Consider the following 71,291-nt stretch of genomic DNA (forward strand, 5'->3'; position numbering starts at 1 on the left):
CTGACGGAGCTGTCTGTAACGGAGCTGTCTGTAACGGTCCCCTGACGGAGCTGTCTGTAACGGAGCTGTCTGTAACGGTCCCCTGACGGAGCTGTCTGTAACGGAGCCGTCTGTAACGGTCCCCTGACGGAGCCGTCTGTAACGGTCCCCTGACGGAGCCGTCTGTAACGGTCCCCTGACTGAGCCGTCTGTAACTGAGCCGTCTGTAACGGTCCCCTGACTGAGCCGTCTGTAACGGAGCCGTCTGTGGCGGTCCCCTGACGGAGCCGTCTGTGGCGGTCCCCTGACGGAGCCGTCTGTGGCGGCCCCCTGGCGGAGCCGTCTGTAACGGTCCCCTGACGGAGCCGTCTGTAACGGTCCCCTGACGGAGCCGTCTGTAACGGTCCCCTGACGGAGCCGTCTGTAACGGTCCCCTGACGGAGCCGTCTGTAACGGTCCCCCTGACGGAGCCGTCTGTAACGGTCCCCCTGACGGAGCCGTCTGTAACGGTCCCCTTGACGGAGCCGTCTGTAACGGAGCTGTCTGTAACGGTCCCCTGACGGAGCTGTCTGTAACGGTCCCCTAACGGAGCAGTCTGGAGCTGCGACTTTGTGAGAAATCACTAAGCGGATCACAGACCCCTTTTCCACACACATGCACATTCTTAGTTGGCACACACACACACATACACATTCATAGTACTGAGCAATACACAAAGCACTGTGCAAGCCTTCTAGACTTCTGAGGTCAACTAGCCACTCTTGTTAAATGTTGAATATGTGTAATTTAGTGTCAATAGTAGGAGAGAGGGGGTGGGTAAGTTGAACCAGTTTTAACATTCAGCTTCTGTCTTCTAACAGAGATATCTACATATATTTCAGGATGTCGTGTATCCCCAGAAATAATCATCATTCATGCTATGTTGTTGTCTTCGGTCTGTCTTTATGTTGTGGTGTCTCTCTTCTGCCTTGCTATGTTGTTGTCTTAGGTCTGTCTTTATGTTGTGGTGTCTCTCTTCTGCCTTGCTATGTTGTTGTCTTCTGTCTGTCTTTATGTTGTGGTGTCTCTCTTCTGCCTTGCTATGTTGTTGTCTTTATGTTGTGGTGTCTCTCTTCTACCTTGCTATGTTGTTGTCTTCGGTCTGTCTTTATGTTGTGGTGTCTCTCTTCTGCCTTGCTATGTTGTTGTCTTTGTGTTGTGGTGTCTCTCTTCTGCCTTGCTATGTTGTTGTCTTAGGTCTGTCTTTATGTTGTGGTGTCTCTCTTCTGCCTTGCTATGTTGTTGTCTTAGGTCTGTCTTTATGTTGTGGTGTCTCTCTTCTGCCTTGCTATGTTGTTGTCTTAGGTCTGTCTTTATGTTGTGTTGTGGTGTCTCTCTTCTGCCTTGCTATGTTGTTGTCTTCGGTCTGTCTTTATGTTGTGGTGTCTCTCTTCTGCCTTGCTATGTTGTTGTCTTCGGTCTGTCTTTATGTTGTGTTGTGGTGTCTCTCTATGTTGTTGTCTTCGGTCTGTCTTTATGTTGTGGTGTCTCTCTTCTGCCTTGCTATGTTGTTGTCTTAGGTCTGTCTTTATGTTGTGGTGTCTCTCTTCTGCCTTGCTATGTTGTTGTCTTCTGTCTGGCTTTATGTTGTGGTGTCTCTCTTCTGCCTTGCTATGTTGTTGTCTTTATGTTGTGGTGTCTCTCTTCTGCCTTGCTATGTTGTTGTCTTCGGTCTGTCTTTATGTTGTGGTGTCTCTCTTCTGCCTTGCTATGTTGTTGTCTTTGTGTTGTGGTGTCTCTCTTCTGCCTTGCTATGTTGTTGTCTTAGGTCTGTCTTTATGTTGTGGTGTCTCTCTTCTGCCTTGCTATGTTGTTGTCTTCTGTCTGGCTTTATGTTGTGGTGTCTCTCTTCTGCCTTGCTATGTTGTTGTCTTTATGTTGTGGTGTCTCTCTTCTGCCTTGCTATGTTGTTGTCTTCGGTCTGTCTTTATGTTGTGGTGTCTCTCTTCTGCCTTGCTATGTTGTTGTCTTTGTGTTGTGGTGTCTCTCTTCTGCCTTGCTATGTTGTTGTCTTAGGTCTGTCTTTATGTTGTGGTGTCTCTCTTCTGCCTTGCTATGTTGTTGTCTTAGGTCTGTCTTTATGTTGTGTTGTGGTGTCTCTCTTCTACCTTGCTATGTTGTTGTCTTCGGTCTGTCTTTATGTTGTGTTGTGGTGTCTCTCTTCTGCCTTGCTATGTTGTTGTCTTCGGTCTGTCTTTATGTTGTGTTGTCTCTCTTCTGCCTTGCTATGTTGTTGTCTTCGGTCTGTCTTTATGTTGTGGTGTCTCTCTTCTGCCTTGCTATGTTGTTGTCTTCGGTCTGTCTTTATGTTGTGGTGTCTCTCTTCTGCCTTGCTATGTTGTTGTCTTCGGTCTGTCTTTATGTTGTGGTGTCTCTCTTCTGCCTTGCTATGTTGTTGTCTTCGGTCTGTACACATTCAATTGTAATTAATTATTTAACTAAATATTTCCAGCACCTTTTAAAAACCTAAGTCTATCTTTAGTTCTCAAACACAATCACAATCTAGGCCCTGTTGATACCTCATATCTCAGCGATAATGCTTTGCATTACCCCTTGGAAAAAAAACACTTACATTTAAGCTCAACTTGACATTGGCTCAACTTACCCCAAGGAAAACATTTACACTATATTAGCCTACACAGCTACAAGGATACACTTTAATATTAGATTTAGGACCTCATATTGAAGCTAATAGAGGCCCCAACTGATGTTTATCACAACGTTAAAATTATCTACTTTGGTTTAGATACAAACATAATGAAACCTCTAACACAATAAATTCAGACTTGGTGAAAATCTGTTGTTTTTCCATGTGGTTTCATCCTTCGCAGACTCCATTGAACTGATGACCTCTTCCTACATATTAGGTCACATGATTCATTTTGTGTACGGTTTCCTAGAAACAAGGGTGGTTCAAACTCCACCCACTCTCCCCTACTGCCACACTATTGGTTTAATGAATAATGTTGTGTGAATTGTGATGAGGGCAAAGTTCTCTCATTTCAGCGATGTAAATAAATTAGTCACTAGATTTTAATTTTACCTTTATTTAACAAGGCAAGTCAGTTAAGAACACATTCTTATTTTCAATGACGGCCTGGGAACAGTGCCTGTTCAGGGGGCAGAACGACAGATTTGTACCTTGTCAGCTCGGGGGTTTGAACTCGCAACCTTCCGGTTACTAGTCCAACGCTCTAACCACTAGGCTACCCTGCCGCCCCAGATAAGTCATCTTTAATGGGTACTAGAGTACATCACAGCTGATCATATCAACGCCAGAGATTATGTTAACCTCTTACCTTATATGTCTGTACCATTTACAGTAAACTGTGCCCAGAGCTTGTCTAAGTGAGGATGATTGAGATAAGGAGGACATTGGTACTCTATTCTCAGTGTGGTTCTGTCTCTAAGGATAGGAAGTGTCAGGTCAGTTGACATCTTGTCTGTAAGGATAGGAAGTGTCAGGTCAGTTGACATCTTGTCTGTAAGAATAGGAAGTGTCAGGTCAGTTGACATCTTGTCTGTAAGGATAGGAAGTGTCAGGTCAGTTGACATCTTGTCTGTAAGGATAGGAAGTGTCAGGTCAGTTGACATCTTGTCTGTAAGGATAGGAAGTGTCAGGTCAGTTGACATCTTGTCTGTAAGGTTAGGAAGTGTCAGGTCAGTTGACATCTTGTCTGTAAGGATAGGAAGTGTCAGGTCAGTTGACATCTTGTCTGTAAGGATAGGAAGTGTCAGGTCAGTTGACATCTTGTCTGTTGAAGTGTCAGGTCATCTCTTGTCTGTAAGGATAGGAAGTGTCAGGTCAGTTGACATCTTGTCTGTAAGGATAGGAAGTGTCAGGTCAGTTGACATCTTGTCTGTAAGGATAGGAAGTGTCAGGTCAGTTTTACCTCTTGTTTCAGGTGTCCAAAGCGTCCTCTCTCTCTCTCTCTCTGTGTCCCGGTCTGTCTCTGCGTTAGGGTTAGGTAAGTATTCCAGTAGAGACAGAGGTCAGGGGTTGAGGTGGTCTATTCGTTGGTCACTCATTGGTTGGCTCCTCTGTTTTGGTGGTCAGTTTGAAGGTTTTTCAGCTCTTCTGTCAGATCATGGTTTCTATGCTGAGCTTTTTTTTGGTGGTTTGTTCGCTGGTCTCTACCCTGGCCAGTCCGCGACTCTCTTCGGGGTCCTGGTGAGGTAGCTGTATGGATGCCCATGGACAGCCTGAGTTCCTGTGGTTAGGGTCTCTCTCTCTCTGTGTCTCTGTGTTCTGGCTCCTCTCCATCTCCCGCATGTGGATATTATCACCCAGCAGACTTTCTATTGGCTTTCATCACGAAACAAGTCTCGCCCTCTCCCTCCCTAACTCTCTCTCTCTGTAGACTGCCCCTCCCTGTTTCTCCCCTTCTCACCCTCATTGCATTGTTAATTCAATCCAACCAGCCCCGTCGACAAAGCGCGCGCACACACACACACACACACACACACACTGCAACACTTTCCCAGTGTCTCCTGATGTGGTTGGCCCCCTGCTTGCTACCCGGCAGGGAGGAAGAGAGGTAGAGGAAGAATGAAAGAGAGAGAGAGAGAACAAGACCAAGAGGAGGAGGTAGAGAAAGAATGAAAGAGAGAGAGAGAGAACAAGACCAAGAGGGAGAGTGGGAGAAAGAATGAAAGAGAGACAGAGAACAAGACCAAGAGGGAGAGTGGGAGAAAGAATGAAAGAGAGAGAGAGAACAAGACCAAGAGGGAGAGGTAGAGAAAGAATGAAAGAGAGAGAGGGAGATCAAGACCAAGAGGGAGAGGTAGAGAAAGAATGAGAGAGAGAGAACAAGACCAAGAGGGAGAGGTAGAGAAAGAAGGAAAGAGAGAGAGAGAACAAGACCAAGAGGAAGAGGTAGAGAAAGAAGGAAAGAGAGAGAGAGAACAAGACCAAGAGGGAGAGGTAGAGAAAGAAGGAAAGAGAGAGAGAGAACAAGACCAAGAGGGAGAGGTAGAGAAAGAAGGAAAGAGAGAGAGAGAACAAGACCAAGAGGAAGAGGAAGAGGTAGAGAAAGAATGAAAGAGAGAGAGAGAACAAGACCAAGAGGAAGAGGTAGAGAAAGAATGAAAGAGAGAGAGTGAGAACAAGACCAAGAAGGAGTTACAGCAGGGACTTATTATAACACCACAGATGGAGTTTAAACACTTAAAACAGCCTTTTTATTGAACACTTTAAGGTCTCTAAGTGTCTGAAGGTTTGTATGTTCTTCAACGTCAAGCTCAGTGGGATGAATGTCTCCAGCCATTTTGACACAAGTGAAATACCACTACTGGAGTGATCTGGACGTCATGTCTCCAACCAGACAACTCCAACCATGCTGTATGTTCTTCAACAACAGTCAAGGTGAAATACCACTACTGGAGGGATCTGGAGGTCATGTCTCCAACCAGACAACTCCAACCATGCTGTATGTTCTTCAACAACAACAGTCAAGGTGAAATACCACTACTGGAGTGATCTGGAGGTCATGTCTCCAACCAGACAACTCCAACCATGCTGTATGTTCTTCAACAACAACAGTCAAGGTGAAATACCACTACTGGAGTGATCTGGACGTGATTTACATTTACATTACATTTAAGTCATTTAGCAGACGCTCTTATCCAGAGCGACTTACAAATTGGTGCTTTCACCTTATGACATCCAGTGGAACAGCCACTTTACAATAGTGCATCTAAATCTTTTAAGGGGGGTGAGAAGGATTACTTTATCCTATCCTAGGTATTCCTTAAAGAGGTGGGGTTTCAGGTGTCTCCGGAAGGTGGTGATTGACTCCGCTGTCCTGGCGTCGTGAGGGAGTTTGTTCCACCATTGGGGGGCCAGAGCAGCGAACAGTTTTGACTGGGCTGAGCGGGAACTGGACTTCCTCAGTGGTAGGGAGGCGAGCAGGCCAGAGGTGGATGAACGCAGTGCCCTTGTTTGGGTGTAGGGCCTGATCAGAGCCTGGAGGTACTGAGGTGCCGTTCCCAACCAGACATGTCTCCAACCAGACAACTCCAACCATGCTGTATGTTCTTCAACAGTCAGTCAAGGTGATGGAGTTGTGTTGCTCCTTGGGTAATAGTAAGAGAACACAGCAGTGTTCTTTCACAGTACTGTCCATAGTAGTCTACACGTCACCAGCAATTAACAATACCCATGGGTCATACACTTACTGTTTAATTAACAACACCCATGGGTCATACACTTACTGTTTAATTAACAACACCCATGGGTCATACACTTACTGTTTAATTAACAACACCCATGGGGTCATACACTTACTGTTTAATTAACAATACCCACTGTTTCATTAACAACACCCATGGGGTCACTGTTTAATTAACAACACCCATGGGTCATACACTTACTGTTTAATTAACAACACCCATGGGGTCATACACTTACTGTTTAATTAACAACACCCATGGGTCATACACTTACTGTTTAATTAACAACACCCATGGGGTCATACACTTACTGTTTAATTAACAACACCCATGGGTCATACACTTACTGTTTAATTAACAACACCCATGGGTCATACACTTACTGTTTAATTAACAACACCCATGGGTCATACACTTACTGTTTAATTAACAACACCCATGGATCATACACTTACTGTTTAATTAACAACACCCATGGGTCATACACTTACTGTTTAATTAACAACACCCATGGGTCATACACTTACTGTTTAATTAACAACACCCATGGGGTCATACACTTACTGTTTAATTAACAACACCCATGGGGTCATACACTTACTGTTTAATTAACAACACCCATGGGGTCATACACTTACTGTTTAATTAACAACACCCATGGGATCATACACTTACTGTTTAATGTTTATAATCAATTAAACAAGATCAGTATCGTTATCATGCATTCAAATAATGAGATGGATTGTCAAAGCTCTGTGTAGTTGAACTACAGTGACTCTACAGTGGCAGAACGAAATAGTGTCTGGTTCCATCTAGTGGCCATAGATGGAATTTCCCTCCTAATATTCCTTAATACCGGCCTGCAGCTCAGGGGTGTCAAACTCATTTCCCCCCTGGGCCGCATTCGGTCTTCACCAAGGTCAAATACAATTAGATTATTTTACCTCAAAATTAGTATGAAATGGTCCTTTTATCCTTTTATTTATTACAAGTAAAACTAAATGAAAAACGAAGTTCCTGCTCTTCAACCGATCGCTGCCTGCACATGCCTGTACAACATCACTACTCTGGACGGCTCTGACTTAGAATACGTGGACAACTACAAATAACTAGGTGTCTGGTTAGACTGTAAACTCTCCTTCTGGTGTAACCTCTATTGGTGTGACCTCTAACCTCGGTGTGGCCTCTAACCTCTTGGTGTAACTTCTCGGTGTACCCTCTAACCTCTTGGTGTAACTTCTCGGTGTACCCTCTAACCTCTCGGTGTAACCTCTTGGTGTAACCTCTCGGTGTACCCTCTAACCTCTCGGTGTACCCTCTAACCTCTCGGTGTACCCTCTAACCTCTTGGTGTAACCTCTAACCTCTTGGTGTAATCTCTCGGTGTAACCTCTAACCACTCGGTGTGCCCTCTAACCTCTTGGTCTGAAGACTATCTGTGTTGCTACTTCAACATCCCTCTGCTCCTGTACATATTGTGTTCAATCTTATCAGTGGAGACTTTATAAGAGCCCTGTACGTAAGTTCAGGGTGATAATTAGTCTTATGGAACAAGGCGTGTGTGTCAGTAGGCTTAAAATATACCTTCGTCCCCAAGAGATTCCTTCCATCGTTCCCCTGCATCCAAATACCTGTGTGAAGAAATTTGCTATATTTTGTCTTTGTAGGTTAAACTTAACCGTGATGGAAGGATGATGCCACTGGGTGGCACCAAAACCCAAAGATATCATCTACGTACTGGATGTAAAGGGAGGGTAGCTTCCTGCGCTTGGTGAAGACGGTATGCTCCCAATCGGCTATGTCGTGGCCTGGATGCAAAGGGAGGGTAGCTTCCTGCGCTTGGTGAAGACGGTATGCTCCCAATCGGCTATGTCGTGGCCTGGATGCAAAGGGAGGGTAGCTTCCTGCGCTTGGTGAAGACGGTATGCTCCCAATCGGCTATGTCGTGGCCTGGATGCAAAGGGAGGTTAGCTTCCTGCGCTTGGTAAAGACGGTATGCTCCCAATCGGCTATGTCGTGGCCTGGATGCAAAGGGAGGGTAGCTTCCTGCGCTTGGTGAAGACGGTATGCTCCCAATCGGCTATGTCGTGGCCTGGTTGTAAAGGGAGGGTAGCTTCCTGCGCTTGGTGAAGACGGTATGCTCCCAATCGGCTATGTCTTGGCCTGGATGTGAAGGGAGGGTAGCTTCCTGCGCTTGGTGAAGACGGTATGCTCCCAATCGGCTATGTCGTGGCCTGGATGCAAAGGGAGGGTAGCTTCCTGCGCTTGGTAAAGACTGTATGCTCCCAATCGGCTATGTCCTGGCCTGGATGCAAAGGGAGGGTAGCTTCCTGCGCTTGGTAAAGACGGTATGCTCCCAATCGGCTATGTCGTGGCATATGCAGGAGGAAACTTTTTACCCATCGCAGTGAAACCTGCTAAATAGTGTTTGGAATCCAGCTCTAAATCATTGCGCGTTAACCCCAGTTCAAGGAGAGAGAGGTCGTCTGGTTTATTTGGGCTGTTTTAGATTTCTGTAACTGCTTTCAGGTAGAGTGTCAGGGTTTTGTATAGAACACATCTAAATCAATAGAGAAAAGCATTGCTCCAGGGGGTAACTCTAAATCTATAAATCTTTTTTTACAAACTCTTTGATATAGCTTGGATGTCTCTGAGAAAGGGGATTTAGAAAGGAGTCAATATACTTTGCCACATTGCAAAACGATTGGTCGACCAGTGGGAACCTCATACGGGACCGTCTATGTACTAGGAACCTTGTGTATTTTATTTAACAGATGGAATTTTCTGGCTCTCGGCGGGTCAGAATCATACAAATAGTAGCTTTGTTTCGAGATGTACTTTTCCTTCTACAATTCCCCCTATAATTTCATCAGTCCTTCTCTGGGTTTCCAGCTGTAAGGAACGTGGTAAAGGCATAGTGTGCCTGGTGGGGTTCAGTTATCTGTTGGGTTTTGTCCAAAATAACCATTTGTATCTGATGGTTTGATATCTATATCCTGGTTGTTTCTGTCGTTGTTCTACAGTCAGATTGTCATTACTCACTGTTCTAGAAGAGATACTAGAAAGAGCTTCTATCCCTTCCAATAAGGTTTTGTATCGGTTAGAAAGAGCTTCTATCCCATCCAAAAAGGTTTTGTATCAGTTAGAAAGAGCTTCTATCCCATCCAATAAGGTTTTGTATCGGTTAGAAAGAGCTTCTATCCCATCCAATAAGGTTTTGTATCAGTTTGAAAGAGCTTCTATCCCATCCAATAAGGTTTTGTATCAGTTAGAAAGAGCTTCTATCCCATCCAATAAGGTTTTGTATCAGTTAGAAAGAGCTTCTATCCCATCCAATAAGGTTTTGTATCAGTTATAAAGAGCTTCTATCCCATCCAATAAGGTTTTGTATCAGTTAGAAAGAGCTTCTATGCCATCCAATAAGGTTTTGTATCAGTTAGAAAGCGCTTCTATCCCATCCAATAAGGTTTTGTATCAGTTAGAAAGAGCTTCTATCCCATCCAATAAGGTTTTGTATCAGTTAGAAAGAGCTTCTATCCCATCCAATAAGGTTTTGTATCAGTTATAAAGAGATTCTATCCCATCCAATAAGGTTTTGTATCAGTTCAGGTTCTCATTTAGATAGTTTGATGAACGGTAATGGTGTTGAATCTACCTTTAAGGCCCGTACAGATTCCTGTCATCTAAATGTACGAGACCAGGTAGAGGATATTGGACTGTGTGTGGAGGAGGGCTGACCCGTAGTTGAATTGCTTTAGTCAGGACTCAAGCGGTCTTAACAGGCCAGTGGACCGGATCGTTAGGACCCACCTGGAACAGGACTCCAGCGGTCTTAACAGGCCAGTGGACCGGATCGTTAGGACCCACCTGGAACAGGACTCCAGCATGTCGCCAGCGGTCTTAACAGGCCAGTGGACCGGATCGTTAGGACCCACCTGGAACAGGACTCATCCACACCAGTCAACACCCTGCGATGGTGTCTTTGGTCTGTTCATCAGCGTCTGCTGTTTAAATCAACAAACGATCACAAAAGTGGATCAGACACCAACAGATCTACGCATGGGGAAAGACCTTCACAACCAAAAGCTGTCACTCTTCACATAATCCAGGGTGATATCACTTTCACATAATCCAAGGTGATATCACTTTCACATAATCCAAGGTGATATCACTTTCACATAATCCAGGGTTATATCACTCTCCACATAATCCAGGGTGATATCACTCTCCACATAATCCAGGGTGATATCACTCTCCACATAATCCAGGGTGATATCACTCTCCACATAATCCAGAGTGATATCACTCTTCACATAATCCAGGGTGATATCACTCTTCACATAATCCAGAGTGATATCCCTCTCCACATAATCCAGGGTGATATCACTCATCACATAATCCAGGGTGATATCACGCTTCACATAATCCAGGGTGATATCACTCTTCACATAATCCAGAGTGATATCCCTATCCACATAATCCAGAGTGATATCCCTATCCACATAATCCAGAGTGATATCCCTATCCACATAATCCAGAGTGATATCCCTCTTCACATAATCCAGGGTGATATCACTCTCCACATAATCCACAGTGATATCACTCTTCACATAATCCAGGGTGATATCACTCTCCACATATCCCAGAGTGATATCACTCTTCACATATTCCAGAGTGATATCCCACTCCACATAATCCAGGGTGATATCACTCTTCACATAATCCAGGGTGATATCACTCTTCACATAATCCAGAGTGATATCCCTCTCCACATAATCCAGGGTGATATCACTCTTCACATAATCCAGGGTGATATCACTCTTCACATAATCCAGAGTGATATCCCTCTCCACATAATCCAGGGTGATATCACTCATCACATAATCCAGGGTGATATCACGCTTCACATAATCCAGGGTGATATCACTCTTCACATAATCCAGAGTGATATCCCTATCCACATAATCCAGAGTGATATCCCTATCCACATAATCCAGAGTGATATCCCTATCCACATAATCCAGAGTGATATCCCTCTTCACATAATCCAGGGTGATATCACTTCACATAATCCAGAGTGATATCCCTATCCACATACTATCAGATTAAGTCATAAGGGACACTAGACATCTACCACCCCTCTACCAGTATCAGATTAGAACCATAAGGGAGACATCTACCACCCCATTACCCCTATCAGATTAGAGCCATAAGGGAGACTAGACATCTACCACCCCACTACCACTATCAGATTAGAGCCAGAAAGGAGACTAGATATCTACCACCCCACTACCACTATCAGATTAGAGCCATAAAGGAGACTAGACATCTACCACCCAATTACCACTATCAGATTAGAGCCATAAGAGAGACTAGACATCTACCACCGCACTACCACTATCAGATTAGAACCATAAAGGAGACTAGACATCTACCACCCCACTACCACTATCACATTAGAGCCATAAAGGAGACTAGACATCAACCCCCCCATTACCACTATCAGATTAGAGCCGTAAAGCAGACTATGCATATACAATTATCAGATTAGAGCCAGAAAGGAGACTAGACATCTACCACCCCACTACCACTATCAGATTAGAGCCATAAAGCAGACTAGGCATATACAACTATCAGATTGGAGCCATAAGAGAGACTAGACATCTACTACCCCACTACCACTATCAGATTAGAGCCAAAAGGGAGACTAGACATCTACCACCCCACTACCACTATCAGATTAGAGCCATAAAGGAGACTAGACATCTACCACCCAATTACCACTATCAGATTAGAGCCATAAGAGAGACTAGACATCTACTACTCCACTACCACTATCAGATTAGAGCCAAAAGGGAGACTAGACATCTACCACCCCACTACCACTATCAGATTAGAGCCATAAAGGAGACTAGACATCAACCACCCCATTACCACTATCAGATTAGAGCCGTAAAGCAGACTATGCATATACCACTATCAGATTAGAGCCATAAGAGAGACTAGACATCTACCACCCCACTACCACTATCAGATTAGAGCCATAAGGGAGACTAGACATCTACCACCCCACTACCACTATCACATTAGAGCCATAAGGGAGACTAGACATCTACCACCCCAATACCACTATCAGATTAGAGCCATAAAGCAGACTAGGCATATACAATTATCAGATTAGAGCCACAAGGGAGATGAGACATCTACCACCCAACTACCACTATCAGATTAGATCCATAAGGGAGACTAGACATCTACGACCCCTTTACCACTATCATATTAGAGCCATAAGGGAGACTAGACACCTACCACCCCACTATCAGGTCAGAGACAAAAGGGAGAATAGACATCTACCACCCCTCGACCACTATCAGATTAGAGCCATAAAGGAGACTAGGCATCTACCACTATCAGATTAGAGCCAAAAGGGAGAATAGACATCTACCACCCCTCGACCACTATCAGATTAGAGCCATTAAAAAGACTAGGCATCTACCACCCCAAATCCACAATCAGATTATAGCCATAAGGGAGCCTAGACATCTACCACCCCACTACCACTATCAGATTAGAGCCATAAGGGAGACTAGACATCTACCACCACACTACTACTATCAGATTAGAGCCAGAAAAGAGACTAGACATCTACCACCCCACTACCACTATCACATTAGAGACATAAGGGAGACTAGACATCTACCACCCCACTACCACTATCAGATTAGAGCCATAAAGGAGATTACACATCTACCACCCCACTACCACTATCAGATTGGAGCCATAAAGCAGACTAAGCATATACCACTATCAGATTAGAGCCATAAGGGAGACTAGACATCTACCACCCCACTACTACTATCAGATTAGAGCCAGAAAGGAGCCTAGACATCTACCACCCCACTACCACTATCACATTAGAGCCATAAGGGAGTCTACACATCTACCACCCCACTACCACTATCAGATTGGAGCCATAAAGCAGACTAAGCATATACCACTATCAGATTAGAGCCGCAAGGGAGACTAGACATCTACCACCCCACTACCACTATCACATTAGAGCGATAACGGAGTCTACACATCTACCACCCCACTACCACTATCAGATTGGAGCCATAAAGCAGACTAAGCATATACCACTATCAGATTAGAGCCAGAAAGGAGACTAGACATCTACCACCCCACTACCACTACCACTATCAGATTAGAGCCATAAAGCAGACTAGAGATATACCACTATCAGATTAGAGCCATAAGGGAGACTAGACATCTACCACCCCACTACCACTATCAGATTAGAGCCAAAAGGGAGAATAGACATCTACCACCCCTCGACCACTATCAGATTAGAGCCATAAAGGAGACTAGGCATCTACCACAATCAGAATAGACCCATAAGGGAGACTAGACATCTACCACCCCATTACCTCGACCACTATCAGATTAGAGCCATAAAGGAGACTATGCATCTACAGCTATCAGATTAGAGCTAGAAAGAAGACTAAACATCTACCACCCCACTATCACATTATAGCCATAAGGGAGACTAGACATCTACCACCCCAATACCACTATAAGATTAGAGCCATAAAGCAGACTAGAGATATACCACTATCAGATTAGAGCCACAAGGGGGACTAGACATCTACCACCCCACTACCACTATCAGATTAGAGCCATAGGGGAGACTAGACATCTACCACCCCACTACCCCTATCAGATTAGAGCCACAAGGGGGACTAGACATCTACCACCCCACTACCACTATCAGATTAGAGCCAGAAAGGAGACTAGACATCTACCACCCCACTACCACTATCAGATTAGAGCCATAGGGGAGACAAGACATCTACCACCCACTGCCACTATCAGATTAGAGCCATAAGGGAGCCTAGACATCTACCACCCAACTACCACTACCAGATTAGAGCCATAAAGCAGACTAGGCATCTACCACTATCAGGTCAGAGCCAAAAGGGAGAATAGACATCTACCACCCCTCGACCACTATCAGATTAGAGCCATAAAGGAGACTAGGCATCTACCACTATCAGATTAGAGCCAAAATGGAGAATAGACATCTACCACCCCAAATCCACTATCAGATTATAGCCATAAAGGAGACTAGGCATCTACCACTATCAGATTGGAGCCATTAGGGAGACTAGACATCTACCACCCCTCGACCACTATCAGATTGGAGCCATTAGGGAGAATAGACATCTACCACCCCTCGACCACTATCAGATTAGAGCCAGAAAAGAGACTAGACATCTACCACCACACTACCACTATCAGATTAGAGCCATAAGGGAGACTAGACATCTACCACCACACTACCACTATCAGATTAGAGCCACAAAGGAGACGAGGCATCTACCACCCCACTACCACTATCACATTAGAGCCATAAAGGAGATCTACCACCCCACTACCACTATCAGATTAGAGTCATAAAGCAGACTAGGCATATACAATTATCAGATTAGAGCCATAAGGGAGACAAGACATCTACCACCCCACTACCACTATCAGATTAGAGCCATAGGGGAGACTAGACATCTACGACCCCGTTACCACTATCAGATTAGAGCCATAAGGGAGACAGGACATCTACCACCCCACTACCACTATCACATTAGAGCCAGAAAGGAGACTAGGCATCTACAACTATCAGATTAGAGCTAAAAAGGAGACTAAACATCTACCACCCCACTATCACATTATAGCCATAAGGGAGACTAGACATCTACCACCCCAATACCACTATAAGATTAGAGCCATAAAGCAGACTAGAGATATACCACTATCAGATTAGAGCCACAAGGGGGACTAGCTCTAATCTGGGGAGACTAGACATCTACCACCCACTACCACTATCAGATTAGAGCCATAAGGGAGCCTAGACATCTACCACCCAATACCACTATCAGATTAGAGCCATAAAGCAGACTAGGCATATACAATTATCAGATTAGAGCCACAAAATGGAGACTAGACATCTAGACCCCTTACCACTATCAGATTAGAGCCATAAGGAGACTAGATATCTATGACCCCTTTACCACTATCACATTAGAGCCATAAGGGAGACTAGACACCTACCACCCCACTATCAGGTCAGAGACAAAAGAGAATAGACATCTACCACCCCTATCCACTATCAGATTAGAGCCATAAAGGAGACTAGGCATCTACCACTATCATTTTAGAGCCAAAGGGAGATAGACATCTACCACCCCTCGACCACTATCAGATTAGAGCCATAAAGGAGACTAGGCATCTACCACAATCAGAATAGACTAAGGGAGACATCTACCATCCCTTTACCACTGTCACATTAGAGCCATAAAGGGAGCCTAGACATCCAACTACCACTACAGATTAGAGCCATAAGGAGACTAGACATCTACCACCCCACTACCACTATCAGATTAGAGCCATACTAGGCAGAACTATCAGAGCATCTACCACATCTACCACTACCACTATCAGATTAGAGCCATAAGGGAGACTAGACATCTACCACCCCAATACCACTATAAGATTAGAGCCATAAAGCAGACTAGAGATATACCACTATCAGATTAGAGCCACAAGGGAGACGAGGCATCTACCACCCCACTACCACTATCACATTAGAGCCATAAGGGAGTCTACACATCTACCACCCCACTACCACTATCAGATTAGAGTCATAAAGCAGACTAGGCATATACAATTATCAGATTAGAGCCATAAGGGAGACAAGACATCTACCACCCCACTACCACTATCAGATTAGAGCCATAGGGGAGACTAGACATCTACGACCCCGTTACCACTATCAGATTAGAGCCATAAGGAGACTAGACATCTACCACCCCACTATCAGGTCAGAGACAAAAGGGAGAATAGACATCACATTATAGAGCCATAAAGGAGACTAGGCATCTACCACTATCATTTTAGAGCCAAAGGAGATTAGAGCTAAATTAGAGCCATAAAGGAGACTAATCTACCACACTATCAGAATATCTCTACCACCCCACTATCACATTATAGCCATAAGGGAGACTAGACATCTACCACCCCAATACCACTATAAGATTAGAGCCATAAAGCAGACTAGAGATATACCACTATCAGATTAGAGCCACAAGGGGGACTAGCTCTAATCTGGGGAGACTAGACATCTACCACCCACTACCACTATCAGATTAGAGCCATAAGGGAGCCTAGACATCTACCACCCAATACCACTATCAGATTAGAGCCATAAAGCAGACTAGGCATATACAATTATCAGATTAGAGCCACAAGGAGACTAGATATCTATGACCCCTTTACCACTATCACATTAGAGCCATAAGGGAGACTAGATATCTATGACCCCTTTACCACTATCACATTAGAGCCATAAGGGAGACTAGACACCTACCACCCCACTATCAGGTCAGAGACAAAAGGGAGAATAGACATCTACCACCCCTCGACCACTATCAGATTAGAGCCATAAAGGAGACTAGGCATCTACCACTATCATTTTAGAGCCAAAAGGGAGATTAGACATCTACCACCCCTCAACCACTATCAGATTAGAGCCATAAAGGAGACTAGGCATCTACCACAATCAGAATAGACCCATAAGGGAGGCTAGACATCTACCATCCCTTTACCACTGTCACATTAGAGCCATAAGGGAGCCTAGACATCCAACTACCACTACCAGATTAGAGCCATAAGGGAGACTAGACATCTACCACCCCATTACCTCGACCACTATCAGATTAGAGCCATAAAGGAGACTAGGCATCTACAACTATCAGATTAGAGCTAGAAAGGAGACTAAACATCTACCACCCCACTATCAGATTATAGCCATAAGGGAGACTAGACATCTACCACCCCAATACCACTATAAGATTAGAGCCATAAAGCAGACTAGAGATATACCACTATCAGATTAGAGCCACAAGGGGGACTAGACATCTACCACCCCACTACCACTATCAGATTAGAGCCAGAAAGGAGACTAGACATCTACCACCCCACTACCACTATCAGATTAGAGCCATAGGGGAGACTAGACATCTACCACCCACTACCACTATCAGATTAGAGCCATAAAGGAGACTAGGCATCTACGACCCTGTTACCACTATCAGATTAGAGCCATAAGGGAGACAGGACATCTACCAGCACACTCTACTATCAGATTAGAGCCATAAAGGAGACTAGGCATCTACAACTATCAGATTAGAGCTAGAAAGAAGACTAAACATCTACCACCCCACGATCACATTATAGCCATAAGGGAGACTAGACATCTACCACCCCAATACCACTATAAGATTAGAGCCATAAAGCAGACTAGAGATATACCACTATCAGATTAGAGCCACAAGGGGGACTAGACATCTACCACCCCACTACCACTATCAGATTAGAGCCAGAAAGGAGACTAGACATCTACCACCCCACTACCACTATCAGATTAGAGCCATAGGGGAGACTAGACATCTACCACCCACTACCACTACCAGATTAGAGCCATAAAGCAGACTAGGCATCTACCACTATCAGGTCAGAGCCAAAAGGGAGAATAGACATCTACCACCCCTCGACCACTATCAGATTAGAGCCATAAAGGAGACTAGGCATCTACCACTATCAGATTAGAGCCAAAAGGGAGAATAGACATCTACCACCCCAAATCCACTATCAGATTATAGCCATAAAGGAGACTAGGCATCTACCACTATCAGATTGGAGCCATTAGGGAGACTAGACATCTACCACCCCTCGACCACTATCAGATTGGAGCCATTAGGGAGAATAGACATCTACCACCCCTCGACCACTATCAGATTATAGCCATAAGGGAGACTAGACATCTACCACCACACTACTACTATCAGATTAGAGCCAGAAAAGAGACTAGACATCTACCACCCCACTACCACTATCACATTAGAGACATAAGGGAGACTAGACATCTACCACCCCACTACCACTATCAGATTAGAGCCATAAGGGAGACTAGACATCTACCACCACACTACCACTATCAGATTAGAGCCACAAAGGAGACGAGGCATCTACCACCCCACTACCACTATCACATTAGAGCCATAAGGGAGTCTACACATCTACCACACCACTACCACTATCAGATTAGAGCCACAAGGGAGACTAGACATCTACCACCCCACTACCACTATCAGATTAGAGTCATAAAGCAGACTAGGCATATACAATTATCAGATTAGAGCCATAAGGGAGACAAGACATCTACCACCCCACTACCACTATCAGATTAGAGCCATAGGGGAGACTAGACATCTACCACCCCACTACCACTATCACATTAGAGACATAAGGGAGACTAGACATCTACCACCCCACTACCACTATCAGATTAGAGCCATAAGGGAGACAGGACATCTACCACCCCAGTACCACTATCACATTAGAGCCAGAAAGGAGACTAGACTTCTACCACCCCACTACCACTATCAGATTAGAGCCACAAAGGAGACTAGACTTCTACCACCCCACTACCACTATCAGATTAGAGCCATAGGGGAGACTAGACATCTACGACCCCGTTACCACTATCAGATTAGAGCCATAAGGGAGACAGGACATCTACCAGCACACTCTACTATCAGATTAGAGCCATAAAGGAGACTAGGCATCTACAACTATCAGATTAGAGCTAAAAAGGAGACTAAACATCTACCACCCCACTATCACATTATAGCCATAAGGGAGACTAGACATCTACCACCCCAATACCACTATAAGATTAGAGCCATAAAGCAGACTAGAGATATACCACTATCAGATTAGAGCCACAAGGGAGATGAGACATCTACCACCCAACTACCACTATCAGATTAGAGCCATAAGGGAGACTAGATATCTATGACCCCTTTACCACTATCACATTAGAGCCATAAGGGAGACTAGACACCTACCACCCCACTATCAGGTCAGAGACAAAAGGGAGAATAGACATCTACCACCCCTCGACCACTATCAGATTAGAGCCATAAAGGACACTAGGCATCTACCACTATCATTTTAGAGCCAAAAGGGAGATTAGACATCTACCACCCCTCGACCACTATCAGATTAGAGCCATAAAGGAGACTAGGCATCTACCACAATCAGAATAGACCCATAAGGGAGGCTAGACATCTACCATCCCTTTACCACTGTCACATTAGAGCCATAGACATCCAACTACCACTACCAGATTAGAGCCATAAGGAGACTAGACATCTACCATCCCATTACCTATCCACTATCAGATTAGAGCCATAAAGGAGACTAGGCATCTACAACTATCAGATTAGAGCTAGAAAGGAGACTAAACATCTACCACCCCACTATCAGATTATAGCCATAAGGGAGACTAGACATCTACCACCCCAATACCACTATAAGATTAGAGCCATAAAGCAGACTAGAGATATACCACTATCAGATTAGAGCCACAAGGGGGACTAGACATCTACCACCCCACTACCACTATCAGATTAGAGCCAGAAAGGAGACTAGACATCTACCACCCCACTACCACTATCAGATTAGAGCCATAGGGGAGACTAGACATCTACCACCCACTACCACTATCAGATTAGAGCCATAAGGGAGCCTAGACATCTACCACCCCACTACCACTATCAGATTTGAACCATAAGGGAGCCTAGACATCTACCACCCCACTACCACCATCAGATTAGAGCCATAAATGGGACTAGACATCTACCACCCCACTACCACTATCAGATTAGAGCCACAAGGGAGCCTAGACTTCTACCACCCAATACCACTATCAGATTACAGCCATAAAGGAGACTAGACATCTACCACTATCAGAGTAGAGCCATAAGGGAGACTAGACATCTACCACCCCATTACCAATATCAGATTAGAGCCATTTACATTTACATTTAAGTCATTTAAAGGAGACTAGGCATCTACTACCCCAAATCCACTATCAGATTATAGTCACCAGGCTACCTGCTCTAACCACCAGGCTACCTGCTCTAACCACTAGGCTACCTTCCTCTAACCACTAGGCTACCTGCCTCTAACCACTAGGCTACCTGCCTCCGCTCTCTAACCACTAGGCTAGCTGCCTCTAACCACTAGGCTAGCTGCCTCTAACCACTAGGCTACCTGCTCTAACCACTAGGCTACTTGCTCTAACCACTAGGCTCCCTGCTCTAACCCCTATGCTACCTGCTCTAACCATTAGGCTACCTGCTCTAACCATTAGGCTACCTGCCTCCGCTCTCTAACCACTAGGCTAGCTGCCTCTAACCACTAGGTTACCTGCTCTATCCACTAGGCTAGCTGCTCTAACCACTAGACTACCTGCTCTAACCACTAGGCTACCTGCTCTAACCACTAGGCTACCTGCTCTAACCACTAGGCTACCTGCCACCCCCCTCTAACCACTAGGCTACCTGCCGCCCCCCTCTAACCACTAGGGTACCTGCCTCCCCCTCTAACCAACCTGCTCTAACCACTAGGCTACCTGCCTCTAACCGCTAGGCTACCTGCTCTAACCACTAGGCTACCTGCTCTAACCACTCGGCTACCTGCTCTAACCAATAGGCTACCTGCTCTAACCACTAGGCCACCTGCTCTAACCACTAGGCCACCTGCTCTAACCATTAGGCTACCTGCTCTAACCACTAGGTTACCTTCTCTAACCACTAGGCTCACTGCTCTAACCACTAGGCTACCTGCCTCTAACAACTAGGTCTCCTGCCTCCCCCTCTAACCACTAGACTACCTGCCTCTAACCACTAGGCTACCTGCTCTCACCATTAGGCTACCTGCTCTAACCACTAGGTTACCTGCTCTAACCACTAGGCTCACTGCTCTAACCACTAGGCTACCTGCTCTAACCACTAGGCTACCTGCTCTAACCACTAGGCTCCCTGCTCTAACCCCTATGCTACCTGCTCTAACCATTAGGCTACCTGCTCTAACCATTAGGCTACCTGCTCTAACCACTAGGCTCCCTGCTCTAACCCCTATGCTACCTGCTCTAACCATTAGGCTACCTGCTCTAACCATTAGGCTACCTGCTCTAACCACTAGGCTACCTGCTCTAACCACTAGGCTACCTGCCACCCCCCTCTAACCACTAGGCTACCTGCCACCCCCCTCTAACCACTAGGCTACCTGCCGCCCCCTAACCTGCCTCCCCCTCTAACCAACCTGCTCTAACCACTAGGCTACCTGCCTCTAACCGCTAGGCTACCTGCTCTAACCACTAGGCTACCTGCTCTAACCACTAGGCTACCTGCTCTAACCACTAGGCTACCTCCTCTAACCACTAGGCCACCTGCTCTAACCACTAGGCTACCTGCCTCTAACCACTAGGCTACCTGCTCTAACCACTAAGCTACCTGCCGCCCCAACTTGAGGTGAGGAAGACTGTTTCAGGTCTACCAGAGTTACTCCTATAATCTAACAACATAACACTTTTCTTTATGCAAAATATTCAAACAGAAAATATAGGAATTACATTTACATTTAAGTCATTTAGCAGACGCTCTTATCCAGAGCGACTTACAAATTGGTGCGTTCACCTTATCCTTATATATGTCTATATCTATATAACAGACTGAGTAGCCATCTGACATAATGAAATGCATGTCTCCGTCTAACAGCCATCTGAGATAATGAAATGCATGTCGCTTAACAGACTCCGTAACCATCTGACATAATGAAATGCATGTCTGTGTTGTAGCATGCCATCGATATATCTCCATCTCTCTGGGGTCAGGCCTAAGCTTCCTCTTCCTTTATGTGGGATATATACAGTACCAGTCAAAAGTTTGGAAACACCTACTCATTCAAGGGCTTTTATTTATTATTACTATTTTCTACATTGTAGAATAATAGTGAAGACATCACAACTATGAAATAACACATGGAATCATGTAGTAACCAAAAACGTGTTAAACCAATCAAAATATATTTGAGATTTGAGATTATTCAAAGTAGCCACCCTTTGCCTTGATGTCAACTTTGCAAGCTCTTGGCATTCTCTCAACCAACTTAATGAGGTAGTCACCTGGAATGCATTTCAATTAACAGGTGTGCCTTGGTAAAAGTTAATGTCACATTCTGACCATAGTTCTTGTGCGTTTTCCTTGTTTTAGTGTTGGTCAGGACGTGAGCTGGGTGGGAATTCTATGATGTGTGTCTAGTTTGTCCGTTTCTATGTAGCTGTCATCAAGGCAAAGGGTGATTCTACTTTGAAGAATCTCAAATATAAAAAAAATAATAATAATGTTTAACACTTTTTTGGTTACTGCATGATTCCATATGTGTTATTTCATTGTGTTGATGTCTTCACCATTATTCTACATAAAATAGTAAAACTAATAATAATGACTTGAATGAGTAGGTGTGTCCAATCTTTTGACTGATACTATATACAGTTGAAGTCAGAAGTTTACATACACCTTAGCCAAATACATTTAAACTCAGTTTTTCACAATTCCTGACATTTAATCACAGTAAAACATTCCCTGTTTTAGGTCAGTTAGGATCACCACTTTATTTTAAGAATGTGAAATGTCAGAATAATAGTAGAGAGAATTATTAATTTCAGCTTTTATTTCTTTCATCACATTCCCAGTGGGTCAGAAGTTTACATACACTCAATTAGTATTTGGGTAGCATTGCCTTTAAATTGTTTAACTTGGGTCAAATGTTTTGGGTAGCCTTCCACAAGCTTCCCACAACAAGTTGTGTGAATTAAAAGGGTTAGGGTTAGTACCCTGTTGGGGGTACTGGTGTTCCAGGGTTGGGGGTACTGGAGGACCAGAGTTGGGGAACCCTGTTGGGGGGTACTGGAGGACCAGGGTTGGGCTATTGGGGATACTGGAGGACCAGGGTTGGGGAACCCTGTTGGTGGTACTGGAGGACCAGAGTTGGGGAACCCTGTTGGGGGGTACTGGAGGACCGGGGTTGGGCTGTTGGGGGTACTGGAGGACCAGAGTTGGGGAACCCTGTTGGGGGGTACTGGAGGACCAGGGTTGGGCTGTTGGGGGTACTGGAGGACCAGGGTTGGGGGTACTGGAGGACCAAGGTTGGGGAACACTGGCCTACAGCAACCAGGGCAGGGGATTCAGGACAGGCAGAGCTGTGACTGACACCAGAGGAGCGCAGGGAGGATTGGGCTGGAAATGGCAACGCTTCATGCATCGAATAGCCCCGTGATATGCAACTGTTCAGGGAAGTCAGGAACCAATACACGCAGTCAGTCAGGAAAGCTAAGGCCAGCTTCTTCAGACAGAAGTTTGCATCCTGTAGCTCCAACTCCAAAAAGTTCTGGGACACTGTGAAGTCCTTGGAGAACAAGAGCACCTCCTCCCAGCTGCCCACTGCACTGAGGCTAGGTAACACGGTCTCCACCGATAAATCCATGATTATCGAAAACTTCAATAAGCACTTCTCAACGGCTGGCCATGCCTTCCGCCTGGCTACTCCAACCTCGGCCAACAGCTCCACCCCCCCGCAGCTCCTCGCCCAAGCCTCTCCAGGTTCTCCTTTACCCAAATCCAGATAGCAGATGTTCTGAAAGAGCTGCAAAACCTGGACCCGTACAAATCAGCTGGGCTTGACAATCTGGACCCTCTATTTCTGAAACTATCTGCCGCCATTGTCGCAACCCCTATTACCAGCCTGTTCAACCTCTCTTTCATATCGTCTGAGATCCCCAAGGATTGAAAGCTGCCGCAGTCATCCCCTCTTCAAAGGGGAGACACCCTGGACCCAAACTGCTATAGACCTATATCCATCCTGCCCTGCCTATCTAAGGTCTTCGAAAGCCAAGTCAACAAACAGGTCACTGACCATCTCGAATCCCACCGTACCTTCTCCGCTGTGCAATCTGGTTTCCGAGCCGGTCACGGGTGCACCTCAGCCACACTCAAGGTACTAAACGATATCATAACCGCCATCGATAAAAGACAGTACTGTGCAGCCGTCTTCATCGACCTCGCCAAGGCTTTCGACTCTGTCAATCACCATATTCTTATCGGCAGACTCAATAGCCTCGGTTTTTCGGATGACTGCCTTGCCTGGTTCACCAATTACTTTGCAGACAGAGTTCAGTGTGTCAAATCGGAGGGCATGCTGTCCGGTCCTCTGGCAGTCTCTATGGGGGTGCCACAGGGTTCAATTCTCGGGCCGACTCTTTTCTCTGTATATATCAATGATGTTGCTCTTGCTGCGGGCGATTCCCTGATCCACCTCTACGCAGACGACACCATTCTATATACTTTCGGCCCGTCATTGGACACTGTGCTATCTAACCTCCAAACGAGCTTCAATGCCATACAGCACTCCTTCCGTGGCCTCCAACTGCTCTTAAACGCGAGTAAAACCAAATGCATGCTTTTCAACCGATCGCTGCCTGCACCCGCATGCCCGACTAGCATCACCACCCTGGATGGTTCCGACCTTGAATATATGGACATCTATAAGTACCTAGGTGTCTGGCTAGACTGCAAACTCTCCTTCCAGACTCACATCAAACATCTCCAATCGAAAATCAAATCAAGAGTCTGCTTTCTATTCCGCAACAAAGCCTCCTTCACTCACGCCGCCAAGCTTACCCTAGTAAAACTGACTATCCTACCGATCCTCGACTTCGGCGATGTCATCTACAAAATGGCTTCCAACACTCTACTCAGCAAACTGGATGCAGTCTATCACAGTGCCATCCGTTTTGTCACCAAAGCACCTTATACCACCCACCACTGCGACTTGTATGCTCTAGTCGGCTGGCCCTCGCTACATATTCGTCGCCAGACCCACTGACTCCAGGTCATCTACAAGTCCATGCTAGGTAAAGCTCCGCCTTATCTCAGTTCACTGGTCACGATGGCAACACCCATCCGTAGCACGCGCTCCAGCAGGTGTATCTCACTGATCATCCCTAAAGCCAACACCTCATTTGGCCGCCTTTCGTTCCAGTACTCTGCTGCCTGTGACTGGAACGAACTGCAAAAATCGCTGAAGTTGGAGACTTTTATCTCCCTCACCAACTTCAAACATCAGCTATCCGAGCAGCTAACCGATCGCTGCAGCTGTACATAGTCTATTGGTAAATAGCCCACCCATTTTCACCTACCTCATTCCCATACTGTTTTTATACTGTTTTTTTATTTATTTACTTTTCTGCTCTTTTGCACACCAATATCTCTACCTGTACATTACCATCTGATCATTTATCACTCCAGTGTTAATCTGCAAAATTGTATTATTCGCCTACCTCCTCATGCCTTTTGCACACATTGTATATAGACTGCCCATTTTTTTCTACTGTGTTATTGACTTGTTAATTGTTTACTCCATGTGTAACTCTGTGTTGTCTGTTCACACTGCTATGCTTTATCTTGGCCAGGTCGCAGTTGCAAATGAGAACTTGTTCTCAACTAGCCTACCTGGTTAAATAAAGGTGAAATAAATAAAAATGTCGTAGATGTTGACAGTGAATCCTCTTCTATGGGTTTAGGACGGTTGATGACTGAGTAGACAGCGCCAAGCTCAGGAAACAGGAAACAGGAAACAGGAAACAGGGCTTGAGGCCAAATGAGGATTTATTGTATGTTTGTTTGTTTATTACGGCAAAATGGTAGAGTACATCGAGGTTTAACTCTGTAACAGCATTCAACTGTAGCTTCCTTAAGGCAAAACAAATCACTTTCAGCAACCATGTAACTGTCCTTGGTTCTCTGGTGGAACACTGGTGATGCCTACTTATCATGTCCCCAGCCCAATGACTTTTCAACAGGAGGCAGGGTGACTTGGGCCGGGGGTGTACGTGGGTTGGAGTCCCCCACTAGCAGTAGGCCAATTATTACAGGTGGACTAATGTCATACACAGAAGATTTCACTAAAATATACCTTTTCCTTGGATCTAATGTCACACCATATTCATTAAAGACATAAATAGATTCATCTTTCTCAGAATGGGGAATGACATATTTCTGGAAATGCAGTTAGTAGATAAATGACCAAGATAATGCAGAGTGTAGATAAATGACCAAGATAATGCAGGAAGTAGATAAATGACCAAGATAATGCAGGAAGTAGATAAATGACCAAGATAATGCAGTTAGTAGATAAATGACCAAGATAATATCTGAACATCTTTCTGAAGGATACCATGTATCCTTATTTTATTTAGATGAGAAAGAAAACCATTTTTACCGTAATATCTACTGGCCGTCACTGAAGAGGAAACTGAAGTGAAAGCTAGTCACTTCCTACAGCAGTCATCTGTCCATAGATCAGGCCTGTCTGTTCCTGCACTGAGGAATGGAACATCTCATTCATAGATCAGGCCTGTCTGTTCCTGCACTGAGGAAGGGAACATCTCATTCATAGATCAGGCCTGTTTGTTCCTGCACTGAGGAAGGGAACATCTCTTTCATAGATCAGGCCTGTCTGTTCCTGCACTGAGGAATGGAACATCTCATTCATAGATCAGGCCTGTTTGTTCCTGCACTGAGGAAGGGAACATCTCATTTATAGATCAGGCCTGTCTGTTCCTGCACTGAGGAATGGAACATCTCATTCATAGATCAGGCCTGTCTGTTCCTGCACTGAGGAAGGGAACATCTCATTTATAGATCAGGCCTGTTTGTTCCTGCACTGAGGAAGGGAACATCTGATCAGGACTGAGGAAGGGAACATCATTTATAGGCCTGTCTGTTCCTGCATCTCATTTATAGATCAGGCCTGTCTGTTCCTGCACTGAGGAAGGGAACATCTCATTTATAAATCAGGCCTGTCTGTTCCTGCACTGAGGAAGGGAACATCTCATTTATAGATCAGGCCTGTCTGTTCCTGCACTGAGGAAGGGAACATCTAATTCATAGATCAGGCCTGTCTGTTCCTGCACTGAGGAAGGGAACATCTAATTCATAGATCAGGCCTGTCTGTTCCTGCACTGAGGAAGGGAACATCTAATTCATAGATCAGGCCTGTCTGTTCCTGCACTGAGGAAGGGAACATCTCATTCATAGATCAGGCCTGTCTGTTCCTGCACTGAGGAATGGAACATCTAATTCATAGATCAGGCCTGTCTGTTCCTGCACTGAGGAATGGAACATCTCATTTATAGATCAGGCCTGTCTGTTCCTGCACTGAGGAATGGAACATCTCATTTATAGATCAGGCCTGTCTGTTCCTGCACTGAGGAATGGAACATCTCATTTATAGATCAGGCCTGTCTGTTCCTGCACTGAGGAATGGAACATCTCTTTCATAGATCAGGCCTGTCTGTTCCTGCACTGAGGAATGGAACATCTCATTCATAGATCAGGCCTGTCTGTTCCTGCACTGAGGAATGGAACATCTCATTTATAGATCAGGCCTGTCTGTTCCTGCACTGAGGAATGGAACATCTCATTTATAGATCAGGCCTGTCTGTTCCTGCACTGAGGAATGGAACATCTCATTCATAGATCAGGCCTGTCTGTTCCTGCACTGAGGAATGGAACATCTAATTAACTGAGGAATGGAACATCTAATTAATAGATCAGGCCTGTCTGTTCCTGCACTGAGGAAGGGAACATCTCATTCATAGATCAGGCCTGTCTGTTCCTGCACTGAGGAAGGGAACATCTAATTCATAGATCAGGCCTGTCTGTTCCTGCACTGAGGAATGGAACATCTCATTTATAGATCAGGCCTGTCTGTTCCTGCACTGAGGAAGGGAACATCTCATTTATAAATCAGGCCTGTCTGTTCCTGCACTGAGGAAGGGAACAGCTTTGGCTCATTCATTTCCCTCCTCTCCCCTGAAACTAGTCCCCAAGTCGTTGCTGTAAATGAGAATGTGTTCTCAGTCAACTGACCTGGTAAAATAAGGTTGAAATAAAATACAATGTGTTCTCAGTCAACTGACCTGGTAAAATAAGGTTTAAATAAAATACAATGTGTTCTCAGTCAACTGACCTGGTAAAATAAGGTTTAAATAAAATACAATGTGTTCTCAGTCAACTGACCTGGTAAAATAAGGTTGAAATAAAATACAACAATGTGTTCCACCCAAAAACATGTTTTAAATGTTTTATTTGTACAAAGACAAGACATTTATAACCATAGACATTCTGCAGCGTGTTGTGTTCTACTTGGGTCCCAGCATCTCGTGTGGCTTGACCCACGCGTCAAACTCTTCCGCTGTCAGGTATCCTAGCTTGATAGCAGTTTCCTTGAGATTTCCTCCCTCTTTGTGAGCCGTCTTGGCAATCTTAGCAGCTTTGTCATAACCTGTTGAGAAGATGGAGACGGGATGAATTCAGACGTGAAAATACTGAAGCATCGTTAAGACTGAGATTGATGACAAACCATTGACCTTCTACTTCCTCAACGTCTAAACACTGTGTTCTCTGAGGCTCAGGTCTTCAAATAAGGAACCAATAGCAGACAATATACAGTGGGGTAAAAAAGTATTTAGTCAGCCACTAATTGTGCAAGTTCTCCCACTTAAAGATGAGAGAGAGGCCTGTAATTTTCATCATAGGTACACTTCAACTATGACAGACAAAATGAAAAGAAAAAAAATCCATAAAATCACATTGTAGGATTTTTAATGAATTTATTTGGAAATTATGGTGGAAAATAAGTATTGTATGTGGTTGTGACAGTTGGCGGTCCCAACAGAGAACTCCTGGGTTCTGTAATGTCCCAACCGAGAACTCCTGGGTTCTGTAACGTCCCAACCGAGAACTCCTGGGTTCTGTAATGTCCCAACCGAGAATTCCTGGGTTCTGTAACGTCCCAACAGAGAACTCCTGGGTTCTGTAATGTCCCAACCAGAGAACTCCTGGGTTCTGTAATGTCCCAACCGAGAACTCCTGGGTTCTGTAACGTCCCAACAGAGAACTCCTGGGTTCTGTAATGTCCCAACCGAGAATTCCTGGGTTCTGTAACGTCCCAACAGAGAACTCCTGGGTTCTGTAATGTCCCAACCAGAGAACTCCTGGGTTCTGTAATGTCCCAACCGAGAACTCCTGGGTTCTGTAATGTCCCAACCGAGAACTCCTGGGTTCTGTAATGTCCCAACCAGAGAACTCCTGGGTTCTGTAATGTCCCAACCAGAGAACTCCTGGGTTCTGTAATGTCCCAACCAGAGAACTCCTGGGTTCTGTAATGTCCCAACAGAGAACTCCTGGGTTCTGTAATGTCCCAACCGAGAACTCCTGGGTTCTGTAATGTCCCAACAGAGAACTCCTGGGTTCTGTAATGTCCCAACCGAGAACTCCTGGGTTCTGTAATGTCCCTATTCAATACGTAGTGCAAAACACACTAAGCCACCAGACAGAGGGTGGACTCTCTACACACTAAGCCACCAGACAGAGGGTGGACTCCCTACACACTAAGCCACCAGACAGAGGGTGGTGGACTCCCTACACACTAAGCCACCAGACAGAGGGTGGTGGACTCCCTACACACTAAGCCACCAGACAGAGGGTGGTGGACTCCCTACACACTAGGCCACCAGACAGAGTGGACTCCCTACACAATAGGCCACCAGACAGAGGGTGGTGGACTCCCTACACACTAGGCCACCAGACAGAGGGTGGACTCCCTACACACTAAGCCACCAGACAGAGGGTGGACTCCCTACACACTAAGCCACCAGACAGAGGGTGGTGGACTCCCTACACACTAAGCCACCAGACAGAGGGTGGACTCCCTACACACTAAGCCACCAGACAGAGGGTGGACTCCCTACACACTAAGCCACCAGACAGAGGGTGGACTCCCTACACACTAAGCCACCAGACAGAGTGGACTCCCTACACACTAAGCCACCAGACAGAGTAGACTCCCTACACACTAAGCCACCAGACAGAGGGGACTCCCTACACACTAAGCCACCAGACAGAGAGTGGTGGACTCCCTACACACTAAGCCACCAGACAGAGGGCGGACTCCCTACACACTAAGCCACCAGACAGAGGGCGGACTCCCTACACACTAAGCCACCAGACAGAGGGTGGACTCCCTACACACTAAGCCACCAGACAGAGGGTGGACTCCCTACACACTAAGCCACCAGACAGAGGGTGGACTCCCTACACACTAAGCCACCAGACAGAGGGTGGACTCCCTACACACTAAGCCACCAGACAGAGGGACTCCCACCTAAGCCACCAGACAGAGTGGACTCCCTACACACTAAGCCACCAGACAGAGTGGACTCCCTACACACTAAGCCACCAGACAGAGTGGACTCCCTACACACTAAGCCACCAGACAGAGGGTGGACTCCCTACACACTAAGCCACCAGACAGAGGGTGGACTCCCTACACACTAAGCCACCAGACAGAGGGTGGACTCCCTACACACTAAGCCACCAGACAGAGAGTGGACTCCTACACACTAAGCCACCAGACAGAGGGTGGTGGACCAGACAGAGGTCACACTAAGCCACCAGACAGAGGGTGGACTCCCTACACACTAAGCCACCAGACAGAGGGTGGACTCCCTACACACTAAGCCACCAGACAGAGTGGACTCCCTACACACTAAGCCACCATACACACTAAGCCACCAGACAGAGAGTGGACTCCCTACACACTAAGCCACCAGACAGAGGGTGGACTCCCTACACACTAAGCCACCAGACAGAGGGTGGACTCCCTACACACTAAGCCACCAGACAGAGTGGACTCCCTACACACTAAGCCACCAGACAGAGGGTGGACTCCCTACACACTAAGCCACCAGACAGAGGGTGGACTCCTACACACTAAGCCACCAGACAGAGGGTGGTGGCCACTCCTCCTACACACTAAGCCACCAGACAGAGGGACTCCCTACACACTAAGCCACCAGACAGAGGGTGGACTCCCTACACACTAAGCCACCAGACAGAGGGTGGTGGACTCCCTACACACTAAGCCACCAGACAGAGGGTGGACTCCTACACACTAAGCCACCAGACAGAGGGTGGACTCCTACACACTAGACAGACAGAGCGTGGACTCCCTACACACTAAGCCACCAGACAGAGGGTGGACTCCCTACACACTAAGCCACCAGACAGAGGGTGGACTCCTACACACTAAGCCACCAGACAGAGGGTGGACTCCCTACACACTAAGCCACCAGACAGAGAGTGGTGGACTCCCTACACACTAAGCCACCAGACAGAGGGGTGGACTCCCTACACTAAGCCACCAGACAGAGGGCGGACTCCCTACACACTAAGCCACCAGACAGAGGGTGGACTCCCTACACACTAAGCCACCAGACAGAGGGCGGACTCCTACACACTAAGCCACCAGACAGAGGGTGGACTCCCTACACACTAAGCCACCAGACAGAGGGTGGACTCCCTACACACTAAGCCACCAGACAGAGGGCGGACTCCCTACACACTAAGCCACCAGACAGAGGGCGGACTCCCTACACACTAAGCCACCAGACAGAGGGTGGACTCCCTACACACTAAGCCACCAGACAGAGGGTGGACTCCCTACACACTAAGCCACCAGACAGAGGGTGGACTCCCTACACACTAAGCCACCAGACAGAGAGGACTCCCTACACACTAGGCCACCAGACAGAGGGTGGACTCCCTACACACTAAGCCACCAGACAGAGGGTGGACTCCCTACACACTAAGCCACCAGACAGAGGGTGGACTCCCTACACACTAAGCCACCAGACAGAGGGTGGACTCCCTACACACTAAGCCACCAGACAGAGTGGACTCCCTACACACTAAGCCACCAGACAGAGGGTGGACTCCCTACACACTAAGCCACCAGACAGAGGGTGGTGGACTCCCTACACACTAAGCCACCAGACAGAGTGGACTCCCTACACACTAAGCCACCAGACAGAGTGGACTCCCTACACACTAAGCCACCAGACAGAGGGTGGACTCCCTACACACTAAGCCACCAGACAGAGGGCGGACTCCCTACACACTAAGCCACCAGACAGAGGGCGGACTCCCTACACACTAAGCCACCAGACAGAGGGCGGACTCCCTACACACTAAGCCACCAGACAGAGGGTGGACTCCCTACACACTAAGCCACCAGACAGAGAGGACTCCCTACACACTAAGCCACCAGACAGAGGGTGGACTCCCTACACACTAAGCCACCAGACAGAGGGTGGACTCCCTACACACTAAGCCACCAGACAGAGGGTGGACTCCCTACACACTAAGCCACCAGACAGAGGGTGGACTCCCTACACACTAAGCCACCAGACAGAGGGTGGACTCCCTACACACTAAGCCACCAGACAGAGGGTGGACTCCCTACACACTAAGCCACCAGACAGAGGGTGGACTCCCTACACACTAAGCCACCAGACAGAGTGGACTCCCTACACACTAAGCCACCAGACAGAGGGTGGTGGACTCCCTACACACTAAGCCACCAGACAGAGGGTGGACTCCCTACACACTAAGCCACCAGACAGAGTGGACTCCCTACACACTAAGCCACCAGACAGAGGGTGGTGGACTCCCTACACACTAAGCCACCAGACAGAGGGTGGACTCCCTACACACTAAGCCACCAGACAGAGGGTGGACTCCCTACACACTAAGCCACCAGACAGAGTGGACTCCCTACACACTAAGCCACCAGACAGAGGGTGGACTCCCTACACACTAAGCCACCAGACAGAGAGTGGACTCCCTACACACTAAGCCACCAGACAGAGGGTGGACTCCCTACACACTAAGCCACCAGACAGAGGGTGGACTCCCTACACACTAAGCCACCAGACAGAGGGTGGACTCCTACACACTAAGCCACCAGACAGAGGGTGGACTCCCTACACACTAAGCCACCAGACAGAGGGTGGACTCCCTACACACTAAGCCACCAGACAGAGGGTGGACTCCCTACACACTAAGCCACCAGACAGAGGGTGGACTCCCTACACACTAAGCCACCAGACAGAGGGCGGACTCCCTACACACTAAGCCACCAGACAGAGGGCGGACTCCCTACACACTAAGCCACCAGACAGAGGGTGGACTCCTACACACTAAGCCACCAGACAGAGGGTGGACTCCCTACACACTAAGCCACCAGACAGAGGGTGGACTCCCTACACACTAAGCCACCAGACAGAGGGTGGACTCCCTACACACTAAGCCACCAGACAGAGGGTGGACTCCCTACACACTAAGCCACCAGACAGAGGGTGGACTCCCTACACACTAAGCCACCAGACAGAGGGTGGACTCCCTACACACTAAGCCACCAGACAGAGGGTGGACTCCTACACACTAAGCCACCAGACAGAGGGTGGACTCCCTACACACTAAGCCACCAGACAGAGGGTGGACTCCCTACACACTAAGCCACCAGACAGAGGGTGGACTCCCTACACACTAAGCCACCAGACAGAGACAGAGTGGACTCCCTACACACTAAGCCACCAGACAGAGGGTGGACTCCCTACACACTAAGCCACCAGACAGAGGGTGGACTCCCTACACACTAAGCCACCAGACAGAGGGTGGTGGACTCCCTACACACTAAGCCACCAGACAGAGGGTGGACTCCCTACACACTAAGCCACCAGACAGAGTGGACTCCCTACACACTAAGCCACCAGACAGAGGGTGGACTCCCTACACACTAAGCCACCAGACAGAGGGTGGACTCCCTACACACTAAGCCACCAGACAGAGGGTGGACTCCCTACACACTAAGCCACCAGACAGAGGGTGGACTCCCTACACACTAAGCCACCAGACAGAGGGTGGACTCCTACACACTAAGCCACCAGACAGAGGGTGGACTCCCTACACACTAAGCCACCAGACAGAGGGTGGACTCCCTACACACTAAGCCACCAGACAGAGGGTGGACTCCCTACACACTAAGCCACCAGACAGAGGGTGGACTCCCTACACACTAAGCCACCAGACAGAGTGGACTCCCTACACACTAAGCCACCAGACAGAGGGTGGACTCCCTACACACTAAGCCACCAGACAGAGGGTGGACTCCCTACACACTAAGCCACCAGACAGAGGGTGGACTCCCTACACACTAAGCCACCAGACAGAGTGGACTCCCTACACACTAAGCCACCAGACAGAGTGGACTCCCTACACACTAAGCCACCAGACAGAGGGTGGACTCCCTACACACTAAGCCACCAGACAGAGTGGACTCCCTACACACTAAGCCACCAGACAGAGGGTGGACTCCCTACACACTAAGCCACCAGACAGAGTGGACTCCCTACACACTAAGCCACCAGACAGAGGGTGGACTCCCTACACACTAAGCCACCAGACAGAGGGTGGACTCCTACACACTAAGCCACCAGACAGAGGGTGGACTCCCTACACACTAAGCCACCAGACAGAGGGTGGACTCCCTACACACTAAGCCACCAGACAGAGGGTGGACTCCCTACACACTAAGCCACCAGACAGAGGTGGACTCCCTACACACTAAGCCACCAGACAGAGGGTGGACTCCCTACACACTAAGCCACCAGACAGAGGGTGGACTCCCTACACACTAAGCCACCAGACAGAGGGTGGACTCCTACACACTAAGCCACCAGACAGAGGGTGGACTCCCTACACACTAAGCCACCAGACAGAGGGTGTGGACTCCCTACACACTAAGCCACCAGACAGAGGGTGGACTCCTACACACTAAGCCACCAGACAGAGGGTGGACTCCCTACACACTAAGCCACCAGACAGAGGGTGGACTCCCTACACACTAAGCCACCAGACAGAGGGTGGACTCCCTACACACTAAGCCACCAGACAGAGGGTGGACTCCCTACACACTAAGCCACCAGACAGAGGGTGGACTCCCTACACACTAAGCCACCAGACAGAGGGTGGACTCCCTACACACTAAGCCACCAGACAGAGGGTGGACTCCCTACACACTAAGCCACCAGACAGAGGGTGGACTCCCTACACACTAAGCCACCAGACAGAGAGTGGACTCCCTACACACTAAGCCACCAGACAGAGGGTGGACTCCCTACACACTAAGCCACCAGACAGAGGGTGGACTCCTACACACTAAGCCACCAGACAGAGGAGTGGACTCCCTACACACTAAGCCACCAGACAGAGGGTGGACTCCTACACACTAAGCCACCAGACAGAGGGTGGACTCCCTACACACTAAGCCACCAGACAGAGGGTGGACTCCCTACACACTAAGCCACCAGACAGAGGGTGGACTCCCTACACACTAAGCCACCAGACAGAGGGTGGACTCCCTACACACTAAGCCACCAGACAGAGGGTGGACTCCCTACACACTAAGCCACCAGACAGAGGGTGGACTCCCTACACACTAAGCCACCAGACAGAGGGTGGACTCCCTACACACTAAGCCACCAGACAGAGGGTGGACTCCCTACACACTAAGCCACCAGACAGAGGGTGGACTCCCTACACACTAAGCCACCAGACAGAGGGTGGACTCCCTACACACTAAGCCACCAGACAGAGGGTGGACTCCCTACACACTAAGCCACCAGACAGAGGGTGGACTCCCTACACACTAAGCCACCAGACAGAGGGTGGACTCTCCTACACACTAAGCCACCAGACAGAGGGTGGACTCCCTACACACTAAGCCACCAGACAGAGGGTGGACTCCCTACACACTAAGCCACCAGACAGAGGGTGGACTCCTACACACTAAGCCACCAGACAGAGGGTGGACTCCCTACACACTAAGCCACCAGACAGAGGGTGGACTCCTACACACTAAGCCACCAGACAGAGGGTGGACTCCCTACACACTAAGCCACCAGACAGAGGGTGGACTCCCTACACACTAAGCCACCAGACAGAGGGTGGACTCCCTACACACTAAGCCACCAGACAGAGGGTGGACTCCCTACACACTAAGCCACCAGACAGAGTGGACTCCCTACACACTAAGCCACCAGACAGAGGGGTGGACTCCCTACACACTAAGCCACCAGACAGAGGGTGGACTCCCTACACACTAAGCCACCAGACAGAGTGGACTCCCTACACACTAAGCCACCAGACAGAGGGTGGACTCCCTACACACTAAGCCACCAGACAGAGTGGACTCCCTACACACTAAGCCACCAGACAGAGTGGACTCCCTACACACTAAGCCACCAGACAGAGGGTGGACTCCCTACACACTAAGCCACCAGACAGAGGGTGGACTCCCTACACACTAAGCCACCAGACAGAGGGTGGACTCCCTACACACTAAGCCACCAGACAGAGTGGACTCCCTACACACTAAGCCACCAGACAGAGGGTGGACTCCCCAGACAGAGTGGACACTAAGCCACCAGACAGAGGGTGGACTCCTACACACTAAGCCACCAGACAGAGTGGACTCCTACACACTAAGCCACCAGACAGAGGGTGGACTCCCTACACACTAAGCCACCAGACAGAGTGGACTCCCTACACACTAAGCCACCAGACAGAGGGTGGACTCCCTACACACTAAGCCACCAGACAGAGGGTGGACTCCCTACACACTAAGCCACCAGACAGAGGGTGGACTCCCTACACACTAAGCCACCAGACAGAGGGTGGACTCCCTACACACTAAGCCACCAGACAGAGAGTGGAATCCCTACACACTAAGCCACCAGACAGAGAGTGGACTCCCTACACACTAAGCCACCAGACAGAGGGTGGACTCCCTACACACTAAGCCACCAGACAGAGGGTGGACTCCCTACACACTAAGCCACCAGACAGAGGGTGGTGGACTCCCTACACACTAAGCCACCAGACAGAGGGTGGTGGACTCCCTACACACTAAGCCACCAGACAGAGGGTGGTGGACTCCCTACACACTAAGCCACCAGACAGAGGGTGGACTCCCTACACACTAAGCCACCAGACAGAGGGTGGACTCCCTACACACTAAGCCACCAGACAGAGGGTGGACTCCCTACACACTAAGCCACCAGACAGAGGGTGGACTCCCTACACACTAAGCCACCAGACAGAGGGTGGACTCCCTACACACTAAGCCACCAGACAGAGGGTGGACTCCCTACACACTAAGCCACCAGACAGAGGGTGGACTCCTACACACTAAGCCACCAGACAGAGGGTGGACTCCCTACACACTAAGCCACCAGACAGAGGGTGGACTCCCTACACACTAAGCCACCAGACAGAGGGTGGACTCCTACACACTAAGCCACCAGACAGAGGGTGGACTCCCTACACACTAAGCCACCAGACAGAGGGTGGACTCCTACACACTAAGCCACCAGACAGAGGGTGGACTCCCTACACACTAAGCCACCAGACAGAGGGTGGACTCCCTACACACTAAGCCACCAGACAGAGGTGGACTCCTACACACTAAGCCACCAGACAGAGTGGACTCCCTACACACTAAGCCACCAGACAGAGGGTGGACTCCCTACACACTAAGCCACCAGACAGAGGGTGGACTCCCTACACACTAAGCCACCAGACAGAGGGTGGACTCCCTACACACTAAGCCACCAGACAGAGGAGTGGACTCCCTACACACTAAGCCACCAGACAGAGTGGACTCCCTACACACTAAGCCACCAGACAGAGTGGACTCCCTACACACTAAGCCACCAGACAGAGGGTGGACTCCCTACACACTAAGCCACCAGACAGAGGGTGGACTCCCTACACACTAAGCCACCAGACAGAGGGTGGACTCCCTACACACTAAGCCACCAGACAGAGGGTGGACTCCCTACACACTAAGCCACCAGACAGAGTGGACTCCCTACACACTAAGCCATCAGACAGAGTGGACTCCCTACACACTAAGCCACCAGACAGAGTGGACTCCCTACACACTAAGCCACCAGACAGAGGGTGGACTCCCTACACACTAAGCCACCAGACAGAGTGGACTCCCTACACACTAAGCCACCAGACAGAGTGGACTGTCTCAGTAGGACTCCATCTACTGCAGTAGACAGACTCACTGTGCTGTAGAGCAAAACATCTCATTGACAATACTCACATTACAGTCTGGTGAATCTCAGCACTGTTGAAACGTGGGACTGTGAGTTACTGCCCTCTAGTGGTTACAAGCGAAAGACTGATGGATAACCTGTTGATTTCTCCTGCAGTTGTATTCTGAACAGTAAATCAAATCAAATGTATTTATAAAGCCCCTTTTACATCAGCTGATATCTCAAAGTGCTGAACAAAAACCCCAAACAGCAAGCAATGCAGGTGTAGAAGCACAGTGGCTAGGAAAAACTCCCTAGAAAGGCCAAAACCTAGGAAGAAACCTAGAGAGGAACCAGGCTATGAGGGGTGGTCAGTCCTCTTCTGGCTGTACCGGGTGGAGATTATAAACCTAGAGAGGAACCGGGCTATGTGGGGTGGCCAGTCCTCTTCTGGCTGTGCCGAGTGGAGATTAGAAACCTAGAGAGGAACCGGGCTATGTGGGGTGGCCAGTCCTCTACTGACTGTGCCGGGTGGAGATTAGAAACCTAGAGAGGAACCGGGCTATGTGGGGTGGCCAGTCCTCTACTGACTGTGCCGGGTGGAGATTAGAAACCTAGAGAGGAACCAGGCTATGAGGGGTGGCCAGTCCTCTTCTGGCTGTGCCGGGTGGAGATTAGAAACCTAGAGAGGAACCAGGCTATGAGGGGTGGCCAGTCCTCTTGTGGCTGTGCCAGGTGGAGATTATAACAGAACATGGGGCCAAGATGTTCAAATGTTCATAAATGACCAGCAGGGTCCAATAATAATAATCACAGTGGTTGTAGAGGGTGCAACAGGTCAGCACCTCAGGAGTAAATGTCAGTGGTTGTAGAGGGAGCAACAGGTCAGCACCTCAGGAGTAAATGTCAGTGGTTGAGAGTGCAACAGGTCACCCTCAGGAGTAAATGTCAGTGGTTGTAGAGGGTGCAACAGGTCAGCACCTCAGGAGTAAATGTCAGTGGTTGTAGAGGGTGCAACAGGTCAGCACCTCAGGAGTAAATGTCAGTGGTTGTAGAGGGTGCAACAGGTCAGCACCTCAGGAGTAAATGTCAGTGGTTGTAGAGGTGCAACAGGTCAGCACCTCAGGAGTAAATGTCAGTGGTTGTAGAAACAGGTCAGCACCTCAGGAGTAAATGTCAGCTTTTCAGAGCATTCAGGTGTAGTTCAACACAGCTCCTGCTGTCTGGGAGAGAGCAGGTATCTAGATCTCTCGTTCATGACTTTCGGTCCCCTGCTGCACGTACGGGACTACGACACGTACCTATGTGTGGGTTGAGGGCGGTGACCAGCATCAAGGACTCGTTCATGAGTTTGTTGATCCTGTCGATGTTCGCTTCAATGCCCACCACACAGTTATCAGTGAAGGAGACCGAGGCATCGCCCAGCAGCCTGGCTGAGTTCAACACGTTCTTAATCTGGGAGGAGGAAGAGAGGAGGAGGAGGAGGAGGAGTTACATTATGACCGAGGCATCGCCCAGCAGCCTGGCTGAGTTCAACACGTTCTTAATCTGGGAGGAGGAAGAGAGGAGGAGGAGGAGTTACATTATGACCGAGGCATCGCCCAGCAGCCTGGCTGAGTTCAACACTTAATCTGGGAGGAGGAGAGAGAGGAGGAGGAGGAGGAGGAGTTACATTATGACCGAGGCATCGCCCAGCAGCCTGGCTGAGTTCAACACGTTCTTAATCTGGGAGGAGGAAGAGAGGAGGAGGAGGAGGAGTTACATTATGACCGAGGCATCGCCCAGCAGCCTGGCTGAGTTCAACACGTTCTTAATCTGGGAGAAGGAAGAGAGGAGGAGGAGGAGGAGGAGTTACATTATGACCGAGGCATCGCCCAGCAGCCTGGCTGAGTTCAACACGTTCTTAATCTGGGAGGAGGAATAGAGGAGGAGGAGGAGGAGGAGGAGGAGTTACATTATGACGAGGCATCGCCCAGCAGCCTGGCTGAGTTCAACACGTTCTTAATCTGGGAGAAGGAAGAGAGGAGGAGGAGGAGGAGGAGTTACATTATGACCGAGGCACCCCAGCAGCCTGGCTGAGTTCAACACGTTCTTAATCTGGGAGGAGGAGGAGTTACATTATGACTGAGGCATCCCCCCAGCAGCCTGGCTGAGTTCAACACGTTCTTAATCTGGGAGGAGGAGGAGGAGGAGGAGGAGTTACATTATGACTGAGGCACCGCCCAGCAGCCTGGAGGAGGAGGAGGAGGAGTTACATTATGACTGAGGCACCCCCAGCAGCCTGGAGGAGGAGGAGGAGGAGGAGGAGGAGGAGAGAGGAGTTACATTATGACTGAGGCAACACTTAAGCCTGGAGGAGGAGGAGGAGGAGTTACATTATGACTGAGGTCAACACCCAGCAGCCTGGGAGGAGGAGAGAGGAGGAGGAGTTACATTATGACTGAGGCATCCCCAGCAGCCTGGAGGAGGAGGAGGAGGAGGAGGAGTTACATTATGACTGAGGCACCCCCAGCCTGGAGCCTGGAGGAGCAGCCTGGAGGAGGAGGAGGAGGAGGAGGAGTTACATTATGACTGAGGCACCCCCCAGCAGCCTGGAGGAGGAGGAGGAGGAGGAGTTACATTATGACTGAGGCACCCCAGCAGCCTGGAGGAGGAGGAGGAGGAGGAGGAGGAGTTACATTATGACTGAGGCACCCCCAGCAGCCTGGCTGAGGTCAGGACTGAGGTGTTACATTATGACTGAGGCACCCCCAGCAGCCTGGAGGAGGAGGAGGGAGGAGGAGGAGTTACATTAAGGCATCTGCATGATTCCCATCACAGCCTGTTGGGAACAGTTTGGAGGACAGTACCAGTACCAGAATGATGAAGGCTACTTATACACAGCAGCCTACCAGTAGGAGAATGAGAAGGCTATTATACACAGTACCAGTACCAGAATGATGAAGGCTACTTATACACAGTACCAGTACCAGAATGATGAGGCTACTTATACACAGTACCAGTACCAGAATGATGAAGGCTACTTATACACAGTACCAGTACCAGAATGATGAAGGCTACTTATACACAGTACCAGTACCAGAATGATGAAGGCTACTTATACACAGTACCAGTACCAGAATGATGAGGAGGAGGACCAGTACCAGAATGAGGAGGCTACTTATACACAGTACCAGTACCAGAATGATGAAGGCTACTTATACACAGTACCAGTACCAGAATGATGAAGGCTAGGATACACAGTACCAGTACCAGAATGATGAAGGCTACTTATACACAGTACCAGTACCAGAATGGAGGAGGAGCTACTTATACACAGGCACCAGTACCAGCCATGAATGATGAGGCTACTTATACACAGGTGTACCAGAATGATGAAGGCTACTTATACACAGTACCAGTACCAGAATGATGAAGGCTACTTATACACAGTACCAGTACCAGAATGATGAAGGCTATTATACACAGTACCAGAATGATGAAGGCTACTTATACACAGTACCAGTACCAGAATGATGAAGGCTACTTATACACAGTACCAGTACCAGAATGATGAAGGCTACTTATACACAGTACCAGTACCAGAATGATGAAGGCTACTTATACACAGTACCAGTACAGAATGATGAAGGCTAATGATGAAGGCTTATACACAGTACCAGTACCAGAATGACACATACACAGTACCAGTACCAGAATGATGAAGGCTACTTATACACAGTACCAGTACCAGAATGATGAAGGCTACTTATACACAGTACCAGTACCAGAATGATGAAGGCTACTTATACACAGTACCAGTACCAGAATGATGAAGGCTACTTATACACAGTACCAGTACCAGAATGATGAAGGCTACTTATACACAGTACCAGTACCAGAATGATGAAGGCTACTTATACACAGTACCAGTACCAGAATGATGAAGGCTACTTATACACAGTACCAGTACCAGAATGATGAAGGCTACTTATACACAGTACCAGTACCAGAATGATGAAGGCTACTTATACACAGTACCAGTACCAGAATGATGAAGGCTACTTATACACAGTACCAGTATGACACAGTACCAGTACCAGAATGATGAAGGCTACTTATACACCAGTACCAGAATGATGAAGGCTACTTATACACAGTACCAGTACCAGAATGATGAAGGCTACTTATACACAGTACCAGTACCAGAATGATGAAGGCTACTTATACACAGTACCAGTACCAGAATGATGAAGGCTACTTATACACAGTACCAGTACCAGAATGATGAAGGCTACTTATACACAGTACCAGTACCAGAATGATGAAGGCTACTTATACACAGTACCAGTACCAGAATGAATGAAGGCTACTTATACACAGTACCAGTACCAGAATGATGAAGGCTACTTATACACAGTACCAGTACCAGAATGATGAAGGCTACTTATACACAGTACCAGTACCAGAATGATGAAGGCTACTTATACACAGTACCAGTACCAGAATGATGAAGGCTACTTATACACAGTACCAGTACCAGAATGATGAAGGCTACTTATACACAGTACCAGTCAAATGTTTGACACACCGACTCATTCCAGGATTTTCTTTCTTTATATTTACTATTTTCTACATTGTAGAATAATAGTGAAGACATCAAAACTATGAAATAACACATATGAAATCATGTAGTAAACCAAACGAAGTAGCCACCCTTTAGGCAAAGCTGACAGCTTAGCAAAGCGTCGATGGCCAGTGGTCACGCTGGAGAAGAAGTGTTCTCTTCACGGATGAATCTCCGTTTCAACTGTACCGGGCAGATGGCCCTGTCGATGAGAATGGGGACGTGCTCGGTGCTCCTTTTCCTGTAGTCCACAATCATCTCTTTAGTCGTGGTTATGTTGAGGGATAGGTTGTTACGGTGAAACTGGCCTATTAGCATTGTTTCAGTCCACGGTGAAACTGGCCTATTAGCACGGTCTTAGTCCACGGTGAAACTGGCCTATTAGCATTGTTTCAGTCCACGGTGAAACTGGCCTATTAGCACGGTCTTAGTCCACGGTGAAACTGGCCTATTAGCATTGTCTTCAGTCCACGGTGAAACTGGCCTATTAGCATTGTCTTAGTCCACGGTGAAACTGGCCTATTAGCATTGTCTTAGTCCACGGTGAAACTGGCCTATTAGCATTGTCTCAGTCCACGGTGAAACTGGCCTATTAGCATTGTCTTAGTCCACGGTGAAACTGGCCTATTAGCATTATCTTAGTCCACGGTGAAACTGGCCTATTAGCATCGTCTCAGTCCACGGTGAAACTGGCCTATTAGCATCGTCTCAGTCCACGGTGAAACTGGCCTATTAGCATAGTCTCAGTCCATGGTGAAACTGGCCTATTAGCATTGTCTCAGTCCACGGTGAAACTGGCCTATTAGCATTGAAACTGGCCTATTACCAGTGTCTTAGTCCACGGTGAAACTGGCCCATTAGCATCGTCTTAGTCCACGGTGAAACTGGCCTATTAGCATCGTCTCAGTCCACGGTGAAACTGGCCTATTAGCAGTGTCTTAGTCCACGGTGAAACTGGCCTATTAGCATCGTCTTAGTCCACGGTGAAACTGGCCTATTAGCATCGTCTTAGTCCACGGTGAAACTGGCCTATTAGCATTGTCTTAGTCCACAGTGAAAGTGGCCTATTAGCATCGTCTTAGTCCACGGTGAAAGTGGCCTATTAGCATTGTCTTAGTCCACGGTGAATGTGGCCTATTAGCATTGTCTCAGTCCACGGTGAAAGTGGCCTATTAGCATTGTCTTAGTCCACGGTGAAACTGGCCTATTAGCATTGTCTCAGTCCACGGTGAAACTGGCCTATTAGCACTCTCAGTCCACGGTAATATCAGTTCTTACCATCATTGGCTTGAAGACGTTGAAACTGGCCTATTAGCACTGTCTCAGTCCACGGTGATATCAGTTCTTACCATCATTGGCTTGAAGACGTTGAAACTGGCCTATTATCATTGTCTCAGTCCACGGTGAAACTGGCCTATTAGCATCGTCTCAGTCCACGGTAATATCAGTTCTTACCATCATTGGCTTGAAGACGTTAAGCTCAAAGTGTCCGTTGCTGCCTCCGATGGTCACAGCCACGTTGTTTCCCATCACCTGGGCTGCTACCATGGTCATGGCCTCACACTGGGTGGGGTTAACTTTCCCTGGAAGATAGACATTCACACAGTTAAAACCCTGTGGGTCAAACCCATATTAGTGTCAAACACACATTGGTTAAAACACCATGGTTAAAACTCATAGTGGTTAAGACCCCACAGTCGACGACCCCTTTCAGCTCTTCCCCCCCCCCAAACAAACAGTTGTTGTTTTTTTACTGTTACAAACTGTTCTACTTGTGCAAATAAACTAAACCCAGTCCAAGGTAGGGCTGTAACGTTATTGTCTTAGTCCCAATCACAACCTGCTGACATCCTACAACAACACCGCTGAACAGAGGTCCACAACACGACTTCTGAGAGGAGGGTAAAACACTGGACGGCACCACTTTCAAGGCTCTCCTAAATGTCAAGGCCTTTAGTAGAAACTGTTCTGCAATCAGTCCATCAGTGTAGGATCCCTTTGGTCAACAAGGCCTTTAGTAGAAACTGTTCTGTAATCAGTCCATACCCTTTGTCAACATGTCAGTCATGTCAGCCTTTGTCAACATGTTATTGTGCTGCAGTCTGAATAAAGGCAGGTTGTGGGTAGCTAGAGAGGTAGTCTGACTAAAGACAGGTTGTGGGTAGCTAGAGAGGCTGTCTGAATAAAGGCAGGTTGTGGGTAGTTAGAGAGGCTGTCTGAATAAAGGCAGGTTGTGGGTAGCTAGAGAGGCTGTCTGAATAAAGGCAGGTTGTGGGTAGTTAGAGAGGCTGTCTGACTAAAGGCAGGTTGTGGGTAGCTAGAGAGGTATCTGAATAAAGACAGGTTGTGGGTAGCTAGAGAGGTAGTCTGAATAAAGGCAGGTTGTGGGTAGTTAGAGAGGCTGTCTGAATAAAGGCAGGTTGTGGGTAGCTAGAGAGGCTGTCTGAATAAAGGCAGGTTGTGGGTAGCTAGAGAGGCTGTCTGAATAAAGGCAGGTTGTGGGTAGCTAGAGAGGTATCTGAATAAAGACAGGTTGTGGGTAGTTAGAGAGGCTGTCTGAATAAAGACAGGTTGTGGGTAGCTAGAGAGGCTGTCTGAATAAAGGCAGGTTGTGGGTAGTTAGAGAGGTAGTCTGAATAAAGGCAGGTTGTGGGTAGTTAGAGAGGCTGTCTGAATAAAGGCAGGTTGTGGGTAGTTAGGAGGCTGTCTGAATAAAGACAGGTTGTGGGTAGTTAGAGAGGCTGTCTGAATAAAGACAGGTTGTGGGTAGCTAGAGAGGCTGTCTGAATAAAGGCAGGTTGTGGGTAGCTAGAGAGGCTGTCTGACTAAAGACAGGTTGTGGGTAGCTAGAGAGGCTGTCTGACTAAAGGCAGGTTGTGGGTAGTTAGAGAGGCTGTCTGAATAAAGACAGGTTGTGGGTAGCTAGAGAGGCTGTCTGACTAAAGACAGGTTGTGGGTAGCTAGAGAGGCTGTCTGAATAAAGGCAGGTTGTGGGTAGTTAGAGAGAGGCTGTCTGAATAAAGGCAGGTTGTGGGTAGCTAGAGAGGCTGTCTGACCAAAGACAGGTTGTGGGTAGCTAGAGAGGCTGTCTGAATAAAGGCAGGTTGTGGGTAGCTAGAGAGGCTGTCTGACTAAAGACAGGTTGTGGGTAGCTAGAGAGGCTGTCTGAATTAAGGCAGGTTGTGGGTAGCTAGAGAGGCTGTCTGACCAAAGACAGGTTGTGGGTAGCTAGAGAGGCTGTCTGAATAAAGGCAGGTTGTGGGTAGCTAGAGAGGCTGTCTGACTAAAGACAGGTTGTGGGTAGCTAGAGAGGCTGTCTGAATAAAGGCAGGTTGTGGGTAGCTAGAGAGGCTGTCTGAATAAAGACAGGTTGTGGGTAGCTAGAGAGGCTGTCTGAATAAAGGCAGGTTGTGGGTAGCTAGAGAGGCTGTCTGAATAAAGACAGGTTGTGGGTAGCTAGAGAGGCTGTCTGAATAAAGGCAGGTTGTGGGTAGCTAGAGAGGCTGTCTGAATAAAGACAGGTTGTGGGTAGCTAGAGAGGCTGTCTGAATAAAGACAGGTTGTGGGTAGCTAGAGAGGCTGTCTGAATAAAGGCAGGTTGTGGGTAGCTAGAGAGGCTGTCTGACTAAAGGCAGGTTGTGGGTAGACTAGAGGGTGGGTAGTCTGACTAAAGGCAGGTTGTGGGTAGTTAGAGAGGCTGTCTGAATAAAGGCAGGTTGTGGGTAGCTAGAGAGGCTGTCTGAATAAAGGCAGGTTGTGGGTAGCTAGAGAGGCTGTCTGAATAAAGGCAGGTTGTGGGTAGCTAGAGAGGCTGTCTGAATAAAGGCAGGTTGTGGGTAGCTAGAGAGGCTGTCTGAATAAAGGCAGGTTGTGGGTAGCTAGAGAGGCTGTCTGACCAAAGATAGGTTGTGGGTAGCTAGAGAGGCTGTCTGAATAAAGGCAGGTTGTGGGTAGCTAGAGAGGCTGTCTGACTAAAGACAGGTTGTGGGTAGCTAGAGAGGCTGTCTGAATAAAGGCAGGTTGTGGGTAGCTAGAGAGGCTGTCTGAATAAAGACAGGTTGTGGGTAGCTAGAGAGGCTGTCTGAATAAAGGCAGGTTGTGGGTAGCTAGAGCGGCTGTCTGAATTAAGGCAGGTTGTGGGTAGCTAGAGAGGCTGTCTGAATAAAGACAGGTTGTGGGTAGCTAGAGAGGCTGTCTGAATAAAGGCAGGTTGTGGGTAGCTAGAGAGGCTGTCTGAATAAAGGCAGGTTGTGGGTAGTTAGAGAGGTTGTCTGAATAAAGGCAGGTTGTGGGTAGTTAGAGAGGCTGTCTGAATAAAGGCAGGTTGTGGGTAGCTAGAGGTAGTCTGAATAAAGGCAGGTTGTGGGTAGCTAGAGAGGTAGTCTGACTAAAGGCAGGTTGTGGGTAGCTAGAAAGGCTGTCTGAATAAAGGCAGGTTGTGGGTAGCTAGAGAGGCTGTCTGACTAAATACAGGTTGTGGGTAGCTAGAGAGGCAGTCTGAATAAAGGCAGGTTGTGGGTAGCTAGAGAGGCTGTGTGGGTAGTTAGAGAGGCTGTCTGAATAAAGACAGGTTTTGGGTAGCTAGAGAGGCTGTCTGAATAAAGGCAGGTTGTGGGTAGCTAGAGAGGTAGTCTGACTAAAGGCAGGTTGTGGGTAGCTAGAGAGGCTGTCTGACTAAAGGCAGGTTGTGGGTAGCTAGAGAGGCTGTCTGAATAAAGACAGGTTGTGGGTAGCTAGAGAGGCTGTCTGAATAAAGGCAGGTTGTGGGTAGCTAGAGAGGCTGTCTGAATAAAGGCAGGTTGTGGGTAGCTAGAGAGGCTGTCTGAATAAAGGCAGGTTGTGGGTAGCTAGAAAGGCTGTCTGAATAAAGGCAGGTTGTGGGTAGCTAGAGAGGCTGTCTGAATAAAGGCAGGTTGTGGGTAGCTAGAGAGGTAGTCTGACTAAAGATCAGGTTGTGGGTAGCTAGAGTAGGCTGTCTGATTCTAAAGGCAGGTTGTGGGTAGCTAGAGAGGTATGTCTGACTAAAGACAGGTTGTGGGTAGCTAGAGAGGCTGTCTGAATAAAGACAGGTTGTGGGTAGCTAGAAGGTAGTCTGACTAAAGGCAGGTTGTGGGTAGCTAGAGAGCTGTCTGACTAAAGGCAGGTTGTGGGTAGCTAGAGAGGCTGTCTGACTAAAGGCAGGTTGTGGGTAGCTAGAGAGGTAGTCTGACTAAAGGCAGGTTGTGGGTAGTTAGAGAGGCTGTCTGACTAAAGGCAGGTTGTGGGTAGTTAGAGGCTGTCTGAATAAAGGCAGGTTGTGGGTAGCTAGAGAGGCTGTCTGAATAAAGGCAGGTTGTGGGTAGCTAGAGAGGCTGTCTGAATAAAGGCAGGTTGTGGGTAGACAGAGAGGCTGTCTGAATAAAGCCAGGTTGTGGGTAGCTAGAGAGGCTGTCTGAATAAAGGCAGGTTGTGGGTAGCTAGAGAGGTAGTCTGACTAAAGGCAGGTTGTGGGTAGCTAGAGAGGCTGTCTGACTAAAGGCAGGTTGTGGGTAGCTAGAGAGGCTGTCTGAATAAAGACAGGTTGTGGGTAGCTAGAGAGGCTGTCTGACTAAAGGCAGGTTGTGGGTAGCTAGAGAGGCTGTCTGAATAAATGTTTATAACATCTCCTGCTGAAGTAGAGGTCAAGAGGGGGTAGTAAAGTAAAGTAGTGAAGTAAAGGCCTGGACAAAAATACATCTTGAAACCTGACCCACCCTAGATGTGGCGTACAGATGATTTCTGACAGCTGGGAGTTAGGTGGGGTCAGTAGCTCTGAGTTAGGTGGGGTCATGTAGCTCTGTTATAACAGCTGGGAGTTAGGTGGGGTCATGTAGCTCTGTTCAGACAGCTGGGAGTTAGGTGGGGTCATGTAGCTCTGAGTTAGGTGGGGTCATGTAGCTCTGTTATAACAGCTGGGAGTTAGGTGGGGTCATGTAGCTCTGTTCAGACAGCTGGGAGTTAGGTGGGGTCATGTAGCTCTGTTATAACAGCTGGGAGTTAGGTGGGGTCATGTAGCTCTGTTCAGACAGCTGGGAGTTAGGTGGGGTCATGTAGCTCTGTTCAGACAGCTGGGAGTTAGGTGGGGTCATGTAGCTCTGTTCATGTAGTTATGTCATGTAGCTCTGTTATAACAGCTGGGAGTTAGGTGGGGTCATGTAGCTCTGTTATAACAGCTGGGAGTTAGGTGGGGTCATGTAGCTCTGTTCAGACAGCTGGGAGTTAGGTGGGGTCATGTAGCTCTGTTCTACATAGCTAATGCCAGACCACTGGGACAAGTGTTCTATGCCATCTATGGCATGTCCAAATACTGTTGACTCTGATCTCTTTGTATCCTTGTCCTACTTTAATAATGTTCATGTATGTGTGTATGTACTATCTCATATGTATATACTGTATTCTATTCTACTGTATTTTAGTGTATGTATTACTCATCTCATATGTATATACTGTATGTCTATTCTATTCTATGTATCTTAGTCTATATACTGTATTCTATTCTACTGTATCTTAGTCTATGTATGTATGTCATCTATATGTATATACTGTATTCTATATGTATGTCTATGTATCTATGTGTACTGTATGTATTACTCATCTCATATGTATGTATGTATTCTATGTATGTATCTTGGTCTATGTATATACTGTATTCTATTCTACTGTATCTTAGTCTATGCATTACTCATCTCATATGTATATACTGTATTCTATTCTACTGTATCTTAGTCTATATATTACTCATCTCATATGTATATACTGTATTCTATTCTACTGTATCTTAGTCTATGTATTACTCATCTCATATGTATATACTGTATTCTATTCTACTGTATCTTAGTCTATGCCGCTCTGACATTGCTCATCCATATATGTATATATTCTTAATTCCATTCCTTTACTAAGATGTGTGTACTGGGTAGTTGTTGTGAAATTGTTTGATTATTACTGCACTGTTGGAGCTAGAAAAACAAGCATTTCGACACTTAATTACATCTGCTAAACACGTGTATGTAACCAATCGAATTTGATTCGACAGTGAACTATATTGTTATGCTTTGACAACAATGGTGAAAACAAGACTACGGAAAACTCACCAGGCATGATGCTGCTACATTTTAGGCTCGTTCTCGGGCAGACAGAGTTCTCCCAGGCCAGAGCGGGGCCCAGACCCAGACTACGGGAAACTCACCAGGCATGATGCTGCTACCAGGCTCGTTGGGACGTTGGCAGACAGAGTTCTCCCAGGCCAGAGCGGGGCCCGGACCCCAGAAATACGGATATCATTGGCGATCTTCATCATACTGAAATGGCCACCGTGTTCAACGCGCCGCTCAGCTCCACCAGAGCATCGTGGGCCGCCAGAGCCTCAAATTTGTTGGGAGCAGTCACGAACGGCAGACCTGGAGACAGGATGTGACATCATGTAGACAGGTCTTGATAAAAACAGAAACAATTCAAGGTTGACAGAGTATATAATGTCTGATTTATGATAACAGCTGGGTGGGTAAACTGTAGCCATTACACCACAATGCAAACCCTTTGACAGAACCAAGTGACTTGGTGTACAGAGAAAACAGGAGAGGACCTAGTGCAGAGCCTTGGGGGACACCAGTAGTGAGACATTATAGAGGACCTAGTACAGAGCCCAGGGGGACACCAGTAGTGATACATTTATAGAGGACCTAGTGCAGAGCCCTGGGGGGACACCAGTAGTGAGATATTAAAGAGGACCTAGTACAGAGCCCAGGGGGACACCAGTAGTGATACATTTATAGAGGACCTAGTGCAGAGCCCTGGGGGGACACCAGTAGTGAGATATTAAAGAGGACCTAGTGCAGAGCCCTGGGGGACACCAGTAGTGAGAAAACGTGGACCAGACATGACTATGATAACCATTATGAAATGTATGCATGTATGTATGTATGTATGTATGTATGTATGTATGTATGTATATGTATGTATGTATGTATGTATGTATGTATGTATGTATGTATGTATGTATGTATGTATGTATGTATGTATGTATGTATGTATGTATGTATGTATGTATGTGTGTATGTATGTATGTATGTATGTGTGTATGCATGTATGCATGTATGTATGTATGTATGTATAACCTCCTGTACCTGTGAGAGAGGCGACAGTAGCTGCTACTTTCTCAGCGAAGCCGATGCGCGTGTTGAGGCCCGTGCCCACGGCAGTACCTCCTGCTGCCAGCTCATATATTCTGGGCATGGCCGTCTTCACTCGCTCTATACTGTACTTTACCTGCTGCACATACCCACCGAACTCCTGTAAAACCAAGAGAAACAGGACAGTTGGTCGGCTGGTAGAAATACATTTTAAATGGCTCATTGGGACAGTTAGTCCACTGGTAGAAATACATTTTAAATGACTCATTGGGACAGTTAGTCCACTGGTAGAAATACATTTTAAATGGCTCATTAGGGACAGTTAGGTCATGGCTGGTAGAAATACATTTTAAATGGCTCATTGGGACAGTTGGTCAAAATGGCTCATTAGGCTTAGGTAGAAATACATTTTAAATGGCTCATTGGGACAGTTGGTAGAAATACATTTTAAATGGCTCATTGGGACAGTTAGTCATTGGGACTGGTAGAAATACATTTTAAATGGCTCATTGGGACAGTTGGTCGGCTGGTAGAAATACATTTTAAATGGCTCATTAGGGACAGTTAGTCGATTTTAAATGGACTGGTAGAAATACATTTTAAATTAGGACAGTTAGTCAGACTGGTAGAAATACATTTTAAATTAGGACAGTTAGTCGTTAGCTGGTAGAAATACATTTTAAATTTACTGTACAAGTCCCAGAGACAACGTACATGTTAAATGGGTGTGTGTGGACTGTGGGGAATACTGTACCTGTCCCAGAGACAGTTAGTCGAGTCCTACAGTGTGTTGTGTGTGTGTGGCTGTAGCACCTGTCCCAGAGACAACGTCCTGTGTGTGGTGTGTGTGTGTGTACTGCACCTGTCCCAGAGAGACAACGTCCTGTGTTAAATGTGTGTGTGTGTGTGTGTGTGTGTGTGTGTGTGTGTGTGTACTGTACCTGTCCCAGAGACAACGTCCTGTGTGTGTGTGTGTACTGTACCTGTCCCAGAGACAACGGCACAGCGGTCAACTACAGTGTGTTGTGTAGTGTTAGTGTGTGTGTGTGTGGCTGTGTGTGTATCGTTGTACCTGTCCCAGCAGACAGTTGGTCAACTGTGTGTTAGTGTGTTACTGTGTGTCCCAGAGGGGAACGTCCTGTGTGTGTGTGTACTGTACCTGTCCCAGAGACAACATCCTGTGTGTGTGTGTAGTGTACCTGTCCCAGAGACAACGGGGACAGCGTCCTGTGTGTGTGTGCAGTCCAATCTTGATGATGGTTTTAAACTCCACGGCCTTGGCGTGCATGGCTGTGGAGGTGTTGTAGACCAGGAAGAGAACCTCGTGGAACCTCTTTGGCTGTTGCGTTATGTGCATGGCTGTGGGGAACGTATCGTTGGAGCTCTGCAAGAGCAGACGAGAGGTCAACTACAGGGTTAGTTAGGGTTAGTTAGGGTTAGTGTGCATGGCTGTGGGGAACGTATCGTTGGAGCTCTGCAAGAGCAGACGAGAGGTCAACTACAGGGTTAGTTAGGGTTAGTTAGGGTTAGTGTGCATGGCTGTGGGGAACGTATCGTTGGAGCTCTGCAAGAGCAGACGAGAGTCAACTACAGGGTTAGTTAGGGTTAGTTAGGGTTAGTGTGCATGGCTGTGGGGAACGTATCGTTGGAGCTCTGCAAGAGCAGACGAGAGGTCAACTACAGGGTTAGTTAGGGTTAGTTAGGGTTAGTGTGCATGGCTGTGGGGAACGTATCGTTGGAGCTCTGCAAGAGCAGACGAGAGGTCAACTACAGGGTTAGTTAGGGTTAGTTAGGGTTAGTGTGCATGGCTGTGGGGAACGTATCGTTGGAGCTCTGCAAGAGCAGACGAGAGGTCAACTACAGGGTTAGTTAGGGTTAGTTAGGGTTAGTGTGCATGGCTGTGGGGAACGTATCGTTGGAGCTCTGCAAGAGCAGACGAGAGGTCAACTACAGGGTTAGTTAGGGTTAGTTAGGGTTAGTGTGCATGGCTGTGGGGAACGTATCGTTGGAGCTCTGCAAGAGCAGAGGGTTAGGGTTAGTTAGGGTTAGTGTTAGTTAGGGTTAGTTAGGGTTAGTGTGCATGGCTGTGGGGAACGTATCGTTGGAGCTCTGCAAGAGCAGAGGGTTAGGGTTAGTTAGGGTTAGTGTTAGTTAGGGTTAGTGTGCATGGCTGTGGGGAACGTATCGTTGGAGCTCTGCAAGGGCAGACGAGAGGTCAACTACAGGGTTAGTTAGGGTTAGTTAGGGTTAGTGTGCATGGCTGTGGGGAACGTATCGTTGGAGCTCTGCAAGAGCAGACGAGAGGTCAACTACAGGGTTAGTTAGGGTTAGTTAGGGTTAGTGTGCATGGCTGTGGGGAACGTATCGTTGGAGCTCTGCAAGAGCAGACGGGAGGTCAACTACAGGGTTAGTTAGGGTTAGTTAGGGTTAGTGTGCATGGCTGTGGGGAACGTATCGTTGGAGCTCTGCAAGAGCAGACGAGAGGTCAACTACAGGGTTAGTTAGGGTTAGTTAGGGTTAGCATTAGGCTGTGGGGAACGTATCGTTGGAGCTCTGCAAGAGCAGACGAGAGGTCAACTACAGGGTTAGTTAGGGTTAGTTAGGGTTAGTGTGCATGGCTGTGGGGAACGTATCGTTGGAGCTCTGCAAGAGCAGACGAGAGGTCAACTACAGGGTTAGTTAGGGTTAGTTAGGGTTAGTGTGCATGGCTGTGGGGAACGTATCGTTGGAGCTCTGCAAGAGCAGACGAGAGGTCAACTACAGGGTTAGTTAGGGTTAGTTAGGGTTAGTGTGCATGGCTGTGGGGAACGTATCGTTGGAGCTCTGCAAGAGCAGACGAGAGGTCAACTACAGGGTTAGTTAGGGTTAGTTAGGGTTAGTGTGCATGGCTGTGGGGAACGTATCGTTGGAGCTCTGCAAGAGCAGACGAGAGGTCAACTACAGGGTTAGTTAGGGTTAGTTAGGGTTAGTGTGCATGGCTGTGGGGAACGTATCGTTGGAGCTCTGCAAGGGCAGACGAGAGGTCAACTACAGGGTTAGTTAGGGTTAGTTAGGGTTAGTTGCATGGCTGATGGGGTCAACTACAGGGTTAGTTGGGTTAGTTAGGGTTAGTTAGGGTTAGAGGTCAACTACAGGGTTAGTTAGGGTTAGTGTGCATGGCTGTTAGGGTTAGACGAGGGTCAACGTTGGGTTAGTTAGGTCTGCAAGGGTTAGACGAGAGGTCAACTACAGGGTTAGTTAGGGTTAGTTAGGGTTAGTGTGCATGGCTGTGGGGAACGTTATCGTTGGAGTGCAAGAGCAGACGAGGGTCAACTACAGGGTTAGTTAGGGTTAGTTAGGGTTAGTGTGCATGGCTGTGGGGAAGGTCAACTACAGGGTTAGTTAGGGTTAGTTAGGGTTAGCTCTGGGTTAGGGTTAGACGAGAGGTCAACTACAGGGTTAGTTAGGGTTAGTTAGGGTTAGTTAGGGTTAGACGAGAGGTCAACTACAGGGTTAGTTAGGGTTAGTTAGGGTACTCTGAAAGTCCCAACTATTTACATTAAATACAGATTAAATAGATATTTAAAAACTCTTTACCTGATCAGATACCTATAAATACAAATATTTAACTAAATGCTGCAAACGCTAGTCTGTTACCCTCCTGAGGGCAAACGCTACAGTCTGTTACCCTCCTGAGGGCAAACGCTACAGTCTGTTACCCTCCTGAGGGCAAACGCTACAGTCTGTTACCCTCCTGAGGGCAAACGCTACAGTCTGTTACCCTCCTGAGGGCAAACGCTACAGTCTGTTACCCTCCTGAGGGCAAACGCTACAGTCTGTTACCCTCCTGAGGGCAAACGCTACAGTCTGTTACCCTCCTGAGGGCAAACGCTACAGTCTGTTACCCTCCTGAGGGCAAACGCTACGGTCTGTTACCCTCCTGAGGGCAAACGCTACAGTCTGTTACCCTCCTGAGGGCAAACGCTACAGTCTGTTACCCTCCTGAGGGCAAACGCTACAGTCTGTTACCCTCCTGAGGGCAAACGCTACAGTCTGTTACCCTCCTGAGGGCAAACGCTACAGTCTGTTACCCTCCTGAGGGCAAACGCTACAGTCTGTTACCCTCCTGAGGGCAAACGCTACAGTCTGTTACCCTCCTGAGGGCAAACGCTACAGTCTGTTACCCTCCTGTTACCCTCCTGGGCAAACGCTACAGTCTGTTACCCTCCTGAGGGCAAACGCTACAGTCTGTTACCCTCCTGAGGGCAAACGCTACAGTCTGTTACCCTCCTGAGGGCAAACGCTACCCTCTGTTACCCTCCTGAGGGCAAACGCTACAGTCTGTTACCCTCCTGAGGGCAAACGCTACAGTCTGTTACCCTCCTGAGGGCAAACGCTACAGTCTGTTACCCTCCTGAGGGCAAACGCTACAGTCTGTTACCCTCCTGAGGGCAAACGCTACAGTCTGTTACCCTCCTGAGGGCAAACGCTACAGTCTGTTACCCTCCTGAGGGCAAACGCTACAGTCTGTTACCCTCCTGAGGGCAAACGCTACAGTCTGTTACCCTCCTGAGGGCAAACGCTACAGTCTGTTACCCTCCTGAGGGCAAACGCTACAGTCTGTTACCCTCCTGAGGGCAAACGCTACAGTCTGTTACCCTCCTGAGGGCAAACGCTACAGTCTGTTACCCTCCTGAGGGCAAACGCTAGTCTGTTACCCTCCTGAGGGCAAACGCTACAGTCTGTTACCCTCCTGAGGGCAAACGCTACAGTCTGTTACCCTCCTGAGGGCAAACGCTACAGTCTGTTACCCTCCTGAGGGCAAACGCTACAGTCTGTTACCCTCCTGAGGGCAAACGCTACAGTCTGTTACCCTCCTGAGGGCAAACGCTACAGTCTGTTACCCTCCTGAGGGCAAACGCTACAGTCTGTTACCCTCCTGAGGGCAAACGCTACAGTCTGTTACCCTCCTGAGGGCAAACGCTACAGTCTGTTACCCTCCTGAGGGCAAACGCTACAGTCTGTTACCCTCCTGAGGGCAAACGCTACAGTCTGTTACCCTCCTGAGGGCAAACGCTACAGTCTGTTACCCTCCTGAGGGCAAACGCTACAGTCTGTTACCCTCCTGAGGGCAAACGCTACAGTCTGTTACCCTCCTGAGGGCAAACGCGCAGTCTGTTACCCTCCTGAGGGCAAACGCTACAGTCTGTTACCCTCCTGAGGGCAAACTGTCTGTTACCCTCCTGAGGGCAAACGCTACAGTCTGTTACCCTCCTGAGGGCAAACGCTACAGTCTGTTACCCTCCTGAGGGCAAACGCTACAGTCTGTTACCCTCCTGAGGGCAAACGCTACAGTCTGTTACCCTCCTGAGGGCAAACGCTACAGTCTGTTACCCTCCTGAGGGCAAACGCTACAGTCTGTTACCCTCCTGAGGGCAAACGCTACAGTCTGTTACCCTCCTGAGGGCAAACGCTACCGTCTGTTACCCTCCTGAGGGCAAACGCTACAGTCTGTTACCCTCCTGAGGGCAAACGCTACAGTCTGTTACCCTCCTGAGGGCAAACGCTACAGTCTGTTACCCTCCTGAGGGCAAACGTTACCCTCCTGACAGTCTGTTACCCTCCTGAGGGCAAACGCTACAGTCTGTTACCCTCCTGAGGGCAAACGCTACAGTCTGTTACCCTCCTGAGGGCAAACGCTACAGTCTGTTACCCTCCTGAGGGCAAACGCTACAGTCTGTTACCCTCCTGAGGGCAAACGCTACAGTCTGTTACCCTCCTGAGGGCAAACGCTACAGTCTGTTACCCTCCTGAGGGCAAACGCTACAGTCTGTTACCCTCCTGAGGGCAAACGCTACAGTCTGTTACCCTCCTGAGGGCAAACGCTACAGTCTGTTACCCTCCTGAGGGCAAACGCTACAGTCTGTTACCCTCCTGAGGGCAAACGCTACAGTCTGTTACCCTCCTGAGGGCAAACGCTACAGTCTGTTACCCTCCTGAGGGTCCAAATAAAACTAGCTACTTCTATCTGGGCGAAAAACTGTTTATTTCCTTCTTCAACATTTAGTATGAAATGAGAAAGCGTTTCTGAATGGTTAGCCCACCTGGCTTTTGTTGACGTGGTCGTTGGGGTGAACAGGGTCCTTGCTCCCCAGCTTCCCTCCGAGGATCTCGATGGCCCTGTTGCTGATCACCTCGTTGACGTTCATGTTGGACTGAGTTCCTGACCCGGTCTGCCACACCACCAGAGGAAAATGGTCATCCAGCTTACCAGCTGCCACCTGGTAAAGGAACATGGACATCAGACCAGAGAGGTCAACGTGGACATCAGACCAGAGAGACATCAGACCAGAGAGGTCAACATGGACATCAGACCAGAGAGGTCAACGTGGACATCAGACCAGAGAGGCCAACGTGAACATCAGACCAGAGAGGTCAACGTGGACATCAGACCAGAGAGGCCAACGTGAACATCAGACCAGAGAGGTCAACGTGGACATCAGACCAGAGAGGCCAACGTGAACATCAGACCAGAGAGGTCAACGTGGACATCAGACCAGAGAGGTCAACGTGGACATCAGACCAGAGAGGTCAACGTGGACATCAGACCAGAGAGACATCAGACCAGAGAGGTCAACGTGGACATCAGACCAGAGAGGTCAACGTGGACATCAGACCAGAGAGGTCAGACCAGAGGACATCAGACCAGAGAGACATCAGACCAGAGAGACATCAGACCAGAGAGACATCAGACCAGAGACATCAGACCAGATCAGACCAGAGAGGTCAACGTGGACATCAGACCAGAGAGGTCAACGTGGACATCAGACCAGAGAGGTCAACGTGGACATCAGACCAGAGAGGTCAACGTGGACATCAGACCAGAGAGGTCAACGTGGACATCAGACCAGAGAGGTCAACGTGGACATCAGACCAGAGAGGTCAACGTGGACATCAGACCAGAGAGGTCAACGTGGACATCAGACCAGAGAGGTCAACGTGGACATCAGACCAGAGAGGTCAACGTGGACATCAGACCAGAGAGGTCAACGTGGACATCAGACCAGAGAGGTCAACGTGGACATCAGACCAGAGAGACATCAGACCAGAGAGGTCAACGTGGACATCAGACCAGAGAGGTCAACGTGGACATCAGACCAGAGAGGTCAACGTGGACATCAGACCAGAGAGGTCAACGTGGACATCAGACCAGAGAGGTCAACGTGGACATCAGACCAGAGAGGTCAACGTGGACATCAGACCAGAGAGGTCAACGTGGACATCAGACCAGAGAGGTCAACGTGGACATCAGACCAGAGAGGTCAACGTGGACATCAGACCAGAGAGGTCAACGTGGACATCAGACCAGAGAGGTCAACGTGGACATCAGACCAGAGAGGCCAACATGCCTTAGTCTGATCCAAGGAACATGGACATCAGACCAGAGAGGTCAACATGCCTGGACCCATGTCTGGGTCCAATGTTGCATTTAGGTAATGTAACATTTAGGTAATTAAATTGTTCAGTATTGTACCAAGACCAGTACCAAGACCGGTACCAAGGCCAAGACCGGTACCAAGACCGGTACCAAGACCAAGACCGGTACCAAGACCGGTACCAAGACCAAGACCGGTACCAAGACCGGTACCAAGGCCAAGACCGGTACCAAGACCTAATCTGTGTTACTAGACAGGTACCCAGTCTAATCTGTGTTACTCGACAGGTACCCAGTCTAATCTGTGTTAGTCGAAGGTACCCAGTCGTCTGTGTTAGTCGACAGGTACCTAATCTGTGTTAGTACCCAGTCAGGTACCCAGTCTAATCTGTGTTAGTCTAATCTGTGTTACAGGTAGTCTAATCTGTGTTAGTAGACAGGTAGTGTTAGTCGACAGGTACCCAGTCGAATCTGTGTTAGTCGACAGGTACCCAGTCGAATCTGTGTTAGGTACCCAGTCGACAGGTTACCCAGTCGAATCTGTGTTAGGTACCCAGTCGAATCTGTGTTAGTAGTGTTAGTCGACAGGTGTTACCCAGTCTGTGTTAGTCGATACCCAGTCTGTGTACCCAGTCTAATCTGTGTTAGTAGACAGGTACCCAGTCTAATCTGTCTAATCTGTGTTAGCGACAGGACAGGTACCCAGTCTAATCTGTGTTAGTAGACAGGTACCCAGTCTAATCTGTGTTAGTAGACAGGTACCCAGTCTAATCTGTGTTAGTAGACAGGTACCCAGTCTAATCTGTGTTAGTAGACAGGTACCCAGTCTAATCTGTGTTAGTAGACAGGTACCCAGTCTAATCTGTGTTAGTCGACAGGTACCCAGTCTAATCTGTGTTAGTCGACAGGTACCCAGTCTAATCTGTGTTAGTCGACAGGTACCCAGTCTGATCTGTGTTAGTAGACAGGTACCCAGTCTAATCTGTGTTAGTAGACAGGTACCCAGTCTAATCTGTGTTAGTAGACAGGTACCCAGTCTAATCTGTGTTAGTAGACAGGTACCCAGTCTAATCTGTGTTAGTAGACAGGTACCCAGTCTAATCTGTGTTAGTAGACAGGTACCCAGTCTAATCTGTGTTAGTAGACAGGTACCCAGTCTAATCTGTGTTAGTAGACAGGTACCCAGTCTAATCTGTGTTAGTAGACAGGTACCCAGTCTAATCTGTGTTAGTAGACAGGTACCCAGTCTAATCTGTGTTAGTAGACAGGTACCCAGTCTAATCTGTGTTAGAACTAGACAGGTACCCAGGCTGGTCTGTCATGCGACCCTCTCCTGTAGTGGTGTGGCTGTTCCCCCTGTATCAGGCACCTCATCAGCAGCCTGCACGATGGCATCAGCCAGCCTCGGGTCCAGTCCGTAGTCCTTGTTGACCTCTGCAGCGGCCCTCTTCAGAATCCCAAAGGCTTTGATCACCTGGATCTGTTGGGACACCGAAGACAGTTAGTGAGGACGATGATTTCACTGATACACAACGATACGCTGGATACAGGAAGTAACCTTTAGTCTGATCTGAATCTGGGGGAAAATAGGACAGGAAATTGTTGCAAGGATGTGTGTCCAATTTGTAGCGAGAGCTAGCTACAATGACCCCCCGACCCCCCTGAGACATGGCGGGACGGGTGACCTACAGCCATAGGGATCCACAGCCGTGTCTCAGGGCTCAAGCTACACCTTGATAGATGGAAGTAGCATCTAGTCTGAACTTACTGGCATTCTCTCCGACGGTCCTCCGATCTTGAAGTTCATGGTGGATCGGACTGTCTGAGCCCCGTAATACTTGTCAACAGGCACCTTCAGCTCTCCGAAGGTGTCTGCCTCGATTCTGTACTCTGAAGACTGAACAACAACATGGAGACAGTCAATTAGCATAGATGAAAAGTCAGTCTGGGTTCTAGCTACATGGTTATTTGGTTAGAGAGGCATAATCTTAACAACATCAAAAAAAAACTAGTAGCTAGCTATAGACTCGCTTTGTTGACATTTGAAAGCTAACCTCTGAACAACAGAACGGTTGTTTCTCAGGCTGACCTATCAGAACGTTTTTTTCTCAGGCTGACCTATCAGGTGTTTAGATACAGAACTCCTAGCTAATTGTAGGTAAACCAATCACTACGCAGCCATTTGGACAGTGCTCTGTGCCAGCGGTAGTGTTGGGATGCAGTTTGCCAAGTACCTCGACTCCTCCTCCTTAATGAACCTCTAGGGCTGTGGAGGTCATGACATTAAGGCGGCAGGTTATTAATGAACCTCTAGGGCTGTGGAGGTCATGACATTAAGGCGGCAGGTTATTAATGAACCTCTAGGGCTGTGGAGGTCATGACATTAAGGCGGCAGGTTATTAATGAACCTCTAGGGCTGTGGAGGTCATGACATTAAGGCGGCAGGTTATTAATGAACCTCTAGGGCTGTGGAGGTCATGACATTAAGGCGGCAGGTTATTAATGAACCTCTAGGGCTGTGGAGGTCATGACATTAAGGCAGCAGGTTATTAATGAACCTCTAGGGCTGTGGAGGTCATGACATTAAGGCGGCAGGTTATTAATGAACCTCTAGGGCTGTGGAGGTCATGACATTAAGGCAGCAGGTTATTAATGAACCTCTAGGGCTGTGGAGGACATGACATTAAGGCAGCAGGTTATTAATGAACCTCTAGGGCTGTGGAGGTCATGACATTAAGGCGGCAGGTTATTAATGAACCTCTAGGGCTGTGGAGGTCATGACATTAAGGCGGCAGGTTATTAATGAACCTCTAGGGCTGTGGAGGTCATGACATTAAGGCGGCAGGTTATTAATGAACCTTTAGGGCTGTGGGCTCATGACATTAAGGCGGCAGGTTATTAATGAACATCTAGTTTTTTTTTTTAGTCATGACATTAATATACAGGTTATTAATGAACCTCTAGGGCTTTGGAGGTCATGGCGGCAGGTTATTAAGGATATCTGAGGTTATTAATGAACCTCTAGGGCTGTGGAGGTCATGACATTAAGGCGGCAGGTTATTAATGAACCTCTAGGGCTGTGGAGGTCATGACATTAAGGCAGACAGGTTATTAATGAACCTCTAGGGCTGTGGAGGTCATGACATTAGACTAGATACAGGTTATTAATGAACCTCTAGGGCTGTGGAGGTCATGACATTAGGCGGCAGGTTATTTATGAACCTCTAGGGCTGTGGAGGTCAGGACATTTATCAGACTAGGTTATTAATGAATCTCTAGGGCTGTGGACTAGGTCATTTAAGGCTAGATAGGTTATTATCTGAACCTCTAGGGCTGTGGAGGTCATGACATTAGGCGGCAGGTTATTAATGAACCTCTGGGGCTGTGGACTAGGTCATTTATCAAGGCTAGATAGGTTATTAATGAATCTCTAGGGCTGTGGAGATCATGACATTATCAGACAGGTTATTAATGAACCTCTAGGGCTGTGAGGTCATGACATTTATCAGACAGGTTATTAATGAATCTGGGCTGTGGAGGTCATTTATCATTAGATACTGTAGTTATCTGGCTATGAACCTCTAGGGACTGTAGAGGTCATGACATTAGATACTGCAGGTTATCTGAACCTCTAGGGCTGTGGAGGTCAGTTCATTTAAGACTAGATTACTTAATGAACCTCTAGGGCTGTAGAGGTCATGACATTAAGGCAGACAGGTTACTTAATGAACCTCTAGGGCTGTAGAGGTCATGACATTAAGGCAGCAGGTTATTAATGAACCTCTAGGGCTGTAGTCATAACATTTATCAGACAGGTTATTAATGAATCTAGGGCTGTGGAGGTCATTTATGACTTAGATACAGCAGGTTATTAATGAACCTCTAGGGCTGTGGAGGTCAGGACATTTATCAGACAGGTTATTGTTATGGCTGTAGACGCCTGTCTAACAGTAATTTATCAATAAAATGTTTTATCTGGCTCCAGGCTGTACGCATTTAAGACTAGATACTGTATGCCTTTGGAACTCTAGACAGTTTTTTTATCAGACTGATAATTAATTTATCTGGCTATAACACAGCCAGTTCATTTATCAGTAGAAACTGTATGATATCTGGCTATAGGGCTTTAGAACTAGTTCATTTATCAGACTAGATACTGTATGTTATCTGGCTATAGACTGTAGACTAGTTCATTTATCAGACTAGATACTGTATGTTATCTGGCTATAGGGCTGTAGACTAGGTCATTTATCAGACTAGATACTGTATGTTATCTGGCTATAGGGCTGTAGACTAGTTCATTTATCAGACTAGATACTGTATGTTATCAGACTAGATACTGTATGTTATCTGGCTATAGACTGGTTCATTTATCAGACTAGATACTGTATGTTATCTGGCTATAGGGCTGTAGACTAGTTCATTTATCAGACTAGATACTGTATGTTATCTGGCTATAGACTGTAGACTAGTTCATTTATCAGACTAGATACTGTATGTTATCTGGCTATAGGCTGTAGACTAGTTCATTTATCAGACTAGATACTGTATGTTATCTGGCTATAGACTGTAGACTAGTTCATTTATCAGACTAGATACTGTATGTTATCTGGCTATAGGGCTGTAGACTAGTTCATTTATCAGACTAGATACTGTATGTTATCTGGCTATAGACTGTAGGTTTGTTCATTTATCAGACTAGATACTGTATGTTATCTGGCTATAGACTGTAGACTAGTTCATTTATCAGACTAGATACTGTATGTTATCTGGCTGTAGACTGTAGGCTTGTTCATTTATCAGACTAGATACTGTATGTTATCTGGCTATAGACTGTAGACTAGTATTTATCAGACTAGATACTGTATGTTATCTGGCTATAGACTAGATATACTAGTTCATTTATCAGACTAGATACTGTATGTTATCTGGCTATAGACTGTAGACTAGTTCATTTATCAGACTAGATACTGTATGTTATCTGGCTATAGACTGTAGACTAGTTCATTTATCAGACTAGATACTGTATGTTATCTGGCTATAGACTGGTTCATTTATCAGACTAGATACTGTATGTTATCTGGCTATAGACTGTAGACTAGTTCATTTATCAGACTAGATACTGTATGTTATCTGGCTATAGACTGACTAGTTCATTTATCAGACTAGATACTGTATGTTATCTGACTATGTTCCATGATATCGGGCTGTAGACTTAATCATTTAAATGACAACATTTACCTTAACAATCCTGTGACATTATTTTATAGTAAGAAGAATTTAATTTAACTGGATAAAACAGAAATGATCTTATTCCCCATTGTGGAGCGAGTGTGCATATGAAGAGGCTGTGTTGAGCATAAAAGTGAAGAGTTATTTGGCAACTTTAGTTGTGAATGATACAAACCTTAGGAATCACAACATACTAATGGGCTGCATGGTGCAAATATAGGCGTTTGATCATTTAAGAAAGTAGAAAAAGAAAAAAAAGCTTGCAGCTGTTCTCTCACCGAGTTTTCATATTTTCACCCGACAGACAGACAGTGAATTTAATCTGGTCTTTACTAATATGTATAGTGAGTTTAGATTTAGAATGGCCCACTACGTAATGTGGAACAGCTGCAGAGGCTAAGACATGTCATCTGTAGACACTGGAACAGCTGCAGGGGCTAAGACATGTCATCTGTAGACACTGGAACAGCTGCAGGGGCTAAGACATGTCATCTGTAGACACTGGAACAGCTGCAGGGGCTAAGACATGTCATCTGTAGACACTGGAACAGCTGCAGGGGCTAAGACATGTCATCTGTAGACACTGGAACAGCTGCAGGGGCTAAGACATGTCATCTGTAGACACTGGAACAGCTGCAGGGGCTAAGACATGTCATCTGTAGACACTGGAACAGCTGCAGGGGCTAAGACATGTCATCTGTAGACACTGGAACAGCTGCAGGGGCTAAGACATGTCATCTGTAGACACTGGAACAGCTGCAGGGGCTAAGACATGTCATCTGTAGACACTGGAACAGCTGCAGGGGCTAAGACATGTCATCTGTAGACACTGGAACAGCTGCAGGGGCTAAGACATGTCATCTGTAGACACTGGAACAGCTGCAGGGGCTAAGACATGTCATCTGTAGACACTGGAACAGCTGCAGGGGCTAAGACATGTCATCTGTAGACACTGGAACAGCTGCAGGGGCTAAGACATGTCATCTGTAGACACTGGAACAGCTGCAGGGGCTAAGACATGTCATCTGTAGACACTGGAACAGCTGCAGGGGCTAAGACATGTCATCTGTAGACACTGGAACAGCTGCAGGGGCTAAGACATGTCATCTGTAGACACTGGAACAGCTGCAGGGGCTAAGACATGTCATCTGTAGACACTGGAACAGCTGCAGGGGCTAAGACATGTCATCTGTAGACACTGGAACAGCTGCAGGGGCTAAGACATGTCATCTGTAGACACTGGAACAGCTGCAGGGGCTAAGACATGCAATCTGTAAACACTGGAACAGCTGCAGGGGCTAAGACATGTCATCTGTAGACACTGGAACAGCTGCAGGGGCTAAGACATGTCATCTGTAGACACTGGAACAGCTGCAGGGGCTAAGACATGTCATCTGTAGACACTGGAACAGCTGCAGGGGCTAAGACATGTCATCTGTAGACACTGGAACAGCTGCAGGGGCTAAGACATGTCATCTGTAGACACTGGAACAGCTGCAGGGGCTAAGACATGTCATCTGTAGACACTGGAACAGCTGCAGGGGCTAAGACATGTCATCTGTAGACACTGGAACAGCTGCAGGGGCTAAGACATGTCATCTGTAGACACTGGAATAGCTGCATGGGGCTAAGACATGTCATCTGTAGACACTGGAACAGCTGCAGGGTGCTAAGACATAAATCTTTAGACACTGGAACAGCTGCTGGGGCTAAGACATGTCACCTCCAGTCACTGGAACAGCTGCAGGGGCTAAGACATGTCATCTGCTACCCACTGGAACAGCTGCAGCTCTCCCACATGTCATCTGTAGACACTGGAACAGCTGCAGGGGCTAAGACATGTCATCTGTAGACACTGGAACAGCTGCTGGGGACATGTCATCTGTAGACACCTCAGTCAGCTAAAACCTGTCATCTGTCCACTGGAACCTCCAGTCAGCTACCCAAACTCTGTATACCACGGGCTCTCACCTCCAGTCAGCTACCAAACTCTGATATAAATATCCACCTCCAGTCAGCTACCCAAACTCTGTATACCACGGGCTCTCCCACCTTCAGTCAGCTACCCAAACTCTGTATACCACGGGCTCTCCCACCTCCAGTCAGCTACCCAAACTCTGTATACCACGGGCTCTCCCACCTCCAGTCAGCTACCCAAACTCTGTATACCACGGGCTCTCCGACCTCCAGTCAGCTACCCAAACTCTGTATACCACGGGCTCTCCCACCTCCAGTCAGCTACCCAAACTCTGTATACCACGGGCTCTCCAACCTCCAGTCAGCTACCCAAACTCTGTATACCACGGGCTCTCCCACCTCCAGTCAGCTACCCAAACTCTGTATACCACGGGCTCTCCCACCTCCAGTCAGCTACCCAAACTCTGTATACCACGGGCTCTCCCACCTCCAGTCAGCTACCCAAACTCTGTATACCACTGGCTCTCCAACCTCCAGTCAGCTACCCAAACTCTGTATACCACGGGTATACCACGGGCTCTCCCACCTCCAGTCAGCTACCCAAACTCTGTATACCGCGGGCTCTCCCACCTCCAGTCAGCTACCCAAACTCTGTATACCACGGGCTCTCCGACCTCCAGTCAGCTACCCAAACTCTGTATACCACGGGCTCTCCAACCTCCAGTCAGCTACCCAAACTCTGTATACCACGGGCTCTCCACCTCCAGTCAGCTACCCAAACTCTGTATACCATGGGCTCTCCAACCTCCAGTCAGCTACCCAAACTCTGTATACCATGGGTATACCATGGGCTCTCCCACCTCCAGTCAGCTACCCAAACTCTGTATACCACGGGTATACCACGGGCTCTCCCACCTCCAGTCAGCTACCCAAACTCTGTATACCACGGGCTCTCCGACCTCCAGTCAGCTACCCAAACTCTGGGCTCTCCGACCTCCAGTCAGCTACCCAAACTCTGTATACCACTGGCTCTCCAACCTCCAGTCAGCTACCCAAACTCTGTATACCACTGGCTCTCCCACCTCCAGTCAGCTACCCAAACTCTGTATACCACTGGCTCTCCACCTCCAGTCAGCTACCCAAACTCTGTATACCACGGGCTCTCCAACCTCCAGTCAGCTACCCAAACTCTGTATGTATACCACTGGCTCTCCCACCTCCAGTCAGCTACCCAAACTCTGTATACCACGGGCTCTCCAACCTCCAGTCAGCTACCCAAACTCTGTATACCACGGGCTCTCCAACCTCCAGTCAGCTACCCAAACTCTGTATACCACTGGCTCTCCAACCTCCAGTCAGCTACCCAAACTCTGTATACCACGGGCTCTCCCACCTTCAGTCAGCTACCCAAACTCTGTATACCACTGGCTCTCCCACCTTCAGTCAGCTACCCAAACTCTGTATACCACGGGCTCTCCAACCTCCAGTCAGCTACCCAAACTCTGTATACCACGGGCTCTCCAACCTCCAGTCAGCTACCCAAACTCTGTATACCACTGGCTCTCCCACCTTCAGTCAGCTACCCAAACTTCATTTGGGAAACCAAGTCAGCTAAATCTGTATACCACGGGTATACCACGGGCTCTCCCACCTCCAGTCAGTAAAACTGTTTTCTCCCACCTCCAACAAAACATATTTCCCTAAACAGTTGACAGCGAGTCTCCACCTCCGTCAGCTACCCAAACTCTAAAACTTTCCGACCTCCAGTCAGCTACCCAAACTCTGTAGTCAAATTCAAATATACTTTAAAAAGAAAATGACCCAGTAAAATACTACATGAGTAAGAGTCAAACTATTTGGTTATAAAATGTACTCAAGTATCAAAAGTCAAAATAATTTTTACTTCCTTATATTAAAGCAAAACAGACGACACGATTTTCTTATTTAATTATTATTATTATTTATTCTTTGTCCTGGTTATCATTCAAAATGTACTTTTGGGTGTCAGGGGAAATGTAAGGAGTAAAAACTACATTCTTTTATATAGGAATGTGGTGGAGTAAAATTAAAAGTTGTCAAAAAACATAAAATAAAGTACAGATACTATTTTTACTTTAAGTACTTTACACCACTGAGCATAGCCAGTCCACTATGCATAATAAAAGACCATAATAAAAGTCAGATTGCTCAAATGTGTTTATTTTTGGAGTATAGGCCATACCAATGTACCAAAGACATCTTAAATCAGTTTTATGTTGTTCCCCAAGTCCAATATGGGAGGTGCGTTTTTCTGCACTTGGTAATATGTGGAAGGCTATGTAAGGTATATCGGAACCATGTCTTTTTAATTCCACGGTTTTTCTTTCGGCTTGGGCTCATGGGCTCTGGGGCACAGGGTAGCCTAGTGGTTAGAGCCATGACTACATGGAACCTAGTGGTTAGAGTGGAGCCATGACTACATGGAACTCTAGCCTAGTGGTTAGAGCCATGACTACATGGAACTAGTGGTTAGAGGGAGGGGACTACATGGAACCTATTGGTTAGAGTGAGGGGACTACATGGAACCTAGTGGTTAGAGTGGAGACATGACTACATGGAACCTAGTGGTTAGAGTGGAGGGGACGGCAGGGAACCTAGTGGTTAGAGTGGAGACATGACTACATGGAACTCTATTGGTTAGAGTGGAGACATGACTACATGGAACCTATTGGTTACAGTGAGCCATGACTACATGGAACCTAGTGGTTAGAGTGGAGGGCGGCAGGGAAGTCTAGTGGTTAGAGTGGAACTCTAGCGGCAGGGAACTCTATTCCACAGACTGTAGAGCCATGACTAGGGAACCTCTGGTTCCACAGCACTGTAGAGCCATGACTAGGGAACTCTATTCCACAGTGGTTAGAGCCATGACTAGAAACTCTATTCCACAGTTACATAGAGCCATGACTACATGGAACTCTATTCCACAGTACTACATAGAGCCATGACTACATGGAACTCTATTCCACAGTACTACATAGAGCCATGACTACATGGAACTCTATTCCACAGTACTACATAGAGCCATGACTACATGGAACTCTATTCCACATTACTACATAGAGCCATGACTACATGGAACTCTATTCCACAGTACTACATAGAGCCATGACTACATGGAACTCTATTCCACAGTACTACATAGAGCCATGACTACATGGAACTCTATTCCACAGTACTACATAGAGCCATGACTACATGGAACTCTATTCCACAGTACTACATAGAGCCATGACTACATGGAACTCTATTCCACAGTACTACATAGAGCCATGACTACATGGAACTCTATTCCACAGTACTACATAGAGCCATGACTACATGGAACTCTATTCCACAGTACTACATAGAGCCATGACTACATGGAACTCTATTCCACAGTACTACATAGAGCCATGACTACATGGAACTCTATTCCACAGTACTACATAGAGCCATGACTACATGGAACTCTATTCCACAGTACTACATAGAGCCATGACTACATGGAACTCTATTCCACAGTACTACATAGAGCCATGACTACATGGAACTCTATTCCACACTACTACACAGAGCCATGACTACATGGAACTCTATTCCACAGTACTACATAGAGCCATGACTACATGGAACTCTATTCCACACTACTACACAGAGCCATGACTACATGGAACTCTATTCCACACTACTACACAGAGCCATGACTACATGGAACTCTATTCCACAGTACTACATAGAGCCATGACTACATGGAACTCTATTCCACAGCACTACATAGAGCCATGACTACATGGAACTCTATTCCACAGTACTACATAGAGCCATGACTACATGGAACTCTATTCCACAGTACTACATAGAGCCATGACTACATGGAACTCTATTCCACAGTACTACATAGAGCCATGACTACATGGAACTCTATTCCACAGTACTACATAGAGCCATGACTACATGGAACTCTATTCCACAGTACTACATAGAGCCATGACTACATGGAACTCTATTCCACAGTACTACATAGAGCCATGACTACATGGAACTCTATTCCACAGTACTACATAGAGCCATGACTACATGGAACTCTATTCCACAGTACTACATAGAGCCATGACTACATGGAACTCTATTCCACAGTACTACATAGAGCCATGACTACATGGAACTCTATTCCACAGTACTACATAGAGCCATGACTACATGGAACTCTATTCCACAGTACTACACAGAGCCATGACTACATGGAACTCTATTCCACAGTACTACATAGAGCCATGACTACATGGAACTCTATTCCACAGTACTACATAGAGCCATGACTACATGGAACTCTATTCCACAGTACTACATAGAGCCATGACTACATGGAACTCTATTCCACAGTACTACATAGAGCCATGACTACATGGAACTCTATTCCACAGTACTACATAGAGCCATGACTACATGGAACTCTATTCCACAGTACTACATAGAGCCATGACTACATGGAACTCTATTCCACAGTACTACACAGAGCCATGACTACATGGAACTCTATTCCACAGTACTACATAGAGCCATGACTACATGGAACTCTATTCCACAGTACTACATAGAGCCATGACTACATGGAACTCTATTCCACAGTACTACATAGAGCCATGACTACATGGAACTCTATTCCACAGTACTACATAGAGCCATGACTACATGGAACTCTATTCCACAGTACTACATAGAGCCATGACTACATGGAACTCTATTCCACAGTACTACATAGAGCCATGACTACATGGAACTCTATTCCACAGTACTACATAGAGCCATGACTACATGGAACTCTATTCCACAGTACTACATAGAGCCATGACTACATGGAACTCTATTCCACAGTACTACACAGAGCCATGACTACATGGAACTCTATTCCACAGTACTACATAGAGCCATGACTACATGGAACTCTATTCCACAGTACTACATAGAGCCATGACTACATGGAACTCTATTCCACAGTACTACATAGAGCCATGACTACATGGAACTCTATTCCACAGTACTACATAGAGCCATGACTACATGGAACTCTATTCCACAGTACTACATAGAGCCATGACTACATGGAACTCTATTCCACAGTACTACATAGAGCCATGACTACATGGAACTCTATTCCACAGTACTACACAGAGCCATGACTACATGGAACTCTATTCCACAGTACTACATAGAGCCATGACTACATGGAACTCTATTCCACAGTACTACATAGAGCCATGACTACATGGAACTCTATTCCACAGTACTACATAGAGCCATGACTACATGGAACTCTATTCCACAGTACTACATAGAGCCATGACTACATGGAACTCTATTCCACAGTACTACATAGAGCCATGACTACATGGAACTCTATTCCACAGTACTACATAGAGCCATGACTACATGGAACTCTATTCCACAGTACTACATAGAGCCATGACTACATGGAACTCTATTCCACAGTACTACATAGAGCCATGACTACATGGAACTCTATTCCACAGTACTACACAGAGCCATGACTACATGGAACTCTATTCCACAGTACTACATAGAGCCATGACTACATGGAACTCTATTCCACAGTACTACATAGAGCCATGACTACATGGAACTCTATTCCACAGTACTACATAGAGCCATGACTACATGGAACTCTATTACACAGTCCTACATAGAGCCATGACTACATGGAACTATATTCCACAGTACTACATAGAGCCATGACTACATGGAACTCTATTCCACAATACTACATAGAGTCATG

At 47.3% G+C, this 71,291-nt stretch overlaps 1 pseudogene; it reads right to left on the reverse strand.

Annotated features, from left to right (window-relative positions):
* Positions 1–28,281: 28,281 nt before the first annotated feature.
* Positions 28,282–60,710, reverse strand: LOC115123346 (fumarate hydratase, mitochondrial-like; annotated as a pseudogene).
* Positions 60,711–71,291: the final 10,581 nt, after the last annotated feature.

Source organism: Oncorhynchus nerka, unplaced genomic scaffold (genome assembly GCF_034236695.1).
Source record: "Oncorhynchus nerka isolate Pitt River unplaced genomic scaffold, Oner_Uvic_2.0 unplaced_scaffold_1171, whole genome shotgun sequence".
NCBI classification, from domain to species: Eukaryota; Metazoa; Chordata; class Actinopteri; order Salmoniformes; family Salmonidae; genus Oncorhynchus; species Oncorhynchus nerka.